Source organism: Catharus ustulatus, chromosome 1, assembly GCF_009819885.2.
Source record: "Catharus ustulatus isolate bCatUst1 chromosome 1, bCatUst1.pri.v2, whole genome shotgun sequence".
Classification (NCBI taxonomy): Eukaryota; Metazoa; Chordata; class Aves; order Passeriformes; family Turdidae; genus Catharus; species Catharus ustulatus.
The window spans coordinates 15727848-15799380 of record NC_046221.1 but is presented as its reverse complement, the minus strand read 5'-3'; the positions used below and the strand labels follow the sequence as shown (position 1 = coordinate 15799380).

Sequence of the window (71533 nt, the reverse complement as noted above, 5' to 3'; positions counted from 1 at the left end):
TGAATGATTCCCAGAAAACTCATAGTCTGAAAATGGTTTGCCTGTGTTATTCAGCAAATGCTTGCAAATAATGAACAAGAAGTAAGGACATGACCAGAGGATAGATAAAACTGATCAGGGTTTTTTTTCACATTTAAATATTTATCATCCACTATATATAAAAAAATATATTGGGGAGGATTTGCACACCTCACATTCTTGTGATGCACAAGCCAGAGCACTGAGAGCAGTGTATCATCTATCAGATAGCCATGAGCAAGGCTGATGGAAGTGCAGGAAATGACTGTCCATGGGTGCAACACCCCTATGTCAACTGCATTTTACTTTCTTGTTTCATCTGTCCCATATGCAGTTCATGAGCATGACCAGTACTCATACTGGAAACTTAATGGCTATTGCATCAGCAAGGCACACAGGTGTGAAACTGGGCAAACCCCAACAAACTTCTTCACTGTGTTCCTTGTGGTACTGATGATACCAGAATGGTATCAGGTGAGAGCTGAGACAGAGTCAGCTTATGAGCACTGCCATTGAAATTTCCTGGCCAGAGATTCACAGAGATGTTATCTACAAGGAATTCTGCCCCTCATCTTACAGATATTCTCCTCCTACTGCAGTGATTTATCAGCCCTCAAAGGTAATCTGACAGGCATGGTCATCTGCATCACATATGACAACAAATTGACATAAAATTTCCTTCAGAGGTGCCATGCATATTACAAGACCCCTGTTTGCAAAACCCTTTGTGACAGCCCTTGGTAAGAAGCCATCACAGGGCCAACCGCAAATAATACAAAAATATTTATTTTCCTATTAAGACATGCTTATCATGTCACCAAACTCTGACAAACTCTGACATAACTGGTTGAAAACCAGTTTTTTTCCAACTGCCAACAAGAAAAAAGAATTTAGACTGTTTTGGGTTTTTTTAAATTTTATTTTTAAATATAGATTGATTTCAATACAAAAATATATCTATATGCTTGCCAGACATTCCCACCACTTTTCATCAAAATAACTTATCAAGTTTGACCTAAATTGATTCCAATTATTCTAAGACTGCAGTAATTTACATGCTAAGTAAGAATATTTTCTGCTCAGCTCCATTCAAAACACGTATAACACTTGTAAGAACTGGTGGGGGAAACTGTGAGTAGGATACAGAAATATTTGAACATCCAATGCAAATAAAGTGTAAATGTAATGGACTCACTATTACAGAAGTATCTTGGCATGTTTCCACCTGGAGTCAGCAAGATGATTAACTGGCCACATGCATTAATTATTTGAAGTTGATGTTTGCATCAGTACTGTGTAAATGGGGTGCTGTTCTGCTCACAAAAAAACCCCAAACCAACCCACTCAGCTGAAGCTGGGAGACTGGATCTTCTGTGCCTGATTGAGCTTCAGATAGGTGCAACAACAAGAGCCTCTGGGATTTCCAGACACAGGTTTGGGCAAGGCTAAAGTAGCCAACAGCTCAATAAGGGAGCAGGAGTCACTTGCACACAGACTCCCACCATTTCTGTTCCACTGGAAATTCCTCTAACAACCTTCTCACCTTCTGCTCTGAGGCTGAGTGACTAATACATCTACTAAGGCAACTTCAGCTTCAGGACCTTCACTATCTGACCTTGTGGCATAGCCTAAGCTTTGGTTAGAGCCCTGTGCCGTTATCAGTGCTGCTAAGCAAACAAGGACATCATTTTTTCCTACATATTCCTTTCTGTGTATGTCTTCAGACAGAATCTGAATTTGAACCCCTCCACCAGATGATAAAAAACCATGTTTGTTCTTTGCCCATACTTAGAGTAGTCTGACAGGATCAGGGCTGAGGTTTTACTGAAAGGTGCCTGTTGGCCTGGTTCTTCCATATATACGTATCAAAAATGATGCTAAAGCTCTGTGGAAAGCTTGTTTGTCTTCAGCACAACCTATAAACCCACTTCCAGCTACAGGAGCACTTGGAGGCTCTGGGTGCTCTTGCTGCTCACTGCATCTTTTCATAAATTCCTGTCAGCTGAAGCTGAACCTTATCTGTTCTCTGTTTATGATTTGTGCATTTTAAAACAAAGGGGGAAACAATCACCAAGAAAATCCTGACACATTATTGGAGTGCGATAGCCATGCTATAAATAATAGAAATTTAATGTGGTTTTGTTTTTTGTTTTGTTTTCTTTTGGGGTTTTTTTGGGTTTTTTATTGTTTTAGTTTGGGTTTGGAGGATTGTGAGGAGGTTTGGAGGTGGGTGTGAGTTTGCTTTTCATATCTGTTTAGAGCTGGCTTTCCCATGTTTTTCAGGCAGCAAAATTAGACCAGTAGCAGCTTTGCCAAACGTTTTTTTCTTACAAAATATTCACTTTCTTTCCCATGAAGGGCTGAGATCTTTTTGTGACCCTCAGCAGCCCTGTTCATGTATCAGCTCATCACTTTGTGAAATGGTGTCGGGAAGGAATGAATGGAAGAAAAGCACAGAGACCAAACTCAGACTTTCATAGCTGCTTGTTCAAACCTGGAACGATGGAACAGCATTCTGCTGAGCTGGCCCTAGGGCCTGGCTGCCCACGAGATGGTGCTAGAAAGCTGCAGATTGCCCTGCCTGAGCATCCTTCTGCACCCTGGTGGGAGCAGGACCCGAGGAGGAAGGCACCCAGCAGGTTCAGGACATCAAGCACTGTAATCCTCTCTCTCATACTTTGATAAAATCACTTCATTTTCATTTTAACTTGAAATATTTGACCGCTGTGAAGGCATGCACTTAGTACAAAACTATTCTCACTTAAGTTAGTAAGTGTTAGTAAGTTAAAATATAGGGCACTGCTTTCTCATGGGTACAAAATGAGATAAGATCTTCATTTCTAAATATTACTTACTTAATTCCAGTTTTCTTTATTGAATGTTTTTTCCTTTGCACTGTGTTCAATTGTTTGCAGAAACTAGTCACTTTTGCTAGTGGACATAACAAGCTGGATTCAGAGCTAGACTATAACCCACAATTACTCTTTCTAAAGAAAGAGAGCTTCCCTGATACTGCATGATTGACACTGAGATCAGGTTTTGTCCCTGTTTTTTCACAGTCACAGGAAAATGACAGACAAGACAAGCTATAAGTAAGGAATCTGGCTTTTAAAATTGAACCTTTTGTAGCCTGGAAAAGCTTTCTGGGTATAGAGCAGGGCCACAGGTCAGACCAATTTCTGTAGCTGTCACACAAAGGCCAGCTGAGGTCAGGTCATCTGTAATACGCAGATATTTCCATGCTGGAGCGCTGGGTCCTGACACAGCTCTGTTCCAAACACACGGCCAATATTTGCTATTACAGATCATTTATTAAAGCTTAGCCAATCATAATAGGAAATTTCACGCATGTGAAGATCTCTATGTTTTGCCAAAAGTAGTTCATGCATGAAAAATATTACATAAACTTTCTGAACATATATCAAAATAAATATTACAAACTGCAGGAAGTATGCTAATATGACTCCCATTAAAGTTTCAGGATTTGTTTAGGATTACTCTGATGGTTATAAAAGTGTCTCCTCTCATATCCTTCAGCTGAAGGAACAGCTTTGCCTTGGTCATTTTCTCCCCTTAAAAGCATGCCAGGTTATTCTGATATCCAGCAGAACTACTAAAGGCACAGCACAAAGTCTAGACACCTGCACATGTCCAAGTGCTCTGCTGAGCTGGATCCCCCCAGGTCAGGAAAACCTTCTGAGCCAATTTTCCAGTGCTGATTGATGCTGCTCCTGCATAACTGTGCATAACTGAGTCTTCCAGCCACCATCTGCAGCAGTCACCATGTGTCTGCAAGTCGTGCCAGCCCTTTCCAGGCAGGTGTCAGCATTCTTCACTGAGCCTGAAAACAGCAGGGCTTGAACTTCCACTGTATGTGGCAAAGAGGGATGAAGTCACATATTTACTTCACTTGATGTCTGTCAAGCTGCCCTTGCTGTGTTTCTGACTGTTCTCATTTCACAGCACGATGGTGGCTGTGGTATCACGACATGCTTGCAGAGCTTATGGTCCTTTAATCTGCCTTTTACACTGCAGCATGGACAAGGCAGGGCTAACCTCAACAGTACACCTACATTCAGCTGTGAGCTGAATTGCACCCACAGAACCTGACAGAATGTTCTTTGACTTCAAGGGGCTTGGGATTTTGCCCCAAGACTGATGGAAATGTCTTGATATCCACAGATAGAAGCATCATCTACTACAAATAGTCATGGTTTGCTCAAAGTCAACAAGAAAGTGTTTGAAAATGTTCTAAGTCTTAAGTCTACCCTGACAAGAAAATTTGCACAGCTCCATCAATCTTTCACAAGAAGTGATGCATAGATAGTGAGAGCTGAAAGATCAGAAATGAAAATGATGACAGAAGTTTAAAAAAAGGGCAATGGGAAACACTGGAAGTGGGTAACTCAATGAAACAGAAAAGTTACACATTTAAGAATTTTGTTAAAATGAACAAAAGGGTTTTTGTAACACACTATCTCCGGCATTTCATTCCTCATTATTGCATTGAAGTCCAGCACATATCAGGTTTCCAAGAGGGCTTAGTTATGGATGAACAAAACATGTATGAAATCACAGATAATTTAGAATAAGGAAGGGAATCCCTTTCTTTTTATTTTTAAAATGAATTCTCACATGATTCAAAGTATTCCATAACTGCCCAGCTGTTGTTGGACTTCCTGTACTTCCGATAAATAAGTAATTATTTGGCATGGAAACACTTTCCTATTGCCCCCATGGCTATTTTCTTGGAGAGAAAGAGTGCAGGAGAAGTAAGGAGTGAAGAAGCCTGCCTCCAAGTGATGCAGAACTGACTTTGTGGGATCCATCCCAGTGGCATGCTATGGAAAACAGCCTTGGGGAACCCCAGCTCAACACAGCCAAAAGCTCAGCTAGAGCTGGCTACTGCTGTGAATGATAATGGAAGTGCTTTTATAAACACATTAACACCAAAAAGAGGGCCAAGGAAAATCTCCATCCTTTATTGGAGTGATGGGGAACATTGTCACCAAGGCTGAGGAAAAATCTGAGGCACTTACTGCTCCCTTTCCCTCAGTCTTTAACAGAAAGACTGTTTATCCTCAGGGCAACAAGCCCCCTGAGCTGATGGACAGAGACAGGGAGCAGAATAGATCCCCTGCAATCCAGGAGGAAAGAGTTAGTGCCCTGCTTAGACATTCACCAGTCTGTGGGGCTGGATGGGATTCCCCTGAAGGCGCTGAAGGGGCTGGTCAGAGAGCAGAAGATCTTACCAAACCCCTCTCCATCCTTTATCATCAGTCCTGGTCAGCTGTGGAGGTTCCAAACAACTGGAGGTTGGCCTGCATGATGTTAATGTACCAGAAAGCTTGGAAGGAGGGTGTGGGGAATTACAGGCCTGTCAGCCTGACCTCAGTGCCAGGGAAAGTCATGGAATGGGTTATCCTGAGTGCCATCACATGACACATACACAACTACCAGGGTTTAGGAAAGGCAGATCCTGCTTGACTGTCCTGATCTCCTTTTGTGGGTGACCAGGTGGCCTGGTCATAAAAGGGCTAGTGGACAGAGGAAAGGCTGTGGATGCATCTACCTGGACTTTAGTCAAGCTTTTCATGCTGTCTCCCACAGCATTCTCCTAGAGAAGCTGGCAACCCTTGGCTTGGACAGTGCACTCTTTGCTGGATTAAAAACTGTGTGGCCCAGGGAGTGTTGGTGAATGGTGCCACATCCAGTTGGCAGCTGGTCACCAGCTGGGTGCCCTCAGTCAGTTTGGGAATGACACTCGGTTGGGTGGAAGTGTTGATCTCCTGCAAGGATCTGCAGGGGGATCTGGGCAGGCTGGATCAGTGGGGTGAGGCCAGTGGTACAAGGTTTAGCAAGGTCAAGTGCCAGACCTTACACTTGGGCCACAACAACCCCTGCAGTGCTGCAGGCTGGGGAAAGAGTGGGGGAAAAGTGGCCCAGTGGAAAAAAACCTGGGGGTGCTGGTTGACAGATGGTTGAACATGAGGTGCCAGTGTGTCCAGGTGGCCAAAAAGCATCCTGGCTTGTGTTAGAAATGCAGCATGGCCAGCAGGACCAGGGAAGTGATTGTCCCTCTGTGCTTGGCACTGATGAGACTCCCAAGTGCTGTGTCCAGTTTGGGTCTCTCAGTTCAGGTAGGACATTGGGGTGCTGGAGGGTGTCCAGAGAAGGACAATGGAGCTGGTGGAAAGTCTAGAGAGCCACTCATATGGGGAGTGGATGAGGGAGCTGGGGGTGCTCAGCCTGGAGAAAAGGAGACTCAGGAGTGATTTTATTGCTCTCTATATCTACCTGAAAGGTGGTTGTAGCCAGGTGGGGTCAGCCTCTTCTCCCAGGCACCCACTGGCAGGATGAGAGGACATAGCCTTGACATGGGTGATGGTAGGTTTAAATTGGGCACTAGAAGGAACTTTTTCTCTGAAAAGGTTGTTAAGCATTGGAACAGGCTGTCCAATAGATGCAGTGCAGTCACCATCCCTGGAGGTATTCAAAAAACGACTGGATGTGACTCTGAATGCCATGGTCTAATTTACAAGGTGGTGATCAACCAAAGGTTAGACCCAAGGATATTGGAGGCCTTTTCCAACATTAGTGATTCTGTGATTTTATGATCCCATTGTCCACAGTCTTTTGTGGATGGGAGGTTACCACAGAAAATTCTAATGTGTACAAAGGACCCAGCACAGAAAGTTTAAATATCTCCTCTAAGGTCATATATCAAATCAAGGAGAACCCTGTGGGCCCCAGGTGTGTATTTTTGCCAGTGCTGCCTGTCTCCTGACACAGAAACACGGCTAAGAAAAATGAGGGTGAGGCCCTGTGGGGCTTTCTCTCCATACATACAATCAGAAATGCCTTTTATCCCTCTCAGCCTGCTTCAGACAGCACATCAAACCCCTTCTGTCTGGTGTCTGCCCTGTCACACACCCCTGGCTGAATCTGGAAGCCAGCAGGGAAGGGCTCTCCTGCCCTCAAAACCACCACTTGGGAAAGAACTGGGCAAGGGGAGAGCAGCAGTGCTCGGGCAGAATGGAGATGGGGTGATGCTCAGAATCCCCAAGCAGAATGCCAAGGGGAGGATGATCCCTGAGGAGGTGGGGACAGCATGGTGACACAAAATGCAGAGGAAGTGCAGAGCAGGGCACGGAGAAATCAGCCTGGTCAGGGCTGAGGTGCTGCCAAACCAGGAACCAGAGCTGCCTCCCTCCAGTGCCTGCACCAGCTCAGAGAACACCAAGTTTCCTAATGCTGGCAGGGGAAAATGGGGTGATTTTCCAGCCTTTGACAGCTTAAGGCACACAGACTTCACAGCAGCGGTCTCATCTCACAGCCGTTCAAACTATACTATTTTTAAATAAAAGTAAAAATTTCATAAATTTTTGCTGACTCCAACAGTTACAGAATGCAAAAAACCAAGTTATTGCAGAATTTGGGGTAATTTTCAGGCTTTAGTGTTGCAAAAACATAAATAGAGAAGTTCTGTTATTTAAAGAGGAAGGAAAGAGGTATAAAAAGTTTTAGAGGACCGTTTAAACGTCTTCAAATATAGCAGCTAATTTCCCTGTCTGAGGATTTTCACTTTAGAGTCACACTAGATAGAAAGGTTTTTTGCAGGTATGTGTTAGATTATCAGACACTGTTTCTTTTAGCCCCCAAATAAATTAATGCATGAAAGAGATTTGTAAGCTTTCTAAGATTTTAATATTTTAAGGAAAGCATTATCAGTTTTGTAAATGTTTGTATATAGAAGAGACTCACAAGCATCCTTGCAAAACCACTTCCCAAACCCAGATTCCCTGGCTGGTGAGCTCACCTATGCAGACAATGACAATATGGTATTCCCACAAGATCCAGCATGAAAACCACCAGAGTCTCCCAACCTCCCAATGTCAACTCTTCCCCATTTCAATCCCAAACAAAAATCTTAATGGTAAATGTGTTATTTTCACCTGGTCTTCAATAGAAATAACAATTTGTGCTCAAATGGTGAAATAAAGTGTGACCACTTTCCCCCAGATCACAGGAAATGATAACATAAAAGATTGATCAAGGTGAAGTTTGTGAAAACTTACATGGATTTAAGACCTGCTTCTAAAATCAGCAAACAACAGACTTAGAAGCCCCTAAACCAACATAGTTACAAACCCCAGAAATCTGCAAGAGAGTGAGGGCTCTTTTCAGTGGAAACCACTGCAAGCTAAAGCTTTGCTAGGGTGCCAGTGATAAGTGGTTTGTGTACAAATTTTATCAAGATATTTGTTCCAGGCTTGTAAAAGACAGGACCAATGGTTTGTACCTCAAGGAAATGACGTTGTACACTGATGATTGTTTTTATATGTCTTGTTGTTGCTATTGAAACATGAAAGCACTTATCTTTATGTAGTTTCCTCTATCTATATAAGCTAGTTGTAAACTCTGTTTGATTTTCCAGATCCTTTTACAATCAGATGTTATTTTCAAAGGACTGTAGTGTATAGAGAGCAGAACAGCCAAAAGGCAATTTTAAATTTGCAGGCTGAGGGAAGCTGTATCACAGTCAGGCAGGGAGGAACTTACTGGCCAGATTTTTATAAACTAATAAAAATTTTGAGAGAAGGTAGCTGATCTTCTTCTTGCTGTATGATTTGTCTTGACCTGGAACAAGGATCCTTTGCCAATAACAAAGCAAAGCTTTTGCACAGAGAAGCTCTGCTCAGCCCTCCTGATCCTGCAGAGGAAGGAGGGAGGCAACAGGATATGTTGCACACGTGTTTAAGTCCTTGCATTGTTGTCAAGGAAGTGATATGAACTTCTGGGAAATCCATAGTTCCCCTTTAATATGTCAACAGGTTAACAGTGTTGTGCAGGCTGTATCTGGCTGTGCAAGCAAGGTGATGTTTATATGGTTGGGTAGTAATAACAACAGCTGGGTAAGTTCTGATTCCTCCTGGAATTATCATCTTTCCATATGAGCGTAAGCACAGGTGTTGACTTAATTTATCCTTACTGGCATGCCTCTGTTACAGGACACCAATTCATCCAGCAAATTCAACCTGTAAGAGTGGAATGTCTTCATCTTTGCCCAAAACCCACTGTACAGTACTTTTCCTTTTTAACACATTTTGAGCTTGAGAACAAGTGGGTTGTTTTTTTTTTTTAAATCCAGTCTTCAACAAATGCTGATGCAGTCTCTGAAAATTCAGAAGTCCAAAATGATGCAACATTTTTTCTCCCATTCCTGCCTGGGAAGGGCCACTTGTCTGCAGCAGGGTTTCAAGGTGGGCCCCCAGGAAATGTCCCTGGGTGCTGCCCTCCCTCCCAGCACCCACACATGGAGTGGGGGGCCACAGTGAATGTCAGGGACCTGCTACAGGGCAGGTGCAGGTCAGGGGCTCTGTGGGCCACTAGTGAGAGAGGTCAGAATAACTTCCTATGCTGTTTTTGTCCTTTCAATCCTCTCCCATGGCATATGCTCTAAAAACCCATTGTATCACAGCACAAGAAAGTGCTGCCACCCTGTGAGATGCTGGCACAGCTCAGGCCTTCTGCAAGCAGAAGGAATAATTACATTATTTTTCATTGTCATGTGAGGAAGAGCCAGGGTCAGCCCAGTGGTCTTACCAGCAAGAATTGGATAATACTCAAGAAGAACTTGAATAATTATTTTTTATGATCACAAAGTCTTCAGAAACAGCTAGAATTGGCAAGGGAAATTTCAAGGTATTTTCTCATATCTTGAGGTTATTTGCCAAATGTTGAAGGACGGATCCTGTGCAATATTTGCTCTGTAGGTTTTTTCCTTGTGCCTTTCAGAATGAACATATCACATCCAACCTTTTTGATCTCTTGGGCAAAACAACAATACTCAAAATTCATGTTTTGAGAGATTTCAGTGATAAATGGGTTGGGATTCGGGGGTCAAAGCTACCTTTTTACATTCTTCCTGCTCTGCTGGCTTGGAATGCACTGGGAAATCTCTGCACCTATTGGGCATTTTTTTGGTCATGAACACATTTCCTAAATACTACTTTGAAGTGATGACAAAAGCTAAGAATAATTTCAAAGACCTTGTTTTATAGTTTTGACTAAGATTAAAGTAGAAATAAATTAAACCCGTCACTGAGACCAGTGAATGTAATTTTTTTATAATTTTGTGTCTCTCTGTAGCTCTCCTTATTTTCAATGTGAGAATGTCACTTCCTTCAGTTTATTTATTTTTATACCAGCTTTTGTGGCTTTGTCCCTTGCACTCCACCCCGAGTGATCTCACTAGAAATTCCAGGTATGTCTCAACATAAATTTGCGAATTCTCCCAAGTCTCCAAGAAACTTTCACCCTGCCCTACTTCCCCAATTATTTTCCATTTGGTTGTAAGATGTGTTTCTGTCAGTGTTCTTTCCAGTGTTGACCCAGGCACCAGAAACACTCTGTGGCCAGTCTGATCTCAGCCTACAAGAGCAAATATCTGCTTCCTCCTGTGCTGTGCAGAGAGAACCAGCTGGGGCTGAGTCACGCCTGCTGAAACTCCGGGTGGTGTTATTGTAGGGGAAAAGTCATCTGGAGGAAAGTGGGACCAAAAACTCAAGGAAGAAGAAGAAGAAATGCTGCATATCAGCAGAGGTGCAGAGAGTAGAAAGAGCTGGTTGGGTTTGCACAGCAGTGTGGTGAATCAGCATCAGGAAACCTCTGAGTGCCACCCAGCCACCAGCACCAGTGAGAGCTCAGAGGTGCACTTGGGTACCCTGTGGGGAAGTAGATGAAGGAAGAGACTGGAATGGAAGAAGAGAGGATTCAAAAGAAAATGGAATTGGGTTCTAAAATGGGATGGAAAGCAAGGCACAGTTTTCAGGGTGTCTATCCACAGCACACTGAGCCTGCAGGGCTGGGACTGGAAGCTCAGCAGAAGTGCAGCAGAAAACTCTCCAGCTCCCTGTCCTTGCCTGTTCACTCTCATATTCATCCAATTTTATTGTGATGGCATTTTAAAATCAGATCTAGTCCTAGTCAGGAGGGGAACACACTCTGCATGGGGAGGGGGCCAGGAGCAGTGCCAAGAGCTCCTTGCTAAAGCTTCATAGCAGGGCTGTGCTCACACAACACCTGTGTGAACAGTGCAGATGAAGTAGCATGGAAGGACAATGATGCTTTTATGAAGTTGTGTGTATTTATTTTTTTCATCTTGTGAATCTAGATCCTCCTGCTCCTACTGCACAAGTATCTTGGGTCATCTCTTATGCAGTTTTCTGTTTAATAAAGTTCAATTGCTGTGCATTAAATTTACATCACTGGTGAGTTGAAAAGTATTTGCCATTTTCTGATTAACAGCCTAAAATGTTTATTTTTGCATAGAGGATATTTATGGGCTTTGCAGTTCATCTTTCCTCACATTAATTCTTGCATCCGAAGTTTGTTCTATATTTTGTGGCAGCAATGCACATAAAATACTTGTAACACCAAATTGCCGGGATATTTATATTCCTAATTTAATCCATGAAACGCAAAGGACACCGTGCTCGGTCTGATCTGTGTCCCTGGGCTGAGCTGCCAGCAGAGCAGAGCAGGGTGAGGTGTGACAAAGTGTCAGCTACAGCTTCCCCCTGGGGTCACTGTCAGTCCCAGGGGTGAGCAGTACGCAACCCTTGTGCTGTCCCTGTCCCTGTCCCTGTCCCTGTCCCTGTCCCTGTCCCTGTCCCTGTCCCTGTCCCTGTGCGGGCTCAGGCGCGCTTTGGAGCCGCAGCATTCCCGGGGGAAATCCCGGGAGAATCTCGCTGCTCCCAGCCCTGCCCTCCCGAGCAGGCGGCTGTCGCACGGACATCGCTAGATGGCGACAGAAGTTTTGAAACCGAGTCGGAGTCTCCTGAGGGTTTGCACAAGGCTGCGGTTCAGGCTTTAGCCGAGCCCTAAAGGGTCAGGAGCCGCAGCCTGGGCTGCTGAGGGGTCCCTTCAGCTCTGGCCATCACCGCTGGCCTCCATAGCGAATACTATATATACACTATATACTATATACTATACACTATATACACTATATACTATATAGTATATACTATACACTATATACTATATACCATACACTATACACTATATACACTATATACTAGATACTATACACTATATACTATATACAGTACATACACTATATACACTATATATAGTATATGTAGTATATATACTATATACTATACACATCATATACACTATACACTGTACACTATATACCACACACTATATACACTATATACACTACATACACTATATACACTATGCCACTATACACTATGCACTATATACCCTATATACACTATATACATTGTATACATTATATATACACTATACACTATATACACTATATACACTATACACTATACATTATATACATATACTATATAGCATATACTATACACTATATACTATGCATACTACATACACTATGCTATACCTTTGTTCCAAGGTAAGAATCCAGCATGCTGAGCTGGAGACACAGAGGTAGCTGGAGTAGCCAGTGAAGCAATGCAAGGTAATCACATCCCATTGCAGCTGCTGCTGCTGCTGCTGAACTTGGCTGAGTAACCTGAGCTTGGTCAACAGACCAGAATAATGCTGAGGTGCTCAGAGTGGCATTTGCCACATCACTGGGGAATATCAGTCCTTGGGCTCACTCCTTGGCTGCAGCATGCTGCCTTGTCACCAGTCAGCCACCCCTGCAGCCCTGGCCTGGGGTTTCTCTGTTCTGTGCTCAGGCTTAGGCTTAATTTAATCCCATGCAAAAAGGGCGCGAAGAAAAAAAGTTAAAAAAAAAAAAAAAAGGAGAAAAGAAAGAAAGAAAGAAAGAGAAAAATTAAATTGAACTTTATATAAAATAAAAGCCATCTTCAGGGAAGTCCCTTGCCTTTCTGGGTGTTAAACTACTCTCTGAGGAAGCTGTGGGAAGCATATCTCCTTATTATATGCTGTACACATGATTAATTTGCTTTTCTGTGTAAATGAACCCTGTGATTCATTGCTGTCAGACAACCTGCAGAGAGTTTCAGTTCCAACTGAATTTTTAAAAAATGGGTTGAGCAAATTATTGGTGTGTTCTGGCCTGTGAGGCAAAACTGTAAAGTCATAAAGGGGTTAATTTTTTAAATAGTTCAGAATATTCCTGAAGCTGTTATATTACTGCTGCTTGCAGCAGAGGTGGCAGCTGTAAGTGATGACAGGTCACTGCCTCACAGTAGGGACATCAGAACCTGTTGAGGCACTGGAACTTGACCCCTGCTCCTCCAGTCCCCATAGCACATCATCGTCAACATGATATTCATGAACCTGCAGGAACATATTTTAACAGCATTTATATCTGCTCTTGTCCAGATTTCCCTAGGAAACTCAGGAAATAACTGACCCCCTTAAGAGCAGATTGCCTCTTCCTGGGAGCCAAGGTGGGATGTAGAGCCAGGCAGAGTCTGACGGTCTCTACAGCATGGAAATGAGTCCTTTCAGTGCCAGGGTGAGACCAAGGACAAAAGCAATTTCCCAGGGGCTTCATGTTCTTGTACCACCTTCTAAGTGCCCTGTCTGTTTTATATACAGTGATTTCACGAATACAAGCCGCACTGAGTATAAGCCGCATCTCTGGGTGTTGGCAAATATTTCGTTTTTTGTCCATAAATAAGCCGCACCTGAATATAAGCCGCTCTGTCGTTCGCAGCGAGGACCCGTGTGCAACAAAGTTGCCAAATAGTAACAGAATCGCGGCGTGGTGGGGTTTACTGGCTTGGCTCAGGCTGTGCAGGCTCAGCCCGCTAGGGGCTGCTGACGGGGCCAGGTGGCCCAGCTCGGCGGGGCCGCTCGGCGGGGCCTCTTGGGGCTGGCCGCCACCTCTGGGGTTGCTCGCCCCGGCCCTGTTCCCGACGTGGCGGCGGCAGGCAGGCACGGAGCACACGCCCCACTCCCGCGGCGGGCAAGCGTGGAGCACACACCCCAGTCCTAGCGCGGCGGCGGAGAGCGGGGGTGGAGCCCCCCGCCTCCTCCCCAAGCCGTGGGGATGTCAGCACAGCCTCTCCCCCGCCTGAAGTAGGGAACTCCCCTGCCTCCCTCCCTCCTCCCACGCTGCTGGCGCTGTGCTGGCCGCACCCACCGCGCAACACAGTATCCAATTTGCAACAATCGCGAAATCCTGGGTTTTACTGGTAGGCGCTCGGCTCGGCACCCTGGCTGGCACTTCTGGATTTGTAAATGTCAGAAAATTATTCACATATTAGCCACTCCTGAATATTAGCCGCATTTCCGGTTTGAGAGCAAAATCTAAGTCAAAATGGTGCGGCTTGTATTCGTGAAATTACTGTACCCTGAATCCCCACATCACACATGAGGGCTTCTATGAAATTGGACCCAGTGAGCTGGACAGAAAGAAGAGACCATGGTCTAGATGACAGTCTTTTGTTTTCTAAGCGCCAAATCTTGGCCAGAGTGTATCTGCATAGAATTCCAAGTTTTTATCTTCTCAATGGCTTTATAAGCAGGAAAGCACAGAGGGATACCAAGGTATTGGGAGCAGAACTGACCCACCAGTGTTCTGAGAACCTTCTGCAGAGGAGGGAGTTGCACCTGCTGCTGAACCACTCTTTCAGCCATGGCTGGGTCATTTTCAGGAGAAAGAGTCTTTTGGTGGCACTGAGAATAGAGAAGAAAATTGCCCCTGCAAAAGTGGCTCAACCACTGCAAGGCTCAGTAGGCAATGCCCTGCAGGACCCTGGGGAAATACATCAGTGAGCATCTGCTGTGCTGGGGTAGGCAGCCTGGCATGTGCCCTATTGCCAGGCTGGTATCAGCATGGCTTTTTTTATCAGGATGATGCTCACAGGTGACAGCCCAAATAGTTGCTCTGTTTTTCCCCAGAAGTGGAAACCCAAACCACATACTCCCCCACCCTCAGTCATTGTTCATAAGCCAGGTGTTTTTTTTAGAAAACATGCTGCTGTACTGTTTGAGAGAATTTTATGGGTTTTTCTGGTACTGTTTCTCACCTCTTGTGGTAATCCAGGTGTGTTAGTACCCATCAAGCTCTGACATGGTAAAGTGTTAGAAAACTTGGATCATCACAGAAGGTTGGGGAGCACTGAGGAGACAGAGGGCAAAACCCTCAGGGCACATCTGGTGTGGGTGCAAAGGCAGAATGTTACCTGGAAAGGCAGGGGCTGGTGCACCAAAAACTCACCCACTGACTGGGATGGGTTCCTGCCAGGGCCAAGGATGCTCTTGGGCACTTCCCATGGTTTTAGAGGGTTGTCTGAGGGAAGGTTGGAATTGCACCACTTGCTTTTCATAGCAGAGGAAACCACTCACAAACCCCTGCTTACGCTGGCAAGACTCATGCTGATCTAGCAAGCAGTGTTTGCTAAAACCAGGGGCTTGGGATCAAATTCCTCCTGCCTGGTGCCAAGGCAAGATCCTGAGAATTCCTCCCTGAAAGACATGTACCTGGGAAAAAGGAAAAGAAAGCTCCCTCAAGCTCCAAAGTTGTGTTTTTGCCGTTCACAGTCAATCTCAGTCACTCAGACAATCTCTGCATCTAGGTGGGCACTCCCCAGCCAGACTGGAGGCAAATGGCTTGTCCCTCACCCCATACACTGGCAGAAAAAACTGCAGTGACACCAGCCTTCTCCCTTCAGGCTCCACTGAAAGCTCAGGCCAGGCCAGGATGCTTTAGGTTTGGTTTTTTTTTCCATTGGTAATTCAAAGGAGTAAACGTAATTCTCTTTCTCCCATCACTACCATTTTCATGCATGCTGGAGCTTCTGGTTTCCAGTTACCACTGAAAGCAGAAGTGAAAACAGAAAGAAAAGCTTTTCTCAGGGTATTTTACGTTCAAGCAAAGTCAGGAGGTTTTAGAACCAAAACAGGGGCACTATGAGATAATCTGGTTTGTGCTTAGCTAAAGGCAACTCAAACTTTGACACTTGCCTGTTCTGTGAACTAGCCACAAATTCTCCTCCCTCATAAATACCATTTTTTTTCAGCATCCACAGCTCAGTCCCATTTTTTCCTAGCAGAAGGGGTTTATGAATAATAATACTCTGCTCTTCAGTCAGAATTTCTGTCTGAAGATCTCAAAAGAACTGGAAAATTTAAATTTTGCCAAAATAAGAGCTGAGTAACAAGTCACTCTTTTGTACAGATTTGTGTTGGCCACCCAGAGATGCAGTGGCAGAGATGAAAACAATGCTGAAGTGCCTTAGCTAGAGCACAGCTGTGCTTCAGCACCTCACCCAGCTGTCCTCCCAGGTGTTGTCCCAGTTGTCCCCCTACTACAGACCAAAGATGAATGGGGATACCAAGTCAAATATCATGAGAAGTGTTGGAATAGATCCAGCAGAAAGGCTCTGATTTTTGCTGTTGCTCTAAATCAGTCGTGTACAATCTGCCACGTAGTGAAAATAGCCTGGACCCAGAAACCAAAAATTAACAAAGAGGTTCCAGGAAAAAAAACAACAACAAAAGAACAGCTGGTCAGAATGGCGACAGGATACCCAGACCCATCTATCTGCCTGCACACTTCTTAGGAGGAAGGATGACAAGTTTCTGTGCACAGCAAACATTTGGCAAGAGGAATGACAGCAAGTGAAGATTTTAAATTGCAAAGATCATCTGAGAGCAGTGAAAGCCTGCAGGTTTTCTTTGTTAGACCAAATGAATATTCACACTGGAGGAGGTCAGCAGAACTGCAGCAGACGCACAGCGAGGAAGTCTAGGTGATATCCAGTGGAGTTTTCTGGCCACAGAATGGAGTGTGGAGCCCTGACTGCAAAGCGAAAATAAAGAGATATTTCAATACTTCGTACTGTAATGACATTTTCTCAATGTGAGAATTTAAAAGACATTCACAACATGAAATGTGTGTAGCTGAAAGACTAAACTTTAGGGGCTGGATATGTCCTAGATTAAAAACTTAGATCTGGACATGGAATTATTCTTGCAGCCTCTGACACATCATCAGAGGAAGCTTCCATTCAGCTCCGAGTTTCAATTGCTGAAAAACTTAATTTGCTGTGTCTACTCCTATTAGACAGGAAGGGAATAGTAAGATAGAGGAGCGGGGCATAGAAGAAGTCTAGAGGGCGAGAGTGTGCATCAAGGAGAAAGGAAGTAGTCATGCTGATAAGGACAGCTATTAAGGAAATGTTACAGTAAATGAGAGATTTGTGCCTGTTTCTGTTAAGAAATATGGTGATGAGAGAAAGAAAGGAGGAAAGGAAGAGAGAGAGAGAGAAAGAGAGAGAGAGGAAAAAAGAGAGAGAAGGAGAAAGAGAGAAAGAGAAAGAAAGAAAGAATGTGAGAGAGAAACAGAGAGAGAAAGAGAGAAAGAGAAAGGGAGAGAAAGAGAATTATACACAAATGCAGTCATCCCAGGTAATAAAATGGAGGGGTATCTGGATCTTCCAGTGAAAGGTGTGAAATCAGCTACTACAGAGATAAGAGTAGTAGAAATCTGACTTGAAGTTGTAGCAGGGAAGAGAACAGTCCAGGGGAAGGGATGGAAAGATTTCCTTATTTTGGGAATGGGAAACAAAGCTATTTTGATATGTATGAAAACCAATTTGTTGCACTGGTCATAAAGAAGTTCTAGCAGGGCAGTGTTAGGGATCTGTTATTAATTTCTTAAGGTTAAATTTTCTTTGTGATAGCACTCCCCTGAGAAAGGGCAATGACAATTTTGGACACCTGCAGGTTTTTTTTCCCATGTGTACTGGACATATCATGGTGCAGGGTCAGTGACATCCATCCCTGCTATAGAACCAGACATGTCCCTCCACATTTCACCCTTCTTCTAGGGGGAAGCTGTTGTGCCCAAGAGGTGTCTCTTTGATTTCATGACAGATGCTCACAGGTCATGTAGGAGAGTAAAAACACAGTCCTTGGTAGCCAGAGCAGCAGACAATGGGCTGTGGGCTGGCAGGGCAATTCCCTAACCAGGTGTAAGTGCTGACAAGCTTCAGGCTATACACTATCCAAACCTCCAGCAAACAGAGCATGCAGAAGCTGTTTGGAGAAGCCCCTCTTGAGAGAAATAAGAAGGTGTGGAAAGATTCCAGTCCTAATGGGATGAGTTGGTAGCTGAGTGACTGTTTCAGGTATAAGCAGGAACCTACAGGGACAAGGAAAAAGCTCTGAGCAGACGAGTTCATGTCTTGGGCACCTCACAGTGCAAAGGGAAAGTGGCAGTGGTCATGAGGCACGTAAGATCAGTCAAAGGATATTAAAACAAACAGCAAAGTATGGGTTAAATGAAGTGGAGAAAGAGCTCCCTAGTGGGAACTCTTCCTCTTTTGTGCGAGGGCTGCTGTGTGATGCAGCAGTGCTGGGGGTGTTGCACAAAACCAGCACTACCTCACAGATATTTTCCATGACAGTATTTTTACTACATCCTGTTAGTTTCTCTGTAGTTCTAGATTTCCTCCAGTTTCTAGGGAAGTCTGGGCATAGAGAAAAAATAGAGAGCCTTTAGACATGATCAGGGCTGGCATCAGCTGATCAGGTGCTGGACACCAGTTCCTTTGTCCTTTTTAGGATCTGGCTGCAGACACCTTCCTCCTTTGAGCTCTCAGGAAATCCCCAGGCTATAAGGGTTGAAAATAAAACTAGCCTAGATTTACCAGAGTACAGAAAGGCACTTGAAAATATAACAGAAAAAAAAAACAAAAAAACTTTTTTCTGCATTCAGCTAAGTCTGAAAGTGGTTTTTAAAGTAAACTTTCCTCACTACCACCTCATTTTTGCATTCATCTCATGCATAGGAAAACATCAGCCTGAAAGACACTTTTCTAAGAAAATTGTCAAGAAGGTGCAAAATGGAAGCAGCCCCTTGCTGAGAGGTCATCTCCCTTTCTTCTTTCATGTGGGCTCATATTGTCCAATATTGGTGGCTGTTCCTTTTTTCCTCTGCCTTCAGTCAGAGTTGAGACTGAAGCACGAGAGACAGAATTTTCATGTTTGGACTCAGTTGTTTATTAATTCTTATCTATAGTACAGTGAGTTCCACAGCACTTCTAGCTAACAAGCTAACAGTGAAAAAACGGAGCTGTATCTTGCTTGTTACAAGGTCTTTTAAAGGCAAGCAGTCCAATTAAATGCTAATATCTTTATTATTTATACTTTTGACCCAATGACCAAACACCTCTGACCTGCAGTGCAGTACTTTCTAGCCAACCAAAACCTACTACCTAAAACCAAGAAGAAGAAGGAACAAGAAGGAAAAATAAGCCAATGCCCAAAGCAAAACATTGGTGGTCAGGGTGAACAAGTCACAGGGAAGGTGGCAGGGGAGTACTAACATTCTGGAGCTCATGAGTGCTCACTCCAGCTGCTGCAAATGCACCAAAAATATTGGGGCACCAGGCAGCAGCCTGGGAGAGAAGGCAAAGCTGGGTCTCATTGCTCTATACAGAAGGAGGAGAGCAGACTGGATCTGGGACTCCAAAATCATGGAGCTATGAAACCATAGACAGGGGTGTGGCTCCTGGAGTGGCCAGCACCATGCTGGGAGCATGGAGTGGACCTGAGACAGGCAGCTGCTGGTCCTTCTGACATAGCACTTCCCACTGTCCATCAGCAGAGGCAGGAGAGGAGCCTCTGCTGCTCCTGCCCAGCCCAAGGGTGCTCACAGTGCCCACACTGCCCAGCCCTGCTCAGTGCAGGTCCTCCTGCATTCCCATGTCTCAGCAGAAATCCATGCTCCATGAGGCCAGTTTTTACAGCTGAGATCCTTCAGCCATGGCATTTGGGTCTTCTTGTATTTCTGAAATACTTCACTGCTCATTAACTCCATCCCTCCTGCTCCAGGGGCAGAGCAGGGCAGAGGAGCTGAAGGAGTTTCTGCAAGGAGTCCTTTAGCTTGTCTTATGCAACAAGTCAGACAAAATGGTGACTATTCTTTTCATCTTTTAGGGTTCTAAACCATTTCTTGTCTCTATCTCACACATTTACTCCATCCATTTTGTCCCCCCCAGAGCTTTCTCTTCTGTGCAAGCTGCAGGAGCAGGTTCACTGGAAGCAGGCAGCTTGCCTGTTGTGCTGCCCAGACAGCTCCATACAGACTGGGGTGTGGGCAGGTGCAAGGCAAGGGACATGAAATAATCACCCTAGCAAAGTATGTGTCTTGGGGTCCCTGAGGGCAGGGTAGCACAAACTGTACAGTTCCTTTTCTTTGAGAAGTTGAAGGTTTAGAGTGAGAAACACCAGCCTGCTCAGCATGGCACACAGACCTGCTAGCTAGTGTCCTGAAAAGTGGGCAGTGCTAATTAAAGGCCTGAAAAGGTCTTCTTTTCAATGAAAAAGAAAGTTATATTATGGATATTATGGATATTATGAGTAAGTGCACCAGGCAAATAAACAGACTCAGACTACATCCTGTGTCTCTGCTCAGCTTCTGCATCCCCATTTGGTGCGTGCATCACCCGGTGCCTTTGACTCACACGCTGGCACTGGAACAGTTTTGGATGTACTGTCTCATGTCCTGAGAGGAAATGAGGTGGAGACACTGACATTGCTTGGAAAGTGGAAATAATCTTTAATCACTGACTCTGCATTACAGCCCTGTGCTGGTGCCCCCACAGGAGGTGTGCTGGGGGCCACACTCAGCACCAGCTGGTGGGGAGCACAGGACCTGACCCTGAAACCTCTGGCTTCCCAAAGTATCTGACATCCAAGGCAGCCCAGCACTGTCAGGGCAACTGTCTTAGGGCAAGCACAGGGTACAGGGCACTTCTGCTCTTCAGCACATTTTGGTTAACAGTGCATCTATGCCAACTACTGTACCAAGGAAAAACCTGGGAGAATTGCAGGGACTGTGAATAAAAAATACTGTGTCTTGAGACAGTGAAATTCATAAAATCCATTCCTGAGGTCTTCAGGTAGGAAGCTGAGGTAATCAAGCACAGAAGAGGAAAGATCCCAATGCTCTGGAACATCAGAGAGAGGCAAGATTGAAGACCAATGCTGAAGGGAGACAAGTTTTGCCTTTTTGTGCCTGTTTTTTTTTTTTGTGTGTGTGTCAGCCTCTGCTGTGTCTCCAAAACATGAGTCAGTGGGCAGCAGGGTGGCCCAGCTTGCTTCTGCTTCCTCTCTGGGTTTGGGTCCACATGGATCAGGAACTATCTCCAGTCCAAGCTCCACATGGGGCAGACTGCAAGGTCACACTTGGGCTGCTCCATTCAAGCTTTGAAAATATATCCCCATGTCTGAAAAAATAAAGATTTCCAAACTTAAAGCAACCTTATAAATTAGGCTTGAATTTGTGTCTGAAATTGTATGCACCCAGCTGTTTGTACTTTCAGAACTCTGGTCTGAAACTGTTATGTCACAGTCAGTGCATGACTTCAGCTGAATAATCAATCCCTCAAGGGGCTTGGGAGAGGTGCACCCGGCCGGGAATGTGCAAGGGACGAGTCATCCTCAGCAGGCACGTATTTAATAGCTGGACATGTTTCCCTGGTGTCTAACCTCTGCCTCACTTCTCAGTCTTTCAGGGGCAGAGGTGCTCATGCTGGGACAACATTTACAAATACAACACCAAGAGCATCATTTCAGAGAAGATGATCCATCTGCATGGCTTCTGGTACAAATTATTCCTATGAGAAGCTTGACTCTGACATGATGACTTTTCTCATAGTAGAACAGTAAAACACTTCCTAAATATGAATAAGAGCTTTTCTGATCAAAAAGTCACAATGAAGTCCTGTAACCAGCACTATTGCAAATTCTAGAATAGTATCTACTGGCATGCAAAGGCTGGACGTGCAAAACATCAGAGTCTAAGGGAAGGCAAAATTCCAGCATACAGTAGCTGGAGTCAGCTGAAGTTTGTAAAGAGCTAAAGTTTGGAAGGAGCACTGTATTTCCTTGCACAAATACAGAATTTTCCTCTTTTTCCAAGGCAGCTAAATGATGAAAGGTCTCTATTGCTGCCCATCTCCAGCAGCCTTCCCAACAGGCTGGCTTGGTTTCCCATGTGTCCTAAGAAGTGTCTGGAGGAAAATAAATGAAAGTGGTTCTTGCTTAAGACCTTCCTATGGAGGGTTTGCTGGGTGGTCCCTCCTGTCCTTTGCCAGAACGAGGGGTGTGCAGGGACAATGCACTAATTCTGACTTCAGGGGTGTGAATGTGCTGCCCCAGCAACCACCAGACAAATTAGCTTTGGAAGTCATTCCCCTCATGGAAGAGGGAATGCTTCTAGCCCCATTTTCACAAATTTCATGGGTGCAGAAAGAAATACCACACCTCTTTTTGAGATATGTGTGCTCAGAGACACCTCGAGGCCTCCTCCTTCCAGAAAATTTCTGACTTATCAAATCTGCACTTACTCACACATACTGCAGAGAAGGCCAAGAGAAGATGCCATGGTTAATATTAAAGTCTTGCTGCAAGGCTGGAAAGTACAATCCGACTGGGGCACTGTTTGCATAAAACAGTGCAGAAAGGGAGACAGATCTTCAGGAATATTTTTCACATTATTTGGTTTATTTCCCTTCCTGGAAATATTGCTCTTTTGGCAAAATGAGTTACTGATTTGTTGTAGCCAAAGATATTTTCATCTTTCTAAGGAAGAACCAACTCAACCTCAAAGGGTACTTGTTGCTTCCTTTAAAATATCTTTCTTACGCAGAAAATGGTCTGATTTTCCCTGAAAACAACACAGTGTGTACTTGGAAATGCCATGGTGTTCAGCCAACTCTGCCTGAGACAGTGATATCTGGTCTTCTGCTCTTTCAAAACCACCTACACTCAAACCCACAAGGATGCAGAGGTTCTGCAGGGTGGGTAGGGAACCAGTTAGACCACTCCTCCCATGGGGTCATTAGATCACTTTTCAAACACATCCCTTAGTGGAAGCCTTTGCTGGCCTCTTGCCATTTCTGTAAGAAAGTACAGCCATGGTCCTCACAGTAACCAGCCCCAGTGTCCCAGTGCTCCCAGGGGTCCAGACTGTCCTGGGGCCACCAGCTTGGTGGCACAGTGTCACTGGGCTCCTGTCATCCTTGGGCATGGTCATGGCTCTGCTCAGGACAGCAGCTGGAACCAGCCACCCCCAGGCTCTGTGGCAGGAGCTCAGTGGGACAAGGAGCCAGGGGTCCCTGAACTCCACCTGGGCCACTTCTGGCTGATGCCATCTGAGGGGCTGGTAGCCCAGTGCAGAGGCAGATCCATGTGCCAGCCTCCCACAAGTCCCTCTGCATCTGTGCCAGAGGGCCACCAGGCTGGCTGGCACTGCAGGATGTGACCTGGGGGACCAGAGCTGCAGAGGGAGAGCAAGCACTGTGAGATGGGAGGGAGGCTGCATGGGTGATGGGGACACCAGGTCAGGCTTGGAAATTCTCATTTAAAAAAACTAAGGAGAAAAAGGTAATTTGTTGGAGAGGATCTTTGTCCCACTGGTAAATAAAGGCTCCTGAAGGAGCATCTGCAGGGATGGTGGGATACAGACACAGGCTCTGCTCAGGTCAGCACTGCCATGAGCTTACCTGTACCAGAACCAATGCTCCTGTTCACTTGCATTTTGAACAGGCAAAAGAGGAGTTGACAAAGGGGAAAGACCTACACTGGAAATTCACATGGGGTTTGTAGACTTCCTCTTTGGGCAAACTGTGTTTGCTTTTCTCTCTTTCTCTCTCTTTTTTTTTTTTTTGTTTTGTTTTGTTTTGTTTTGTTTTGTTTTTTTGTTTGTTTGAAGGAGCAAGCTGTTGTTGTTACAGCTGGAATAGAATTATTTTTCTTCTTAGTAGCTGATACTACTAAGTTCTTCTTAGTGCCATGTTTTGGATTTAAAATTAAACTCCTGTTGATAATACACTGATGTTTTGGTTGTTGCTAAGTAGTGCTTACACCAAAAGTCAAGGACTTTTCAGTGTCTCATCATCTGCCAGGGAGGAGGAGCACAAAAAGCTGGGAGGGAGCACAGGAGGGCTGACCCAAACTGGGCCAAGAGATGTTCCACACCACCGAAAATCATACTCAGTATATAAACTGGGAGGAGCTGGTCAGAAGGTGTCAATTGCTGCTCAGGGCTGGGCTGGGCATTGGCCAGCATGTGGTGAGAAATTGAATTATACATCACTCTTTTTTCATTTGCTTTATATTTTCTTTTTTTTAAATCACAGTTTTTATCACATTTTACTTTGTTTCAATTATTAAACTGCTCTTGTCTCAACCCACAAGTTTTGTTTTCTTTTCCTTTTGTTTTCTGAGTCCCTTGTGTTCTTTCTTTCCCTCCAGGGATGGGGAGAGCTTGAGCAAGCAGCTGCACAATACTTGGGTGCCAACTGTGGTTAAAAAATTAGAGAAGGGGGAGAAAAGGTGACCTTGGCTTCCTGTGGGAGTTAAAGAAGGCAACCCTCTGCACTGCCAGCAGCCTTGATAAGCCCCCAGGCTGAGCACGACTCTGTGGCACTTCACCTCTGGGGGTTTGATGGACACTTTCCTGCCACCCTGTCCTCCTGGGCTGCACACACACCTGGAGTCCCTCCCTGCCTTCTCCCATTTCCATCTCCTGCCCTTCTTTGGCCGCACAACACTTCAGCATGTGACCTGCTATGAGCACCAGGAAGGATTTAAACTTTGCAAACATCACTAATTATTTGACTTTTTCATATTTGCAAAGCTATGCTTAATGTCACAGCCTGAAGTGGGGCATGGTCTCTGTGCATGGACACCCCTCCTCTGGCATTGGTCCTACAGGAACAGGGCTCACACTTGAGACCAGAGGCTGCCATTGCACGTAGCTTTGATGAGGATCAGATACAGCCATTTTCTCTTGCACACCTCACTCTGGGAGCATCCTCCCTCTCACAGCCTCTCTCTGCACCGACCCACCTGCCCCTGGACACACTCAGGCTGCCCCTGTGGCCATGCCACCTCCCTGCTCAGGTGCCACGTGCTGCTGCCTTGCCAGGAGGTGTGGGTGCAGGTGAGCCAAGCTGTCACAGCAGCTCACCTCCTTCCTGGTGAGTCACCCTGCCCCAGTATCTGTCAGTATGGCTGTGTCTGGTCACCAGCCTGGAGCAGCACATGTGCACCCATGGGACTAAAACGAGCCACTCCCAAAGTCTGGCTGGATTTTTTCTGGGCGTTGCTGAGTTTGGTCAGCACACAATTTATAAAGGCTTGTTTTCACCGTGACCGAATTGTTAGCTTTGGATGGTAACAGTTTTAGAAATGGACCTTGCTGGGCCTTTCCTGTAAGAAAAGAAAAGGCTACTTGGGCTCCAAGCAGTGATTTGGTGCTCTTGTGTTGGGAATTTGCAAAGTCCCTGGGCATGGGATGCAAAGCAAAACATAGGAAGCAAAGAAAGCCTTCATGGTGTCTGAGCCTGCCTTGGAAGCAGCTGGTGCAACCCCAAGGGAAGCTGTTCCCAGCCATGCAAATATTCCCAGTTTTGGTCATGCACAGCACCAGGCATCTCCCTACACCCCAGTCCTTCCCAAAAAAACAGCCTGGCCTTCCCAACTGTGGCAGGGTCACACCTCCAGTGACTCTTCCCCAGCTGTTTCTTTGCTTCTGCCAATTAGCCAGAACAATGCACTTCATTCCCCAAGGTCCCAACAAAGAGACTAATGCTCAGCTCTGCACACAGGGAGGGCTGGCAAACTGCTCTGTACTCCTACTGCAGCTTCTCTCAAACTTCCAAATATCAGGAAGCCTTGCTGAGGAGTGCCATGGTGTTCTCAGTTCCAGGGTCACAGCCTGAGATAAGAAACTGCTAAGCCCAGAAGAATAAAAGGCACATTTGGCTCCCTAATTTCACTAGTGTTGTGATTTATCCTCAGCAGGCAACCAAACCCTACACAACCCCTTGCTCACTCCCTTCTGGTGTATGAGGAAGAGGACTGAAATGGTACAAATGAGAAAACACATGGATTGAGATAAGCACAGTCTAAAGGGCAAAACAAATGCTGTGCACACGAGCAAAGCAAAACAAGGAATTCGTTTACCACTTTCCATGGGCTTAAAGGTGATCAGCCATCTCCAGGACAACAGAGCTCCATTATGTATGTAATGGTGACTTGGGAAGACACACACCATCACCCAGAATGTTTCCCCTTCTTCTTTCCCCCCCCCAGCTTTATACATTGAGCATGACATTGGATGGCCTGGATTATCCCTTGGGTCAGCAGGGCTCAGCTGTCCCAGCTGTGTCCCCTCCCAGCTCCTCCTGCACCCCCAGCCTCCTCCCTGGTGAGACACTGAGAGAAGCAGAAAAGGCCTTGACACTGTGTGAGCCCCACTCAGCAATAACAGAAACGTCCCTTGTTATCAACGCTGCTCTCAGCACAAAGCTGAAACACAGCCTGGACTGGTTACTGTGAAGAAAATTATCTCTACCCCAGCCAAAACCAGCACAATCAGTGAGCAGTGGGTTTCCCTGTGCACTTGTGTTTTCTTTTGCAGCTTAGCATGAGTCTCAGTATTCCCTCAAGAGAAAAAGAGGAAACACCAGTAATCAACACAGAGGCAAACCATTTGCAAAAATCCCATGGCTCAGTGCTGACCTGCCAAACCCTGGGGCTTGTGCTACTAGCACAGGATTTTCCCACCATCCATTTTTCATTCCCTCCCCCTCACCTCCAGCCTCGGTTGCTGAGTACACAGCTGCTCAGGCAACCAGATTAGAGCAGTAATCTTCCCCTCCCAGGATACTTCTAACCCAGTTCATTTCCCTGACCTCATTCCCCAGGTGCTGGTATAAACAAGCGGACCTACACAATGCAGGGATCACTACTGTGGGATGTGCTTGAGGGATGTGGGATGTTTAGGATGTGATGTATTGCTCCAGAGAGAAATTCCTGCTATGCTGCAGGCTAAGGCTCACCTGAGAAATAGTCCTCAGCTATTAGAAAGCTGATAGAGCTGGAAGCAATGCTTGGTGTTCGGCATACCTGAACAGCTCCTTGTCGATTGAGTACCAGTCCTGAAGTGATAATAATCCTGAAGCCCTCATACTGTTTAGACATGTGGATGTGTCTATAAAGAGCTATTGGTTTATTACCTTATTACTTATGTCTGGTAATATATAAAAGCCATAACTAAACCCAAATATGAAGGAGTGAGCCTATATTAAATAGTGTCTCCATATGCAGATTTCCATGCTAAAACATTTAATTGGGTGGGGGAAAGGAGAATGGCATTATAGGAAAAAAATAGAAGAAAAGTCAGTGTAACATTTTTAAAGAAAAGGTCAAAGACCCCTAGCAGCCTGCAATTTTGACATGGATCTCATTGTTGAAGTATACAGGCACTCAATAAGCATTTGCATTACCCCTAGCCCTTGTCTGGTGAGAACACCTTAATTTTATAGAAGGGAAACTGGGGGAAAGATTATAAATCTACCTTCAGTTACCTGAAAAGCTCTTCCTTCTAATTTTATTAATCTCCTTAAAGAGCAAAAACTATCAAGATGGAAAGAAAAGATCTAAAATTGAACACAGGTCTCTGAAACCAAAGGTGACCATCCAAACCACTAGGTCATGTTTTCTTTAAGTTAGCCACACTGAAAGTCTGATCACTGAATATCCTGATCACTACAGTCAGTGTAAATACTGAGGGCTCCCTGACACATCTCTCCTCCAAGCAACTAGTTATCTAGAGATTTTGCACAAAGCACCAGAGCAAGTGGGTTATTCCCAACAGCATTATTTGCAGCAATTAACATCAGGACTGAAGTGCCCCATGTTGTACACAACTGCTCTGCAACATCCAGGCAGTCCATAAGCAATGTTGGGATGTGACAAGATTCTGCATTAAATGCTTACCATCTATCACCAGAGTCCAAAATCCATCAACAATCTCCTTCACCCTACTTCCCAATAAGAAGAACGATGCCTGCAGTGTACCTGGGCCATGGCAGGGGGTGTTGGCCCAAATGCAGCTGCAGCCCCATGCTGTTTTTGAAGATGAAGGAAGAATGACCACATCTCAAGGCACTGAGCAGGATTTATTCATTTGACCATATCAGTATCAAACTAGAAATCATCTGTTTAAGATCATGTGTTAGAGAGGAGCAGCATTAAACAACAGACATGAAAAAGAGACTGTGCTTCAGAAAAAATTCCGTGTACAACATACACAGTATGCCATTTAACACAAACGCTTATAAAGAGTCATCCTAAGCATCAGAAAGAGTTTTATAAAAGTTTACATTCTCATCCCATGGGATGTACAGAACTATGCAGTTTACATAGTTTTACTATCATCCAAAACATCATGTTTCAAATGTACGAGGCACAGCAAGAACAATATAATTCCATTTCCATAGGAACATAAACACTGCTTGTCACTAATGACACGCCTTCCAAACCGTAACACTCAGAGCAATTATACATGTGTACAATTTTAAAGTATTAAAAAGCAAGAGTTTGGAGCCTGCCCACTGTTACCAATAGGGAATAACACTTGCTGTACCCTTGAAAACTATCATAGATACCCTTGCAGTAGTTGTAACACAGGAAGGAGTTGGAGTCACTGTCATACTTTTGTCAGGGCCAGCTGACTGTGCAAATCCCAAAGCTAACTGATACTGCCAGTGAACACTTCACTCGACCCACAGAGGAGGGGACAGCCTCCTGCTTAGCTCCCACTGCCCAGGGAAGATGCAAGTTAAAACACATCTGTAAACAAGTGATAATCTGACTCCACAGACAGCTGATAGAAGCTAGCTTTGCTTATGGGAGGCCGTGATTTTCATTAAGAATTACTAGAGGCTGACCAAGTTTTAAAGATCAAGAATGACCAAGTCTTAAAGACAGAACAAGAATGAACCAGTCTTTGACTGGTTAAATCAAGGACTTCTTTTTTCTTTTTTGTTTTGGGGTTGGGGGTGACAGGAAGGTTTTTTTCTAAGGACAGCTAAGAGAGACTGAATCTTACAGCCCACATGCTAAATTATATTACATTTTTTCCTGACATTATTTGCAAGCATATATTTTAAGTTTTACAAAAGTGCAAGGCCCAGCACAGGAAGACATCCTGGATTAAGACATTCCCAGCTGCAGTATTCTTTTCACCATCTTCTTGTTGGTCAACCAGCAGACACACAAACATCACTGCTTGGGACCAGCTTATCAGAGCCCCTGAGGGTTTAGCTTAATCATCTGTGCAATTAAACACTATTCACATTTGACAGCCTATAATGGCAATAGTTTTATGTACAAATTGGAAAATCAAGTCTTAAAATAAAATTTTAAGAGGTAGAGGTCCATTTCTGACCCATGAACATAACATGTTACTGAGTCAGTCATATTCTAAGGCTGGTGGTCCCCTAACAATATTGAAGTAACCAGCTAGAGCTCCAAGGTCTATGTAGAGTGATCTTTGTCTTTTTAGCAGGTCTGACTCTTCCATGCTCCCATTACACAATGAGGAATCTAAAAAGAAAATAGAGAAACTGTGTCATTATTGCACAAATAGCTGTATCAGTTCATTTTTGTGTTTGTAGGTATTACTGGAATATTTGATCTATTTTTTCATCTTATTAATCTGTGGTTTAGAAAATTTTCAAATACAACCTAAGTCAAACCTCAAATAAAATAAAATCTAACAAACCAACTCCACAACTCTAGGACAAAAAGAGGGAAGCACTTTGCAACTGAAAAGAGCAAGTGTGTTCAACTACTTTAAAACAGTCTCCATCAGCTGGAACAGTTAGGCAGAGCTTTCTCATCCTCAGAACTATAGTGCTAAAGGAGAGTTTGGTGCAAGAAAAAAACTGCTAACTTTCTGCCATCTGAGAATTCTGCTTCCTCATAGAGAAATTTTCATCTAAACACATGACATCATCTCTGTCTGGGTGTGACAATACAAATACAGGACCATCAGTTTCAGATTTTTTATTCCTTTAAAATCGAAGTCTGAAAAGACAGATCAGGTTTGCAATGGCAGAATTCTCTTGAATACTTGTATAATGACTGTCTTTGAATCTCAAGCACCTATAATAAACCCCAAGTTTAATGGTCAAATATTCTTTTAATTTTCAAAATAATTGATTCAGATGGTCCAAGGGTTATGCACCCCCAAGGCAAAATCCAGAAGCTACAATGCCATTCTAAATTCAAAACCTCTGACTGATTTCTTCAGTGAATTTGTTGCAACAATTATGCGTTACAGCGCCCAAACTTTGCATAGATATCTTTGGAAATATTTGTCCCACTTAAATAAACCACTTGTCTGGGAAGGATCTTTCAATGCTTTTTGTCAGAACTCTCCTAAGGTATTTGGTAAGTTGAAGAAAAACATTTTGAAGCCTGCTGGCAGGTTATTGGCACTAAATCTTGCTTGGGCTTGAAGGGGTTGTTTCCTACCTAGTTCATGTATGATCCTTTATTAAGCACTTACCAATGCACAAGGGCAACAGCATTCTATCCCATGGTAATTTTTGGTTTTAAAACAAAGGGCTTGTACTGCTGACACTCAGCAACATTAGCTATGATTTTGTGTGTGTGTTTTTCCCCGAAAATCCAAAACGTGTTAGATTTGCTGGTGGTTGTGGCACTTTGTCATTGTTTACAAATCAAGAGCATCTATAAAACATCTGTAGCACAATGGCAAATTGAGTCCATTTGGACAAAACTCTATACTTCATGAAGTGCCCTGAATGATTACCATGGCTTTTCCAAGAGACAGGCCTTCTGGAGCCTCCAAGAATTCCTAAGTTCCTGCCCATTGAAGTCAATGGGCGTTTTACAGATTGCTTAATGACCTCGGGGTCTGATCTCATCTGATTGGGATTTTCACGGTCACTTTTCAGATGTGTTTTGAGTTTCGTTGTATCTTACCACTCATTTAGCCAAGATTTGACACAAAGCACGAGGCAAGTGAGCCTGATGCCATTACCGGTAATATTTTCTGGCAGCTGCAGATCCTTCCTGGCCAGCAGCCTTTTCCTTTCAAACAACGCCGAGTCCAGGCTCTGGCACCGCGGCTGCTCCTCGGGGGGTGGGTGTAAGGCTTCATGTTTCAGTAAGTCTGCTGCAGACAGCCTGTGGTTGGGATTCCTGTCCAGAGCTGCTTCTAGCAATTCTCTCATGGAAGTGCTGCAGTCCTCAGCAATATCCTCTAAGGGGGGAGCTTGCTTGTGTATCTATTGGAGTGAAAAAAGACCATGGAAACAGTTATTCCAAAAACAGTGGAAGAGGAAGTCACAGATAAGCACATGAGTGGTCTGGGAATTCCCTAATTAGGACTCATCACCTCTCTAAGTAGGGCTGATCAACAAGAACAGAACATGCAACTGCACAAAATCCACTTTGAAAAAAATCAGATTTTATAATAAATCTAAAAACTCAAAGAAATTTCAAGTAAGCCTAAAATCCAGTGCAATGCAAATTCACCAGATTTCTGTACCACACTGGAAGAATCAGAGAATCAAATCTACCAGGTTCCAGTTTTTATCTGCAACTTCTAAGGAAAATAGACAAGTAGAAGACAGATAGGCTTGTTTCCATCAAGTCTCACACTGATCTAACCCGTCCTCCCAGTAAACCCAAGGCCTGTAAATTGAAACACATATCACAGAGACAATTCCAGCTCAGTCTCTGTCTTCCCCTAAATGCTCAAAACCCACTTCTTCCCTCCCTCCCTCCCCTGAAGCAAAAAGGATGATATAATCTCTCTGACAAATAGACAGTTTTTATATGACTAGAGCTTTCCCAACAAGAGTACAGGAAACCCTCCAACTGATACTGAGCTGGCTCTGCTCAGGACACTTACAATATAGAGGTAGGAGGGATATGCAGAACGAGGGTATCTGTTCACCCAGGGCGGGATGCCTGTTTGCATATGAATGATGGTCGCTCCCATGCTGTAGATGTCTGCTTTTGTTGTGTGGCCTCTGCAAAGGATAACTTCAGGGCTCATGTAAATCTGAGAAAAACAGTTGAGGAAAAAAAAAAAAAGATTACTCAACAGGGGAAAACAACAACTAAAGATGACTTAATGACATTTTGTGATCCTGGAAACCCCCCTCAGAAGGGATGCATCCACGAGTACCTGCAAGCACTATTTGGGAAATAAGATTGTTTTGTTCTGCATGTGAGTACAGCCAAAGAGACAGTACCTGGACAAACTCATATTCCAGGCTTGCCCTCCTCAGACAGGCCACAGGACAGTGACTATGAGCCTTAGCTGAGCTGTGAGAGGCTGAGGTTCAAGCCGTGGCTCTGCCTTGTTCAGATGAGTAGCAGAAGCCTCATTCCTCCACAGAAAAAGGAGGTACCTGAATTGCCAGTTTGTTTTGTGGGGCACTGCTGGGACTGCTCCATTCTGCTTGAACTGGCTGGGCATGAGCTAAAGAGAGAGTCTGACTGTACTGACAGTCACTCAGATAGGGTAGGAGTGCACTCCTCAGATCCCTGTTACACAGAATACTACACAACCCTTCTGAGCAGAACTGACAGATATATACCTTCCTGTCTTCTTTACTCTTCTTACCTCCTCCTTCTCATCCAGTAACCTGCCTGTTGGAGCATTATTTTGAGAAATGGGATGATGAGGAACAAGCCAGGTCTAGGCAATGCATAAATTAAAAGTTAGGTGCCCTTTGCACCACATTACCTCCAAAGCAGCTATGAAGAAAAAAATCCCTCTTCTAACCTTTATTCCAAACCAAAAATTCTAATCTTTCTTGACAGAAACCAAAATATTTCCCATCCAAACATTTCACTGAAACATTTGAATTTGCCAAGAGTCTGAAGAAGGATCTTGGAAGTTCCTGCCAGCAACAGGCAGCTCAGAGTGCAGCTGGAGGAGAACCAGACAGGCAGGATGCAGGAGGCACACCCTGCACAGCTCTGCCACTGCCACTGGCCCGGGGAGCAGGTTTCAACACCACATGGGCATAGCACACCAGGCTAACAAGCTACCATATTTGCATATTTGTTTCTACTTTTCCCTCACCCAATTTCCCTCTAAAGGATTAAAACAAACTTGAATTAGTTCAAGTCATCCTAACACAAAGAATCACATTAAAAGCCATTAACTGGCACAAGGGCAGGAAGTTAAGTCATCACCACATGGCTGACTGCTTATTACCACAGATTGAGAACGGCTGTAGGGCTCACGCAGATTCCAAGGAATATTTCCCAGTAAATTACATTCCCTATCTGCAAGTAGAACTTGTGATTGGAAGTGTGTGCAAATCCTCAGCAGGTGTCTGCAGCTGCTACTGACTCATCCACTGCTTTCCTCAGAGCTCAAACAGAATCAGTGCATCTGCACCCTCCACCTTTAAGTCTCATAAGGAGAAAAGAACAGGACTCCTAATTCTATAAAAAGAAGTCTTTGGCAAATACAATGCAACTTGAGGGAAATCTACATAAGCACAAAGCAGCTGCCTTCAAAAGAATGCTGGTACTAGATCCTATCTGCAGTTAAGGTGAGAAAATGGTCAAGATGCACCTTGACTGTACAGGGACAAAAATCAAAAATGAGCTCCAAAGCTCTGATTTCAGACTAAGAGTCTGTTGTCACCAAAGCAAACAGCTCAAGCCACAGGTAACTTCTCATTCTCATTCCTTCAGACTGGTGGGCTGGTACTTGCCTGCCAGTCAGACCAGTGTCACAGCCCAACTGAAAAACAGTCCTTTCTTCATGCTGTGCTAGTTTTAGTTTAGCATTCCTGAAAATGAATCACACCTTCCACACTCAACAGACCTTGGCAGACAACTTTTTACCCTCAAATGGTTGTAACTGAAGCTTATATATTTTAACAAAGTGACAGAAGCCTAACAGAAAGTGTAGCAACTGCCTAGAAAAAGTATTTCCTGCAGAGCAGTTTCATAACAACCACAGTTTAATGTTCTGCATGACTTGTACACAAAAGCAGGAACATCAGGGTTTTTTCACACTACACCATCTATACAAAATTTAACTAACTTTCAATCCTGTTGCCCAGAATTGTAATTAACCATTTTTATAAACACAAAGAAGATTCACTACATTCAGACCTTTTGTGCTACAGAACTGAATGAAAATCCTAACTCCCAGAGAACATGCACAGGACAAAGGTTACTCCACCTGCCACTTCCCTCAAGGACACAAGTCCCTGCCAATACCAGATGTAAGAGAAACCAGCCAGCTCACAGGCAAAATGCTGCATGGCAGTGACAGAGCCCCAGCCAGGGGTTGCACAATTACATGCAGGAAGAGCAGGACAACTGCACCACTTCTTAAGGCTGCATAACACAGGGTGCAAAACACAAGACTTTGTAGAGTTAAGATCTTGCTTTGAAAAAAAACAAAGAAAAACAAACAAGAAAGCCGGACTGCAGAGGGCATTTGTGGGTGACAGGATTAGGCACTGTGGGGAAGAAGATGCCTAGAATGAAGACTGCGAGCAGGAAAACCTACAGAAGCATCAGAAACATTAGCCTGTAAATCTTCCACTGGTATCTGAAAATCTCCTTTCCCCGTGCCGTGTCTCCAACCTCACTTCTGGCTGCAATGCTGTAGCAGGATTGCTGCTCCCCTGAGAAAGCAAACACCAAGCATGGCCAGATTTCAGGGTTGGGGGGATTATCAGCTTTCTGAGGACAGGACTGCAAGTGTTAAGTGTGTGGGATCATTTTCCTCCTATTAAATGAAGAACTAAGTGATTTTCACTTTTCACTTTTTCACTCAAGTGTTTTCACTTTTCACTTGTTCTTACTAACCTTGTCTTGTTCTTACAACCTTGGTCTGTTCTCCAAGACCCTGAAGTGGATCCTCACCAGTCTGCTCCACAATCATGGAAATTTCCTGTTTACACACATCTCCACCATTGGGAAATACCCTACCAACTCATACCCACCATTGTTCTTATTCCCATTTACAGCACACAAAACCCCCTTGAACAAGCAAAAAACCCCAAACCAAAGTAAAAACCCCACAAAGCTCATACATGAAGTGACAGAAAGTATACTGCTTCCAGTTCAGCAACCACTTTAAGCTCTTAACTCCCCTGACTAGAAAGACATTGAAAACAAATTATCTTAAAAAAATAAACAAACCCGACCTTCTGTGAAATCTTGGTTTATCCTGCCCTTCTAAAAAGTGAAATGCTTTTTGTCAGTTACACAAGGATCTCCTCTTTACACATGTGGAAGACTATTCAAAGGGTAAGTGCTAACATTTCAGCTAAAATATTTCCTGTAAACAATCTCCTCCAGCAACAGAGAGCACAGATGCCACATCTGCAGCAGCTATCCAAGCTAATTGTTGCTGCTTGGTTGTTTGCTAAAACTCCAGCCCTGCAAACACCTCAGCAGGAATGCAGCTCAAGTGGTGTGCAGAATCTCAAAGTCACTGAGAACATTTAAAAGGACCCCACCTCTATCACAGTAATGTCTAAGCAATTTTACCAGATAATCATGAACCGTGCCATGCACACCTGAAAACCAAAGGGTTACATGTAGATAGGGAACAGAGCTTAGAAGGGCTAAGGGATGAAACCCAGACATCAATAATTTCTGTGGTTCAAAGCACAGTGTTGAGCAGGTCAACCCAGTCCACAGCCTGTATCTCAGAAGAAATCTCTGCTACAGCAATGAACAAATTCCTGTTTGAAGTGTCTCTGACCAGCAGCTGAAACACTGCAAACAACCCTCCTCAGAGTACTGTTTGACTTCAATGAATGACTGGTAACAAATGGGACTGCAAAGTGACACGGCTTTCAAAGCACTCAATTCAGCAAGTTGAAAACAAAAATATAATTGAGACTCTATTAATGTTTGCAACTTTTTATAGATTTTATAGTACCTATTTTACCCATGCTTCTAAGCCTCCAGCTTCAAATTTGAGCCTAAACACCACAACCATATGACTAACGCAACATAAGGGCTTTTCTCCCTTCAGCTTCTTACCTCTGTTCCTCTAAGGTCTTTGGGATAGTAAATGTCTTCAGTCATTTGAACACTTAAGCCAAAATCCACCAAAACAGCCTTAGTTGACATAAAGACAATGTTGCTTGCTAAAAGAAAAACAAAAATTACATAATTTAAGTGTCTGGTAATTTGGTATTTACTTTACAACACTCCTGTTTCATTCAGATGCCAGCCTGAAAAGGGAAAGAGATTTGCACAACCACTCTCTATAACCAATATCCTTCTAGCCAAAATAGGTCTGGTAGTGATTTGGTTCAATTTAAAGTCATATCTTAAAAATCAAACTGGACTGGTTTATGGTAAAGAATCAATGTTTGGTCGTCTTCTTAGCTTAAAATTTGAAGGAAAAAAAAAAAAAAAGGAGAAAGAGAAAAAGGCTGAGGGTAGAAGAGGAAGGTAGAAGACTGGTAGGCACCATAGCACAGTGCTCTGAAGATGTTTAATGGTCTCCACAATGGAGATCAGGCTGTGCAGCTCTAGCTATAAACAGCACAACTGCTGCTCACCAAGAGGCCTTTCTAGAGTAACAATTTAAGTGAAGAGAGAAGCAGAGAGTAACCAGGGCCCCTCCACTGCAGCCACACCAGTCACCTGCACTGGTCCATAAGGGGCAGCTCAGCATGACAGCTCAGAGGACAGACAATGGCTGCAAAAGTAATAGAAGACTGAACATTTCAAAATCCCTCTGAACTGCAGCAGTATCTAGGAGCTTCATTTACTTTCCTTCATAAAACTCTGCCTAAGGCACAACTTTGTACTCAGAGGCTTTGTTTGCAGCTGTATTTCTGATCAAATATTTAAGAATGTAGTGCTTGGTGTGAGCCTTGAGAAATCCTTGTTTGCTGTTTCAGAAGATGTGGTAAAATGAAGTCTCCAAGTTACCTAACAAAAACATAATTTTTTTACAGGAAACTGTGGGCTCTCTTCCATCTTGACAGTGCCTACCATGACCACCCAGGAGGAGGACAGCCTTGATTTAAGCAGTACTGATTCCTGAAGCAATGCTTCACACCACTGCCTCCTTACCAGTGCTATAGACTACATAAACCTGGAATTTTAGGGACAACTTTGAAGACATGGATTTTAAACACCTTGTAATAGATAGTGCAAAAGGCCACACTGCCACAGTGCAGCAGGATCTGCTGCCTGCCTGGGACCATACCCAGCCCCAGCTACAGCTGTTTTTGGACTGAAGCTCCCCCAACCAAACAGGCTGATGGTTTAATTGCTCTCCAACCAAGGGTTAAAATGAGTGGGAGCACTGAATACCACCTAAGAACCAGAATCTCCTCCTCCCCTTCCTTGCTCAGGGCGTTTTTTCCTCTCAATAAAATCCTCATCTTCTGTACCAGCAGAACAGATTCAATGCAGGTCAAAAGCAGCAGATAGAGTGAGGAAGAAATCAGAGGTTTTGGGAAACAGTCTTTTCTATTTATTCCACCTGAGAAGGGAAAACACACACTGCTCCCTGCATGGAGGCTGAGCGGCATGGCTCCACCAGGCAGTGGGCATGGGCCCACCTCACCCTGGACTACCCAGCTCACCCCTGGCACCAAACAGGCAGGAACATGGCCAGGGCTCACCCCAAGCACCTCTGGGCAACCACACCTGCCCCAGGCAACCTCTGCCTCATCATCTGCCCTGCATCCACCAACACAGGAAAAGGCTGGAAAAAGTGAAACACTCATATCCACCACATTCACAATGGGCTGGCTCTCTTATTCCCCACCTAGAGTAGTAGTAGGCTTTGGGCTGGTTTCGTTTTTAGATAATTTGATTAATGTCTTTGTTACTGCCAATTAAAATGAACCCATAGGAAAGACTCTTACTACAAATGAGAAAGAAAAATTAAAGGAAAAATAAGCAGTTTTGTAGCTGTCAATCTCAAAGGCTTACATCTGAAGTACTGACCCAAACTAGATTCAAAAAAACCCCAAAAACTGAAAATGCAAAACTGAGAAAAATTTAGCAATTCCTAATAATTATCTTCTGTGAACTACTGCAATGCTTCAGTCTGAATATTTATACTTTAAACCCTCAAGTTTAGCTAAATAAACTCACAGAGATACATCTGTTTGTGAGCTGAGGTGGTACTGGGAGCAACAGCATTTAACACTAATTCAAATGTAACAAACTAAATTTGAATTTTAAAGCAATTTAATACTAGTGTATTTAATTTGGACTTCGCATCAATATTTTTGATTATTTATACATGTTAATATCCAGAGATTTTTAAAAGTAAACACATATTAAAATTTGCTGTACTTGTTGAAAGAAAAAAAACCAGCACAAATTATGAATTTACTTCCAAAGTGTCTCAAGCTGAGGACAGCTGTGTAGAAATGTCAAACCTAAAAGAAGGTGCAAGTTGAAGGTAAGCATGGAAATATTCAGGATGAATTTATATTGAAAGTAGGAAACTTCTGGCTGAACACAGACTGTTAACTTTACTCTTCAGGTTTTTATTTAAATTGAGTTACTCGTGAATGGCATAGGATCTTTCTAATTACCCTCTCTGCTGGAGTGAATTAATAAATAATGTAACTATTACCTCCAGAACCTGCCCTTGCCATTTGTTATGCATTATCCATCCCTCCCACTCAGAGATGTAAGGCTGCATGTCCCAGCTCAGTCCCAGGGACTCCACCAGGGCCCCAGCCCAGCCAGGACCAGAAAGTACCCCAAGGAATAACACAGACGTACGTTTGATATCATGGTGGATAATCCTCTTTGAGTGGAGAAAGTCAAGTCCTTTCAGAATATGTTTTGTCACCCAAATTATTTCAAACTCTCTCATAGGACCACAGCTTTCCAGCTTTTCCATGACAGATCCTCCCTCTCCCGCTTCCATGAAGAGATGGATCGTCTCATCCCACAAAATAGCGCCGTATAATTCAGCAATGTTTTCATGACGGAAACATGCCTGTATTTCAACATCTGATGGTTTGAACTGTTCCACTGGGACCTAGGACATTGAAACAAAACCAGTTAGCCACAACAAAAACAAGTTCCATGTGGCAGTTATCCACAACAAAAACAAGTTCCATGTGGACACTAATTATCCCATAGATTAACAGAAAAGAAGGAAGTACAGCACTTGCATCCACTTGTTAAAATACTAAGCTTTCCTTTGTTCCTGTGACTTTTTCTCCTTTGCAGCTGAGAGAGTTCCTGTTAAAAGTTGAGAGATATTTTTGGAATCATGCCCAAATAAAAAGTGCAATCTTCCAGAAAAAGCAATGTAGCAAGAGTTATTCCCGTCAAAATCCAGTGATTACGCAAAAGCTTTATGCAAACTTCCTGGTGAAGGAGATAAAATTCCCACTGCTTTTTCCATTAGCTTTGTGCACTCATCTGCACTACCAGAACTACACACCCACCTGACAGGTGGATCAGGGCTTGCAGTGCTCAGGCCCATTACTGACCTCAATTCAGCCCTTATCAGCACTGGTTTATGGCTTGCAAGAAATGAATCCTGCTTTGAAGGGAGCGCCAGCAGCACGATATTTCTTTAAAAAATACTGATGGCAGATTGCTGAGACAATAAAAGCAGTGTTTGCTTACAGACAGAAAAGCTACTACTGCTCTGTTTAGTTTTCTTCCCTTGGACTCGTGTCTGTGAACCAAACAAGAAACTCGCCTATGTCAATGAGAGATACTGTTTGTATTTTCAGAAACATTAGGGTACTTAATTCTGCAGTGGATTACGCAGGAGCAGCTAACAATCTGTCCCCATATAGACACACTGGCTGCAAAGGAAGGACATACAGCTGTCTGCTCAACTCTTTCACACATAATTAATACAGGTACTTATTCATGAGCTGGGGGATATGGAGCAATGTCCCAGCTTTTACTGGCCCTGAATATTTACTGCTCAATTCAAAATAGTATGTTAGAAGGCAGAGCTGAAAGAAAATGTTGGCTTGCATAGAAATAGGGCAGCGCTCAGCGGTTCTTCCGAGGCATCTCACAACTTTAACTCCGTCAGTGCCCAAAACAGTAAGAGTTGCACATATTGAGTTCTCAGGGACTTTAATGGCACTGGAGTAAAGAAAACTGAAGCCTGAGCACCTCAGTTAAAGGACAAGAGCCTAAAATTTCTGCAGCAGCAGGGTTTTGCTACCACCTTCAGCAGGAGATGGGATCTCATACTGATATTTTACCACAGTGGGTACAGTAGAACAAGTAGAAAATCCACTCTGCAGCACAGCCCGTGTGCCAGTTACACAGACTTCAAGACACGTTCAAAATGCTGAAACATTTGCAGCTTTAGAGCCAAAAAATCTAAACAAGCTAACAGAAGTGTGCATTTTCCCCACCTTGTTTAGGCCAACAAAATCAAGATGATCATCAGCCAACAGTGGAATTTGATGCAGACATATTTGAAAATACACTGTAAGTAGTATGTCATACAATATTTGCTCAGAGATAAAACTACTAAACCAACATACCAGTTTGCATGCCATTCGTTTCTTGGTTTCTCTATCTTGGGCTAAGTACACCTTCCCAAAAGCTCCCCGAGGAATAAAATCAGAACCAATATTCCTGTAAGTCAACTTCCATGGAAACAGGAGCACATCTGAGTCAATCTGGTAGCGCCCATTCTTGGGTGTGATCTGTGGAGTTAAATAAATAATTAAAAAACCACAGTGAAGTTAAAACTACTTCAAATTAATTAATTTTATACATATAGTGGACAAAAAAAGATATATCTCTTATGTGTATGATGCACATGATCTGTTTAGCAGTCTTTATTTAGTAACACCAAATGGGAACAGCATGTGAGGTGTGGCATTCATTCACAGCCCAGGCATCCACGTTTCTCTCCAGTGACTAACTTATGAAGTGTAAGTTGCAATTAATTGTCTTGAAACAACAACAACAGCAGCTGGGTTAATGAAATTACCCACCTCTTGTTATTAGATTTACCTGCACATGTTTGTCCTTCCTGTAATCTGTTAACTTGTTATGCCACATACCTGTTACTCACAGGTTATCTTATACAACAATGTGAGCAACAGTTTCAGCATTTCCTAATATCACAATGCACTCCTAGGAGTTTAGTTTTCCATCTTATATTGGAGTTTCTGCTGCTCAGTAAAAGGTCAAAGAAGTCTGCCTCGATTTTATTAGCCACTTTCCTATAGTTTTGTACCATAGGTTAAAAAAGAAGAGTGCGAGTAACGTTTCCTCCTCTAGGTGTGTAATGTTGGGAGCTTTGGTTCTTCTGCATCAATAACTAGGCAAGGAGGGGATTCAGGGCACATATCAGTATCTTGCTCTAAATCTTTCTCCCAAACAGCTCCCTCCCTCTGCATGTGACAGAGAGAGCCCAAACGCCTAACTACAGCCATGTGAGTACTGCTGCATCTCTGATATTGCTTCTTCAGTCTCTCGGCTACAAAATTAATAATATTTCCTATGAATATGCTTCTAATTTTTTCAGCCAGTATCTGGAATATCATTAATCTCCTTACTGCTACTTTATCAAGATTCTTGAAGAGATGTAAAATCACATCAAGGATATTTATCATTTCATGTCTGTCACAGGGCCTCAAATACTCAGCTCTTCAGTTATCCTTTTTAAGATAGCAGCATATCAGGAAGATCATGTGGTTTAGATTTCTATTTAAGACGTAACATAATCTTTCTTTCTTAATGTACTTTCACACTTTTCAATCAGAAAAGTACTTTCTTGACTGCTAAAATTGTCATTTGTAATTTGTACCTACATGAAATAAATTAATTCTTCCAAGTTCCTAAATCTGGGGAGGATAAGTTCTTAACCTTCGGCCAAAGGGGCATGGGAAGCTGTCCTTTAATAAAAAGTATTCTGCTTAGGATAGAGAGAACAAGCCTTCCTTCTACTTATTAGAGGGAGGGTAAAGCAATCTGTACATGTCTAACAATCTGTACATCTTGCTTGCCTACTTCAGCATTTCAAAGGATTGAGACTAATCCCTGTGGGTTACACCTTATCCTAGAAAGGAAGAGATGCCGAGCCGAGTTGATTTGCAAAGCAAGACAGTGATGACCACCACACTACTCATGACTTCAGGAGGCTTGCAGGACTAGCTCCTAGCCTGACCCTCTGAACATCTGTCTGTGGCCGCAATGCATCTTTCAGTTCAGTTTTAACTAAAAGAAATCCAGCTTGCACACTTCAAGACCCTTTGTGATGCAAGCCACAGTGCAGCCAGTGAGGGTCACCAGGCAATCAGAAACACTGCTGACCCTACCCACAATGCTGCAGAGATTCACAGAGCAATGCCCCTGCTGAAATGCATGCACAGGTAATGCCCTGCCTCCAACCCTCAGTTGCATAATGGGATCACGTGCACCTAATAGTACTTGGGTCATACCAATTGTATGCATCTGCAAGCAAAACAACCACGAGCATGCAGAACAGTGTCTACCCTAAGCATAGGAAACATTTAATATTACTAAGTGTCATTTCAATGTTACAGAGTTGAAAAGTGATTGTTTTGCAATACTGCAGCGCTCCCTCCAAATCAGAATAAAGCAATACACTGTGTTACTCAGGTTACTGGTATTTCGCACCTGAGTAATCAGTAAGCCTCAAGTTACCAGTTTTCACATATAAAATATATTATATGCAGGATATTTAACATGATAGATGTAGAGAATCTTAATAAAATGCAGCAGCAACACCAACATACACAAACAGAATTCCATTGTAACACTGATTGTTTCCGGAGTAATTGATTTTAAACAAAAGTTTAATGACACTAATATCCAGAGATGCTTGTAGAACACAAACAATTTCAGGGGAAAAAAATAACATCTCAAAACAACCTATCTATATAATTGGATTTAGCAGCGTGAGGTATTACATAATATTGTAACTCTAAAAATCACACTTGATAATATGTGCTTTTTCTCCTTATATTACTACTATTGACATTTTGTGCAGATAGAGCAAATTCAGGAACTATATTGTTAGATCCTAGATCTTTATTTTTGGGAGTTTGCATAATGAACGATTTACTGGATGAACACAAGGCACTAGAAGACTCTTACTGTTCTCCCAGACCTGCAAACCATCATTGTTCATAGAATCATAGATAGGCATGGGTTGCATGGGATCCTAAAGATCATCTAATTGCAACTCCCTTACTATGGGAAGGGATGTCACCCACTAGGTCAGGTTGCTCAGGGCCCCACCCAACCTGGCCTTGAACACTTCCAGGAATGGGGGCATCCACAATTTCTCTGCACAGTCTGTTCCAGAGCCTTACCACCTGCAAAGATATCTCTACACTTTTAGTTTAAAATCATTCCTCCTTGTCCTATCACTACACGCCCTTCTAAAAAGTCACTCGGCCTCTTTTTATACAAGTTGTGGATTTTATAAGCCCCATTAACGGAAAGAACAAAATGAGTTGTAGATTTTGCTTTTTGACAGCTTGTCTCAAGTTTGTATTCAATACTGGGAAATGTTTCCTAACCTCCAGGGATACTAGGAGATAACTGAGTGGATCCTTCTGAACAACAGACTATTCTCCATAGCTGCCTGAGGCTGCAGGGGCTAGACTTGATAGGCTCAGACCCCTTCCAGCCCCAGGGCTGCACAGGAAACCACAGCCTGTTACTCCTGGAACTGATCTTTATTTAGAATCATTAAAAACTTCTAACTCCTATGGTCTATGAAATGCCCAGTAAAAGGAAAACAGACGTACCATATTCAAGAGGATTCCAGATTCCTGTTGTGTGCATCCTTTAAATTGTTTTGCAGTGTTAGACACCTGATTTGCAAAAGCAAGCAGGTCTTCCACAGTCCCATATTTGACAGAAGACATCAAAGAGACCTCCCTTTCACAAAACAGCAATGATTCTGCACGTTCATCATTTTGATTTGCCTCTTCACACATTGTAATTAAGCTGTCTTCATAGACTGCAATGTCTTCACCTGGGTAATGGTTTTCCATGATGGCTATCACCTCAGACATATTTAGATCAGCTAGCAAAAAGTCAATCTCCTCTTTGCTATCACTACCCGTGCTCATATACTCCATTACTGTCCACTTTGCAAAATCACTCCTGGAAAAAAAAGAAACAAACTTGAGAACCCTTTTCACCTAAAATTGTTTTAGTAAAGTAAGAATGAAAAGGAGTTATGAGAGTGATCAGCAGCTCACCATCATACAGATTTAAAATTAATAACTTGTATTATGAAGAAAATCATCACTATGATCCTGGGTGAAGATAAAATGGAGAAATAGTTGCTAGGGAAATTTATTTAGAAGTTACTAGTTAACCTTTCCTGTCATTCACTCTTAGAATTTATTATCATAAAGCTTTCCCTAAGAGGAACAGGTCCAGTAGGAATACACCACTTGATAGAAATGCAAAAATTAAGGAGCACCCTCAATGCAAACAAAGGAATTCATTGGAAAAGAATAAAGAGAGATATTAACATTCTCAATTAGTTTGTCTAAGTTTGTATTGACAATTTATATGATATATCCAGGAAGTAGGAAAGGTCATAAAGCAAGGTCATTCCACTAGTAATAGGCATCTGTTAGTATCATTGTACAAAGCACAACTGTCACCACCTGAGATACAAAAATCTGTATTTTTTTTGCAAATAACTGGTCAGAACTAGACTTGAACTGAAATTTTCACCCTGACTTTCAGAACAAAGTCAGAAACTGAACTATCATAAAAGCAATGAGATTTTGAAGTGGTTTCCAGCAGTTTGTTCTGTTCTCACTAACCCTAACAAAAACTTTTTAGGTTACTATTGCAACCCTTTTGCTGAAATAGATTTACGTACAGCAAGGTGGGTTCAACTTCCCAAAAAGTCCCTTTCTATTCCAAAGAGTTACACATTCAAGTTAAAAACGTATTCATGGTCAGTCATTAAAATACTGACACAAATAGTTTCCAACACATAAATGTCTAGAGCACTTACCTTGTATTTAACCTGATTACATCACTGAAAACCATTTAAAAACGTCTCAATAGAATCCCTGAAGTCATCACGTTTTTCTGAACCCGTATTTACCACTGAAGATAATTTCACAGTGTTCTGTGGCAGTCTATTAAAAAAGCAAAACAAATAAAGCCATTGCATACCAGCTCAAGCAGAAGGACTGGTTTGTACTCATACAGATAATTTGCTTCATGGAAAGAAGAGCTAGTAATCACAAGGCTGAGATAATAGGGGATTTTTCTGCAGAAAAAAGATGCCAACTCAAGAAAGAATCAAGCTACTGTATCATCTAGATTTCCAAGTAGTAGTGAAAAATAGTTTTTCCATGGTTAGGTCCTGAGTTTTGTTCTCTCTGTCTCATGCTTGTTTAAGCAAAGAGTAGGACCTCCTTTTCCTTTAGCAGAACTGACTACAGCATGCCCTCTTTAGAGAGCTCTCATTTCCCTTTTTCATAATCCACTACACCATCTATTTTGGGCAAAAGATAACAACTAGGCAATAAGACACTTTTAAAAAGAAAAAAAAAAAGAAGAGAGAAAATCAGCAAACAAAACCTTATCTCAAGGACAAGCAGCAGACTCGGTCCCCTGAGGCCATGGAGCAATGCATGTACCCAGGTACAGTTTCTGGTTATGATCACTATCTTTCTTACCCTCACCACAAGGACGTAGAAGCTTTGTGGCACATATTTCTCATGGGTTAGAGTATTTACGTCAGCTCTAATGTGAAGAAAACCAAGTAAAATGACGTGTCTGAGTTGGCAAAGAGTCAGACCACGTGCTGAATATTCAAAAGGCAGGACAGGACAGCAGATGCAGCATCAGAAAAGGCAAACAAAGTGCATGCTCCTTTTTAAAATCAGACTCAAACACTGTGAGTGATGGTGGCAGAGCAGCACTGTGCCCACCCCCGTTCCCCCAAGACAGGCACAGTGACTTTCACCAGCACTCTACACCCGTTCATCCGGCCCTAACCAACCCACACGCCCAGCATAAGGGCAGCCAGGTTGGAAACTTTGTGGTCACTAGCACTACTTGATTGGGGAGGCCCCAGGTTTTGTATCCTGGGTGCTCATAGAGGTCACAAAAAGCAAAAGATGCTGTCGGTGTTTTCTATCCCCTATCACCTCAACTTGCCCCATGATCAAGCTACAGGCTCTTACCAAAGTCTGAACACGGTTATTTTTTAATAGAAATGAGATTTCTATTTTTCCCCAGAACAGGACTTCTATTCATTTGTGGGTTTTTTTGTGTTGAATTAATGGCATTCAAAAGAAAAGAAACAGTGCTGTCATAAAAGGAACCAAGAGACCTCATGTGTAAAGTCAGGTAAAGTTACAAACTAGTCTTGAGGGACTTTCTGAAGAAAAACATGAGCCTCTAGATGCTCTGGTCTTTTGTGGATAAAGGCAAATATGCACCACAGTTAAACTAATTTACTCTCTGAAGCATTTTCATACACAAAGCATCTGTACAAATTAGACCAAATGCAGCTTTCTGGAAGTGCCAGCTCCGCTCTGTTCCTCAAAATGTTCCCAAACTAGAGCACAATACTAATAATACTCTTGGCAGTTTTACTACTACCCAAAAAGCTCTGAACATGAAGAAGTAACCTGCATATTCTCAGTTCTGTGCTTTTAGTGCTTGAGAAAAGCTGCAAACCCTTCACCTCCTTCACCTTTATCTCAAATAACAAGTGATGGGACAAGGGGAACTGGCCTCAAGTTGTGCCAGGAGAGGTTGGATATTAGGAAAAATTTCTGCATTGGAAGAGTTGCCAAACACTGGAACAGAGTGCCCTGGGAAGTGGAGGAATCACATACATGTAGAGATGACATGGTTTAGTTGTGGGCTTGATAGTGCTGGGTTAGACTTGCTAATTTTACAGGTCTTTTCCAACCTGAACAATTTCATTTTTCCCTACATCTAGCAAATTCTAAGGATTAAATGTTTACACAATAAAATCAGTGTCTAGACTATAAAAGCTGATTTTTAAAAATTATGTAGCAATTTAATATTATATTTCCCCTACAGGCAAAAGTCAATTTTCCAATGGTGAATTCACTCTCCCTATTTATCCCTAAAATCCTGTACTAGTATCAGTGGTGGGCACTCATGTAGTATTCTAAACCATCCTATACAATCTAGGTTCATGAAGAAATGACATCACTAAGTATGCTTTACTTAGATTCTCAGCTTAAAAACTGGGTTTACCTACAGGGGAAAAATAAAACTGCATGCAAACACTTAGGTCAGTTGCTAAAGCACAAGACTCTTTCTCCAGTTTTACCAATATTTCAACATCATCACATGAGTAATTGGTAAGGCAAAGGTCTATTTCTCTATTCTCTGCGTAGCTTCTCAGCCCCTTTTGCCTAAGAAGTTGCTGACAGAGACCATCCTTATGGAACTTTCTGTGTGTCAAGGATCAGTGATGGTAAGAATTGAACAAAATCTACAATAAAAATAAAATTTAAAAACCAAAAAACACACAGACAAAAAACCTCAACTCCCCTCCCAAAAAAAAAGCAAAAAACAAAAAACCAAAACTAGCCACAAACTGCATAGACTGGTTCGACACAGTCACACACCCATAATAAAGATCTCTTGTGCTGCTTTTAGAAAATAATTTTCTGGTCTAAGTGACAAGCGACTGCTCGCTAGGAATGAAAAAAAGTCCCTATTTATTTTCAAAAAAACTTATCAACAGACCTTGAAAAACATAATCCCTCTGAAAAAAAAAGAAAAAAAAGTAAAAACTCCTACTGATAAGGAACAAGAAATATCAACAACTTCAATTTCGACAACATTTCACATATTCACTTGGAATAAGAGGATCCGCGACCTCCCAGCGCTGGCAGCAGCAGAGCCCAGCCCCAGCCCCTCGCAGCCCCGGGCACGGCACAGGTGCCGCAGCCCCGGCGGCTCCCCCGGCACACGGCGCGGCTCGGGAGGCCGAGGGCAGCCGGGACCTGCCCCGTGCCAGCGCTGCGGCAGCCGAGACACCTCCGCCCGCAGCCAGCCCCGTCCCGCTCCGCTCTGCTCCATCCCGGCCGGGCTCTGCCGGCGCTCCCCCTGCCCTGCCCGGCCCGGCCCTGCCGGCCCCGCTCACCCGCGGGGAGAGCTCGCACCGCCCGTCCGCTCCGCTCAGCTCCGTGCCGCTCCGCGCCGCCGCTCCGCGGGGAACTCCGGGGGCGGGGAAGGGCACAGGTAGCACCGCCCGCCCCCGGCCGAGGGCGGGGGCCCGGGCCGGCCTTGGCTCCGGTTTCTATTTCGGTTTCTCGGCAGGAGCAGGCGCTGCGCTGTCCTAACGGGGCCTCAAGCCCGGCCAGCGATCTCCTCCTGCTCCAGCGGTGGCACTGCGCGGTGGCAATGGATTGTCCCAGGTGGTGGCAGCGGTAAATCCCCTTCCTACCGCCTCATGTTTCCGTGCGCACCCACAGGGCGTCCACCAGCGTCCCACGAGTTTAAAAATTGTCTGAATCAAACTCCAGCTGACACGCGAGTGGAATTTAAGACAACAATGTGAAGAATTTGTTAGTGGCAGTAGTCTTAAACTACTTCAGGATATAGTAATATGAGTGGGGTAATTGCTAAAATAAGGCACAACTACTTTTTATTTCTTGTCCATCAGGAAGTAATTCTTGCAAAACTCTGCTGCCCAATAATTCCTCTTCAGTCACTTTGTTTTTAAGGAGACAAGTAGCCCCTTAAACAAAACTAGCTGCCACAGCAGTAGGAGCTGATGAGCTGAATCTCTCTCAAGGTGTCAAGAGACCCAAGGTGGCTTTTTGGTTCATCATCTGCAGTGTAATGACTGTTTGCTTACTGAAGTCAGTGACAAAATCATCATTATAAAGCTTCAGGACAAACATTCACCTTGGGCTTCAGTGTTTAATAGTCGTTCATAAAACTCCTTTTCTGTTTATATTATCAAGATACCCTTGACTCCATTGTTTAAAGCACTTATGTTTGCAACCTCTCCTGGGGCATTCATAATTGTCCAAAGTATGTCACAAATGGCATTTTGAAAGGTGCAAGGGTTTAGACTCACTATAGGATTTTCTTTCCTTAGCACCATAACTGTGTATATGGAACTCTGCTAGCAGGGTTAACCTTTGCTCATACACAGTTTCTTTTCTAGACTATACAGATGTTAAATACATTGGCAAGCCTCCACAAGGAAATAGGTGTCTTCTTTGTTGAGTTTGACCTTGTTCAATTGCACCACCCAGTGCATTCGCTGCAAAACAAACAACAACAACAAAAACAACTGTGCAAAAAAAGGCAAGAAAGCTGAAGATGATTATAGAAAGAAAAATAGAGAGGAAGGACTGAAGAATAAACTAGGCTATAGGAGAGGCCAGACCAAGGAGAGGGCGGGATTGGCAGCACCTTGAAAGTGGGAGGTTAAGGAGGCTGAGTAACACATCCTGAACATGCAGCAGCTCTCACGCTAGGATACTCAGGGTATCCTCTTTCAGGAACTTGCTTGTGCTATTAGTTTTTCTGAACCCGCAATTAATTTTAATGAAACCCTTTTCTATTTTTAGACCAACTTCAAAGAGGGAAAGAGGAGGAGTTCCCCTCTCCACATCAATGAATTTAGGCAGGACAAGTGTTAGGATTCCAGAGGAAATTTGCCACGGAGAGATGGAGGAAACACAAGGTTGTACTCCATGCCATGCATAAGTACGCTATAAATTGAAATGCTCTATTTTAAAAGCAATCTACTCTCTGTCTTAATGATCATCCTAGAATACAAAACCAAAATAATTAGGTCATAGCAATTACTTACAGACCCTGACTTACTGGGAGGCTGCCAAGAGTATATACAGCACTGCACTGAAGACCTACTAACACACAAAGTGCCCTAACATACACTACAGATGTGCCCACAAGTTTTACATAAATGACTGTAAAAACCATAGAAAATGACATTTTCTTCAGTGCATGCCTGGGGAACCACGCTGCAGACCAATGACTACTTACTGGGTGTGCCCTGCAGGTCTCTGCCCCTACCACCTCACTTCTGATCCCACATGCTGCCTTCACTGCAGTGACTCTGCCTTCACAGCCTTGGCCCAGGACCAGACAAACAGAATCACAAAATCAGTTAGGTTGGAAAAGACCTCTGAGATCATCAAGTCGAACCTATGACCAAACACTGCCATGTCGACTAGACCATAGCACTGAGTGCCACATCCAGTATTTCCTTAAATACCTCCAGGGATGGCGATTCCATCATCTCCCTGGGCTAATCCCCCCTTCTATGAAGAAATTCTTCTTAATGTCCAGCCTAAAACTACCCTGGCCCATCTTAAGACTATGTCATCTTGTCCTGTCACTGGCTGCCTGAGAGAAGAGGCTGACCCCCACCTGGCCACAACCTCCTTTTCTTCAAGCTAGATACCCCCAGCTCCCTCATCCACTCCTCATATGGCTCATTCTCCAGACCCTTTCTCAGCTCTGTTGCCCTTCTCTGGGCTCACTCTAGCACCTCAATATCCTTCCTGAACTGAGGGGCCCAGAACTGGACACTGCTCTCAAGGTATGGCCTCACTACAGCCAAGTACACTTCCCTAGTCCCACTGGAAAGCATCACTGATACAGGCCAAAAGTTTTACTTCCTTTTTTAAAGTAGTCAGTCTGCCAAAACCTACATTAGATCCGCATCACCTTGGCCATCTGACCCTTCAGTTCAGCCCCATGCCCACGCTCACCCTCCTGGCTGGCAGGGCTCACACAGGGGCTGCCCAGCCCTGGGCTGCTGGCTGCCTCCTTGCACAGGGCAGGCAGCTGCTCACATCCACGCCTCAGGCCTGAAGTTCACAGAATCGCAGAATATGCTGAGCTGAAAGGGACCCACAAGGATCATTGAGGTCCAGCTCCTGGCCCTCTGCACAGGACACCAAGAATCACACCATGAGCCTGAAAGTTTTTTGAACTCTCAGGCTTGGTGCCACGACCACTTCCCTGGGGGGCCTGTTCCAGCACCCAGCTACCCTCTGGGTGAAGAATCTTTTCCTAAATATTCAACCAAAACCTCCCCTGACACAACTTCAGGCCATTCCCTCGGGTTCTGTCACTGTCCCCCCAAGAAGAGATCAGTGCCTGTCCCTCCTCATGAGGAAGCTGTTGACTTCTGAGGTCTCCTCTCCATCTCCTCAGCGTTGAACAGCCCAAGCGACCTCAACTGCTCCTTTTAAGTCTTCCCCTCAAGGCCCTTCATCGTCTTCATTGCCCTCCTTTGGATGCTCACTAAAAGCTTTATATCCTGCTTACATTGTGGTGCCCAAAACTGCACACAGGCCTCAAGGCCTGGCGATGCTGTGCCTGGTGCCCCCCAGGACACGGTTGTCCCTCCTGGCTGCCAGGGCACACTGCTGCCAGCTGTTGGCTCCGCCTGCCCGGAGCAGGCAACTGCCCGCTCCCTGGGCTGCCCGCTGAGGTTTGCTCCCTCCCGCCCGGACGCCGCGGGATCCCCGTCCCGTCCCGTCCCGTCCCGTCCCGTCCCGTCCCGTCCCGTCCCGTCCCGTCCCGTCCCGTCCCGTCCCGTCCCGTCCCGTCCCGTCCCGTCCCGTCCCGTCCCAGCGCACGCGGAGCCGGCTGAGCCCCGCGGGCCGCCGTGGATCGCGGCGCGTGCGCAGAGCCGGCGCGGCCCTGGCGGCCATGGCGCTCCGCGCGGGAGGGCCGGCGCTGGCGCTGCTGCGGGGCCGCCTCAGCCTCCCCGGCCCCGCCGCCCGCGGGCACGCCCGGCTCGGCCGCTCCGGCGCCGCCGCGCAGCCGGCTGCCGAGGAGCCGGGGGAAGGTAGGGACGGGGGGCAGGGCCGCGGTGCATCCGCCGCGGGCCTCGGTGCCGCGCAGCCGGCTGTGCCGGGGGGCGTGGGGAGGGGAGCGGCCGCCTGTCCCGCTCGGCCCCACCGGAGCCGCCGGGGCAATGCCTCCGTCCCGGGCGTGAGGAGCCCGCAGGGCCCGGGCAGCCCGGCCGGGCAGAGAGGTCGGCCTGTGCCCTCGGGCTGCAGCCCAGGAGGCCAGAGTCCGCTGTCAGTGCCCGGGACTCGGTTTGTTAAACGTAGATACCAGAGACCCCCTCGAAAAGGCACAGGAAACGTGTGGCTGGCGCTGTGTCTTTGGTACAAGCCGAGGATCAGTGAGGGGTGTCTTTGCTGCTGTGCATCAGTGCCATGCTCAGCAGTGCAAAGGACAGCAGAGCCAGAAGAGGTCGAGAGATCACATCGTCCCTGTAGCGGCTAAGCATGTACGGGTGGTAATTCTGGCCTAATGCAGAGACCTCCTGGTCATGTCATCCATCCGTGGGAGACTTGTCTTTTCTGCACCTTGGTCACTTCATCCTTCTCTGTTTCTATGGAAACTGTGATATTTATCATGTTGATAAAGCACTTCCTTAGTTTTCTGATTAAAAATGCTGTATAAAATTGGGCTGTTGAAAGAGCTACTGTGGTTATTATTTACAAACCTCTGTGAGAGCTCAGTAAACTTATAAAATGAAAGATTTCTAAAAAATAAATACTATCAAGTAATACTAACAACTATCTAACGATACTTAAAAGTTTACTTAAAGGCCACAATATTCCATGGGTCTTTCAAAACCAAAAACATAGAATAGAGAGCTCTCTACTTAATATCCCTGTGGCAGATGGTAGCTGCTGAGAAATGCTCCCCAGTTTCCCAATCTGAATGACAAAAGGGAAGTATTAACAGGCAACAGCTTCACAGGCTCTGCTGATATGATGTGATCAGTGGATTGATTTGAAAGCTATGCAGGAAAGTGATCATGATCTCAGGTTTGGGAGATGGCCCCTTTGCCTGTATGCAAAGTGTCAAGAAGTTCCATATTTCTGGATGTGCAGCATGTCTTGATTCCATGTGAATTCTGCAGGCTGTCAGCAGCAGTACAGATTGCAAGTAGTGCGATGAGAAGTGTCTGGTCTGTGGGTTTATTGTACTGGAGCAGATGAAAGTGTATTAGTAAGTGAAAATTTTGAGTAGGAGTTTACTGTAAAGGAAGGCGCTGAGTTGTAAAAATAACAAGTGTTGAATTGTTCTGAAGTGCTGGTTTTGTGGTAGTGAATGGAGACTGTCATTTCAGTGAAGATTGCCAAAGGTGTAGACGCGCCTCACATCCTAGCTGGCATTTCCAAACTCTTATGTGTGTGCAGAGTTTTTTGATGGTGAACAGCAAATTGAAAAACAAAGATTCCTTGTATTATGAAACTTCCTGTGCACCAGGGGAAGTCAGTATTGCTTTCTTCCTACTTTTCCTACTTCTTGTTATTATAAATGTCTGCATTTGTGAGAGAAATACACTTGGTTTTTTTTTTTTTTCTTTCATTCATTCTTCATTCTTTTCACTTTTGCTGTCATGATCTTCAAGAACCAGGACAAACCTTTGTTCAGTTTTTCAATCCAGAGGAAGAGATTAAGTGTCCTAAACCAGCCATACATCTTTGTTGATACTTGTTTCTTCTCACAGATGCTGAAGTCAGTACCAGAAAGAAGACATTTGCTGAAGTCCAGACAGAGCGACAGGATCAAGCTGAACGGACTGTTTTAATAAAGTGCCCATCAAAAATTAATGAAAAAAAATTATTGCAGTACTTATCCAGTCATGGGAATGTTAAGAGCCATTTCTTTTTTGAAAATCGTGTAAGTAAGTTTTGATATAAAATAAAATCTAGACTAATATGAAAAGAAATACCAGAAAGAAAATTTGGTTAAGGCCTCATACATAAATTAAGCAAATTATATACACTTAGTGTCTTAAGAGAGTTTTTATCTGTGCTAATGTTCACAACTTGCTGAGCAGTTGATTTTTATTCATTAGTCAGCTAAGTAACACCTCTAAGGAATAGCCAGCAACCTTTTTTGCACTAAATATTGTGGAACTTTCACATAGCACCATTCGTTGTTCTAACAATAGAGATAGCTCTTCTTTTTATGTGTTTCTTGAGTATTTCAGTTGTGAAGATGAATGTAGTTCAGAACTTTTATGTTCAGTGCTTGCTATCGAGAATAATGTCTTAGATACTTTTAACCTCTTGTGAAAAAGCATCTAAAATGTTTTGAGATACAGAAACCTAGCATTTGGCTTCAGGGCTAAAGGGCTTCAGGCTTCATATTAATCTGTCTCAGCAGCACCAGGAACATCTCAGTGATATCAGTACAATGAGTTCATTTATCTCACCCTGTATTTCCATTCTTAATGTTTTAGGGCATCAATGCTTTAATAGAGTTTTCAGAAAAGAGCAGTATAGCCTCGTTGCAGGATGCTGTTGGGATCCCAAGTGCTACAGAGCATCATGTTGTCCCATTTAAATCAAGACTTTTTACTTTCACACTGAAAAACCCAGTGAGTCAACACGTTGAAGAGACACCACTTCACCTCTCTCCTCAGTGTCACATTCCAGTGAAAGACCTTATTCAAAAGCTTTGTCTGGCAGACAGCGTAAGTAGAGGTTTCTAGTTCTCAATTAAAAATGAGACATGTTCATTTCAGATTTGCACATGGTCATGTGAAACTTAAAAATGTATTTCTTTTTATTAAAAAGGTAACATATTAGCATTTTATGTGAATGATTCTCCGACATTGAAATAAATACATGAAATTATTCATTTTAATTATGAAAATAATTTCTCTATATGAAAGAAACTGTTTTGAAATTTTGAAAAATAACATTTTAATTACGTTGATATTAAATAGATGAAAATATGTTAATAGAAGATGGGTCATTGTATTTTTACAGTGTTTATTTTCTGAACTAGATAAGCAGTCAGATGTACATGCTACTGAATGAGTATCAGCTGACAGAAGAGAACATCAAGCTGCGATTTCTGGCTTGTTCTTTGGTTCGGGATTTTACACGTGCATATTTCCCAGACAGCACGGTGAAGCCGTTTGGCTCTTCAGTCAACACGTTTGGCAAATTGGGATCTGATGTGGACATGTTTTTGGATTTCCATAACACAGGAAAGCATGCTACCAAAATGGTAAGATGATGTTGTGCATCTTCAGTTTGTTGGATTTCTTCAGCAGAGCAGCTCATTTGCTGTCTCACAGACATGAATCAGTTTATTTTTATTTAGGTTTTAAATGGGTTCATACTATAGGGTGTGAACAAGTTCATTTGAATGTTTGGATCTGAAGACTTCAAAAATTGAGTGTGACATGGACAAGATCTTCTTTGCAATATGAAGAAAATTATTTGGTGTTTACATAAATTTTGCACTATTAGGGTGAATTTCAATATGAGGAAAACCTTCATCCTCCAGCAGAGTCAGACCTTCCCTTTCTACTGTCGTGCTTTCTTCTCTGTTGCTTCTGTGCTTCAGCCATGCTCTGTTAAAGCACTTTTTAAAGCATTGACTTTGTTTTTTAGGGTCCTCCATGTCCTAAAGCAAAGTAAGTTTGTGCACATCTGCATTTTGGGAGGATTGTCAGGTTCTTTTCCTTACCTTGAAGAGATGATACTTCAGGAAAGTTACTGGATTATGTACTGGGGTGTGTATATATTTATAGGCACATATTTAGTGTGTGGAGGTGTGAAAGCTCAGGATGTGGTGTAGTCATGGTGAATACTTACAGGTCACAGATTCTGAATGAATAATCAAGGAAGTGATTCTCATGTTGTGGCAACTTTTTATTTGTGTCATGACAGATAGTTTGGGAAAAACTAGCTCTCTTTTCCTTAAAAGACAATGGGCTTAAGCTTTTGAAGATTGAAAATTCTCTCAGCTTTTCTGTACAATTTGTATGTTGACATGTAAGTTACCTTTAAAGAAGTAATCCTTCATATGTATATAGTTTTTAGTATTACTGCAGTTATAAATCACAATGAAAGCAAATATGTCAGCTGAAGAGAAGGATCATCATGTGTGTGTGCAGTGTTAAAGTCTTTATGTTTAAAAAGTGAAGTTACCTCTTAAATTTTGAGGGAATAACTTTCAAGTATGAAATGTCTATTTTCAAAGCATGTTTGGTAACTAGCTGCTTTCTTTAATATGTGTCCTTTGTGGAGATAGTTCTGTTGTGAAATGTAAAGTATTTGATGATGAGTGAGTTTACTAGCAGCTGTGATTACCTGTGAATGGCTGAGAGACTATGGGGAGACAAAGGGCAGGTAGCTTTAGTTACAAGGTAATTTAGCAGCAATGGAGAAGGTGGTATGATCTGATTTCTTCACTTCTGTAGCCTTTCAGGAGGTGGCAGCAATCAGGCATTTCAGCATCTATTTACATCAAATAACTGTTTTTGAGCCTTATGGCAAACTGATTACTAATTGTAATTTAAGAGAAGAGGCAGAAGTGGGAACATTCTTTACCTAGAGTGGATTCTACGCCACAGATAGGGCATTTTTAACCCCTGGGCAGTTTGGGGGATAAGTGAATGACTTAGAACAGGGCTCTGTGATGTTTTAGAGTAGCAGTTTTTGTTAAAAGGGTTGTGCTTCTTGCTTAGGTTACTGTATCAGCGTACCCAAAAGTAACAGTTTACTTTTAATAATAGTAATAGTTCAGTATTTGCTGTTCCCTTCTGCATGACAAGAATAGGGGAAGAACCACAGGGTTGGGGCAAGTGTATCAGTGCTTCATACCCCCTAGCTAGCACCAAAGCTGTATATGAAGGTTCTTTTAATTGCTTAGAATATCTACTGTATCATTATAAAACAATCTTTTTCAGTTTTTGAAAGATAGGTGCTATCTGGAAAGGCCCGTTGTGGTTTTTGTCACAAATATAAATATCAACACCAGCCCACCTACAGGTCAGCTGAGTTCCCATCTTTATCTTTCCTGTTAACTGCCTCGATGTCGATGGTTACAGGCTCCTTTCACTTTGAGCCAGCCCTGCTGTAGCATGCAGGGGCACAGCCAGATGGGATTAGGGACCGCTGTCCTGGCATGTTCCACTGCACGTGGTGCTGACTGGAGAGCTGCTGGCAGGAGGGGAGCAGGAACAGTCACCTTGGTGATTGCCACAGAGACTCAGAAATTCAGCTCCTTAAGTGACCTTATAGGAAAGGTTGCAAGGTCCATAACTTCTGAATTGTTTCACCTGTCTGTGAGGTCACTAATCTGCAGACAGCAAAAGTAACGTGCTCTATATCTCAGTTATCTCAGATCTCAGTTCCATCACTGTAATTTTATTTGTATAGTATGCATTCACCCATGACATGTTCCAAGGGGGAGGATAAGTCAGTGTCAAGTGTTGGATTAGCAAACAAAATTAGCTGGTGTCTTAAAAACACAAGACTATAAAGAAAACAGAGATTTCACAGGTATTTTATTGAGGTAAAAACTACAAATATAACAAATCAAAATACGAAGACCTACAGAGAAGTTAATTTCTGATGTTAGAATGTATCTTCACAATATTTTTGTCTTTCAGGGAAGCTATGTATGTATGACATCAAGTGATTATTTTAAGTCTTACATAATCGTAACTGAATTTTGAAGGATTAAGTAAAATTACTTAATGCTAACTTTTTTAAATGAAAAAGACATTTTTCCTTACACTGCTACGTGATTTACTAACAATGCGTCGTTCTTTGAGGATTTGATAAGAAATTACTGATAATTTAAAATTATTTGTAGTTTGGTTGTGTTACTCCTCTGTAACTGTATGCTCATCTTTTCAGTCAGAGCATTTATGCTCTCCTGGTGATTCCAGAATTACATTTTTTAGCCAGTAATGAAATGTAGTACTATTATACTTCTGTTTGATGATGTAGCTTTATATTAAATTGATCACTATTAGCCTGGAAAAATTGAATCACCAGAAAAGAATGTAAAAGAGACAGCAATATGTTTTTACCTATTTTAAGTTTGGTAGACTGCTGTTAATAATTCTTGTCTTTCAGTTCTGGTTGTACAAACTCCTTTGCAGTGGTCTTTCAGAAGTATTTTTAAATGTCTCTTTTGTTTGAGAGCTAACAGCTTGCTTTTAAAATTCTGTGTTAGAAAAAAGGTCCCTTTGAAATGGAATATCAGATGAAAAGATTACCATCGGAAAGATTAGCAACTCAGAGGATTCTTTCTGTGATTGGTGACTGCCTTGATAATTTTGGTCCTGGGTGTGTGAATGTACAGAAGATCCTCAATGCCCGCTGCCCTCTGGTGAAATTTTCCCATCAGCCGACAGGATTCCAGTGTGATCTGTCAGTGAGCAACAGGTGAGACCCGGTTTTAAAAAGTTTGCAGAGAATTCTGATGTACTTAAATGTACTGAAAACCTGATATCAACTGGTTTGGTCTTCTCTTTTCCATGTTCTTAACAAATGTGGATTTTGGCTCTGAAAGTAAAAGGGATGTTTTTTGACTTCTAGTGGTTAGAGTTTGATATCCTTAAGTTATCTTTCTCCAGCATAGGAAATGATTTCTAGCTGAGGCTGAGGACTCAGAAACCAGTCAGTGGAATAAGGCTGGCTTATAAAACTGCAAAGAAGGCAGTCAGCGTTCATGAGTCATTACTTCCCTCGGCGTGTGCAAAGCCTTTCTCGATTGCTTTTCAGATTAAGCAGCTCGAGAACTTTTATGTTTTAGGGTAAAATTTGTCTTCTAGTTGCTTTAGTGTCCTTTCTTTCTTGCGGACCTGCACCCCCTGTGTGCTGGGAGAGCCCCCGGGTGCCGAGGGATTCGGGAAGGGGAGCGGGCGGAGTGCCCGCTGGGGGGCGCCCGCCGCCCAGGAATGGCCCTGCGGTGACACCGGCACCGGAGTGGCTGCAGAGCGGGAAATGAGTTCTGATTGCTGGAGAGCATGGAAATATGGGTGATTCCTCAGGATACCAGCACCCAAGGGAATGGCCTGAAGTTGTGTCTGGGGAGATCGACGTTGGATATTAGGAAAAGGTTTTTCACAGGGTGCTTGGGCACTGTGACAAGTTCTCCAGGGAAAAGGGCACAGCACCAAACCTGGCAGAGCTCAAGAAGCTTTTTGACAATGCTCTCAGCACATGGTGTGACTCTTAGGGCTGTCCTGGGCAGAGTCAGGAGTTGGGCTTTGGTGATCCTTGTGGGTCCCTTCCAACTCAGAATATTTTGTGATTCTGTGATATGAGTTTTAGTGCAGTTCTGTGATTTGTCTGCATCACATACAAGCAAATCAGATACACTCAGAATTACTTAAAGTTCTGTTTCAGAATATGCAGGAGTTGTTAAGGTAATATTGAACAAGTTTCTTACAATAAAATTACTTCTCTATATGCAGCCACAGTGAAAGTCAGCAAGTTCTGTACAAACTTCCTTGTATCTCACTGCTGATAGTTTGTCTGGTTGGGACTGCATGTCTTGTCTTGTTATCATTTTTACTTGAAACAAATCTCTTGGACACCCTAAAGCTCCTCATAGCTGAAGATTAGGAAGCCCAGGTGTTACAAAATTTTGACCTACTAACTGTCTCCAAAAGGCTATGCTGAATTTTTAGAACAGCTTTTAGCACTTTAGGCTAAAACTGAACCAAAGCAAGTTTCTCATGCTGTACTTCCATTTTTTCCTACTTTTTCTTGCCTTGACATTTGTGCAATATATGGATGGTTGTATGACAGCGTGATGGAGATCAAAAACTGATCCATCTGAAATCCTTTATCCTTCCAGATTAGTTTTTTTTTCAACTGGACTAAGCAGTAATCATTTGAAAATTACCAAACTTGTATTGCGGATTTCATTGTGTCTCTGCACTTAGATTACTTTTCAGTGCAGCATTTTATTACTTTTTAGGTAAATGCAGTAAAAGAAGTTCTAGTTGTATTTTATTATATGTTAGGATAGAGATATTATCTAATGTACCTCAAAGGCAGTTGTTGCTAAATTATGTTTTTTCACCTCAGTTCTGCATAATTTGACTCCACAGTACTTGATGGTGGTTTTTTATTTTGGGGTTTTTTCCTCCCACTGTGATGTGGAATGAAGAAACAGGAAACAGTGCAAATGCAAATTATTTACCCAGAACTGTATCATTATTCCTATGGAAAACGACCAGGTATTTAATCCTGGACAATTCCAGGCATTCCAACCCAAATCATTCTACTATTCTATGATTCTCTCCTATTTTTTAAATGTGAAAAAGTTTTTTTTTTCTTTAATGGAGGCCTCCTTCTCTTATAATGAACAATGAACACTGCATCTGATACTTGATAATTCTCTCATCATTTACATGTCTTTCCATTTCTTCTTCAGCATTGCAACAAGAAGTTCTGAACTCCTGTATATCTATGGCTGTCTTGATTCCCGTGTACGAGCATTGGTGTTCACCATACGATGCTGGGCCCGCGTTCATGGACTTACAAATAGTGCTCCTGGTACCTGGATTACAAACTTCTCCCTGACCATGATGGTCATGTTTTTTCTGCAGAGGAGATCACCACCTATCATTCCAACCCTAGACCAACTTAAAGAACTGGCAGGTAAGCACAGCTGTTTCTGTGGTTGTTGCAGTTTATTGTTTATTGCACATTTGTCTTATCTAAAGTGGTAAATAAACCAAAGCAATTCCTTTATGCTCTCAAATACTAGTGAATATTGTGTGTATTTTAAGTTTGAGGGAATACATAGGCTTTACATGTATTTTTAGTGAAAATAATGCATCTTTAAAGGCAAAATAAATCCCTTTTCAATACAATACTAATTCTATTAAGGGATTAAACTTACTCTGTCCCTTAGATAATTAAATGTAACTTGTTCAGTGTGCCTATGCTGAATTTTTTTTATTACTATTTTTTAGAAGACTTGTAGGGTCTTGAACATTTCTGGAGTTAAGGATTTTGTGCAGACTAATATGATGTGTATTGTTTTATAGCTACCAAATGCTTAAAAGAAAGGCTGTGTTTTGTTCTCCCAATTTGTTATATCCTTGAGACCGTTCAGGCCCTTGCAAATAATTCTTGTATCTCCACAAACAAGCTGTCCTGGCAGTTTCTTACGCAGCATTCAGGGTGTGTTATCTTCAGTGAATTGTATGAAAGCATAGAGAATGACACCTCAAGTTCTTGATTCCTTACTCATGTCTTCTGCTTGTTGACATGATTCCTTGGAAACTTTTGAGTGCTTACAGTAGAAAAAAAGGTCTGTGTTCAGTTGCTTTAAAATAATTTTAAACATTTCCATCAGAATTCTGTAAAAATGTTTATGCATAAAACATGTGTTCTGATATTTACAAGAGTGTTCCTAATTCTCAAATTTTTCAGAAAAAGACAGTGAACACTCTGAGTGTGACTTTTTTTAAGCCCTCACATAGGTAGCAATCTCAGAGTTTTGCTGTTAAGTGTGTAATACTGCCCTCTGTGCAGAAATACCCTGTTTGTTGCTTATAAGGAAGTATTTTCAGAGATGTAATTTATCTTAATCCTGTAGGATTTTAAAAATGTGCCATTTGCTCATGATCTCATGATGCAAATTTATGATTTACCCATCTATAGACTTTTCTCTTTTGAATCTTGTATCACTTAAGTTGAATCTTAACCTGAAAATTCACTTGTGAATTCCTAATTTGATTTGTGCAATACAGTAGTATTGATTTCAGTTTGTTATCTGAATTTTATTAAATACAATGGCATTTTACTGTTTATTACTTCAATATATGCCCACAATTTTTCTTTCAGATGAAAAAGACAAGCATATAATTGGAGGATATGATTGCTCATTTGTTAGTGATTTAACGAAGATTAAACCTACAAAGAATACAGAACCACTTGGTAGGTAGATCTTCATCAATTTTCTTTTTTTATGAGCATGTTGAAAACAAGCTTTTCCTTAATGTTTGTGATTGTTCTTGTTTTTCTTTCCTTTAGATGTATTGTTGGCTGAGTTTTTTGAATATTTTGGAAACTTTGATTTCAGAAAGAATTCCATAAATCTTCGAAAGGTAAATGAATTTTAGTTGCTCATTATTATCAATTGAATCTCTCTGTCTGCCATTTGACAGACTACAAATGCTAAGCAACAATTTCTGTCATCTTTAATTATATATAAAAAATACATTTGTATGGAAACAGAGTCCTTTCTGTGGAGGAGGAGTGTTTTCCTCCTGGAGCCCAGTAACTTACAATACCATTAAGAACATTTACAGTATCATTACTTGGATATGCTGGAAAGCAGAAACTGATGCAAAGCTAGTGTGATTTTACTGAAAAGCTCTGTAATAAAAGTGGCAGTTTTAAAAAGTCAAAGCTATTTTGCTTCCGTGGGAGGAAAGCTTTTAAAATGTCATGATGTCTCTCATAGCAAAAGTCTGTGACAAGCCCTGTGAGATGACAAGATTTGCATTTAAAGTTGGGAGTCCAGACCCAACCAGAGCCTGCATTAAAACTCACAGCTGAGTTCTGGGTCTGCTTTTGGCTCTGCAGTTTTGTACTGCAGTTTGTATCAGCCTGCAGTAACTGTGCTGCAGCTCAGTAAGCATGCCATAGCATGATAATTCTGTGCAAGCACTTCAGTTTGCTTTATATGTTTAAGTCATCCTGTTGATCTGGGTGTGCATGCAGGTATAATAGAAGTACAAGAAAATGTAACCTCCATAGCTCACACCTGCCACTGCTGGGCTGCTTCCAGGATGGGGTTTCAGTGCCATGTTGCTGTGTGGACACTCGTTTGTTCTGTTTCCCATTTGGGCATTGTGGATCATTGGCTAAGGAACTCTTTTTACAGATTGATCCTAGGAACTGATTTATTTAGGAGGAGAACTTCTGTTTGCTATTAAACTGAAAAAGGCAAGCAAAAACACATTTGGAGCCTGAGCTACTCAGGGAAGGTGTCTGTGCTGCTGCTGTTTTTCTGACAGTGTTCTTGGCCCTGGGGCAAGAGTATGTAACGTTTACATAGACACTTCCTGGACCAGGAGGAGCTGATGGATTCCTGCTAGAGCTTGCAGTGAAAAGGCTTGAGGAAGTTCTGCTATACTGAACCAGTCAGCTAAGAAACACTAATAAGCACTGAGATGGAAGTGCATTTAAATAGCAAGCTACATGGTTGTCAGCTATTTGTATTGTACTGTACCAGGTGCCTAACAGTGGACAATGACCTGAATAACTTTGTGCTTAAAAGACAAATCAAACTGGGAGGAATTTCAGCCAACAAAGCAATCTTGTTCAGTTACACCAGCACTGAGCTCTCTGAGCAGTGTGGGAGGAATGGTTTGAACAGTTTAAGTGCATGCAATATTTTATCAAACTGGGCTATGCAGGTTAATGTGACACACTGATGCTGCCCATATGCTAGTGGAGATTAGGAGTAGGAGGTTGCAGTAGGTGAGGTGTGAGGTCTGTTGGACAGCAAACAGTTTGTTGGAGAATGGCCAAAAAGACAGGTTAAGCTGTAGTTGTGTGTTCTTTACCTTGAAGGAAATCAGCAAAGAAAACTACACTGAGAGTATTCAGAGAGCAGGAATCATACAGTCAGGTTGACAGGAAAGTTAACTTGATTAATAATGACTGGGTGTTTTGTAAAATGTTCTCTAATAGGTCAAAACACTTTTAATTCTAATGTAATAACTCAAGTGATTTGTTATTTGCTCAGCTTGTAATGTACATGTGCAACTTTGACTTTTTCTTTATGCTGTCTGCAGGGAAAGGAAGTAAATAAGCCTGAGCCGTCTCCTCTTTATATCTGGAATCCCTTTGAACAAGACCTTAATATCAGCAAGAATGTTAATCAGCCACAGCTGGAGAAATTTGTAGCTATGGCCAGAGAAAGTGCCTGGATTTTACAGAAGGAAGATAAAACTCAGCAAATTATCGATAAAGAACCTTGGGGACTGGCAGCTCTACTGATACCGTTTGGAAGAAGTAATTCCAGCAAGATGAAGAATAGGAAAGGAATAGGAAGCGAAACAATCAGAGGCCTCTTGGACTCTTTAAAGTTAAATAATGCAAACAGTCAACAAAAAGCAGTGGGCAAATGACTAAATAATGACACAGAAACACAGTAGCTAATATTCTGTTTTAGGAATTGAACGTGACATGCAGTCCAAAGAACGTTACTTTTAATATTTCTATTATGGGGAATGGAGAATCAAGAAATCTCTGGTCTTCATCGTAGTGATTTTTGTACAGGTCTGCTTTTTTTCTGTACATATTTCTCCTCCTTACTCCTCACTTTTCCATCTGTTTTATGAATGAAGAGTATTTAAATGTAAGTTTTACAGATGCATTTTGGAAGTAGCCTTCAGCTGGGCACTCTTCTGTAAAAAAGGCTGACAGGAGCAGTATGGAAAAAGCCTTTGGGAATTCTCTTGGCTAGCATACAAATGATATGCTAATTAAAAGCTCAAGAAACAACCACCTTTCCACCTTTCCAGAAACCACAGTCTGAAAGAAGATAAATGTGTTGGAACCATTGTTTCCAATCCAGTCATGTTTTGGAAGTCAGTAAAACCCAAGTGCACGTATCTATTTTTGCAGTTGTTTTCCATTCATGTAGATAGTGCCAAGACAAAATAAAGAGAATGGAATTAGATAGTCGGGTGTGCAGTTTCAAAAAGCATTGCACCACCACAGCTCTCCAAGGATAGTGCCACTGTTTTGTGTTGGAAAAGTGGGTTTACTCTTTTGTTTTCCACCTGATTTAAAATGTCTTTAGTTAATTCTCCTTTGTTCTCTCTACCCAGGACTGGTCTCCACCCACACTTGTTTCCTATTTTGCCTTCAGCTTCACTTTAAACCTGTATTTCAGGTTCAGGCAGGAGTTCTTGAATGCCCTTCTTGCTTCATCACTCTCCCCAAAGCTGCTGCCTACTAGGTGTCATGAAAGCATTCCTGCAGAGGGATCTGTCTTATGTAGAGATCCAGAGAATCCTGTATTATGCTGGAGTCCTGTTCCCAGTCTTGCCTTGGTTTTCAGATAATTCAGCAGAACAGTGGCTGTCCCACTTCCAGATCAGTTGGGCCAGCAGAATCAATGCTTTTTATTGACTTAAAACTTTGAGTGCTCTTTGCATCTGCCACAAAAAGAAATCTTTTCAGAGGAAGAGGGAGGGAAGGAAATGGGAAATGGAAAGCAGGCAAATACCAAACTTTAAAAGTGTATTTGTGAATGTTTCACCTGTCCAGTTTGAGAGCCACTCATGCATTAGACTGAATTGTAATTCCAGAGTGTTTTCTTCATTCTTAACAGAAATTCAATAAAGGAAATTACTGTATTCAGAGATAATGCAACATAAATTTTATGATTAGCGTTTCATTTTCAGTACTTTTAGACTCTAATGTTGCACTGGTATACAATCTTGTGTAGACTTTTTTGTAATGGTGTGATCTGAACAATTTATAAGTGTGTTTTCTCTTTTCTCTGATATATTATTCAATAGAAATACTGTGGGCAATAATGCATACTTCCAAGTACTTGTGAAAACTGGGCAAGGAAAAGTATCTTCTAGCAGTTAGCCAACTAAAGTGTTAGACCTTCAGGTCAATTCCATAACAGTTTATTTGGAGTTTCAGATAATACATATATGTATTTCTGATTCATGAATGTTTTCTTAAATAATGACTCACATACTCATTATCTTGGTTGCTGAAATTAATTCTCATATTAATTTCTTCAGGATTGAGCCTTGATTTTGAAACTTAGTTTTCTACCTAAATCCTGGTATTAGAACTTCTTTTTGGAGCTGATATGAATTTTATTTTAACTTAATGGTGCAAACACAAAGCCTTTGATAGGAAACTTGACACATTGTGTAACAAGCCTGCTGCTACCTTAATCTTTACGGAACCTAGAGGTACATTGTCTGCAGTTTACTCAGGAATAGACTATGTAACTTTCTGAAGATTAGGGCAGTATTCAAGTACTTTTCAATTTCGTTTTTTTTTATATTAACCAAATGGGTAATAGTGTAATAAGAATATGGATTACCAGGGACAGAAGCATGCAGCAGAAGTGTGACAGTGTGTACCTAATTGCATTATATTCACAGTGATCCACTGACATAGATAGGAAAGACTTTATATGAATTTTGACACATAGGTACAGGACACTTGTAGACAAATAACAGTGAATTTTGTATTTTGGTTGTATGGTTGAGCCATGCTGAAGCACAAGCTTCTTTTGTAAATGATTATAGATGTCCAAGCCTTAAAAGGCAGGGCAAAACATGGTTACTGTACGTGCAGCGCCTTTCAGCATCACTTTTCTGTTTAGACTGCCTGTCCCTTTTGGGGATAGTTCTGAACCCTTGTCATGGCTGCAGGCCAGTTTCTGCAAAGAGGAGAAAGAAGCCAAAAGCAGTGTTGTAGCAGTGGAATGCACAGGTTATTTTTTCAGATATCTCTGAGTTAAGGGAGCTGGTGACCAGGGAGCTGAAGCCTAGAGGCTGCAAGGATCAGCTCTCATTGGTGATGTAAATAAGCTCAGCAGGCAGCTTTCCTAGAAGAGGCTGTAGCTGGAGGAGGTGGAGGGCTGACCATGAGCTTCCCTAAAGTATGAGTTATGTCTGGGGAAGAGCTGAGTGAAACTGAAGCCACCTGTGGGAGGAGAACCAAGACTTGAGGGGGTGTATTTATGAAATCAAGAGAGATGGTATGATTATCATTTCCTGAGGGCAGCAGTCTTGCACTGAAGATATTTAGAAACCATCAATATGGTTCTGTCACTGAAAACAAGAGCTGGATGTATGTCAAGGAAGGACTATGATTACCATCTAGATTTGAGAGCTTATTCGTATGCTCAGAAACATGTAAACAATGTCTGTGCAAGAGCAAGGCAGTAAGTTTTAGTCACTTCTCAAACTTGGTGCTGATCTGCTGTGTTGTATGTGATGGAGCTGTTTGCAAAGTCACAGATAAGGAACACCAGTGAATTAAACACAGTTTTGCCCTTCTGCCCCTTTCCCTTGCTGCAAATACTTTTTAGTGCAAGTCTTGTATTTCCTGGCTCTTAAATCATTAGGGAAACTGAAAACATTCAGAAGTTCCATGTCCTGAGAAAATACGCTTTGGGCTATTAACTTCAAAGTCAATATTTGTGGTCAGGGATCTTTATTTTTATTTCCCTGGATGTTGGATGCTCACAAGTGTTGCAGGAATAGGTTCTGCTGCAACTGCCACTGTTCCTCATTCCTCTGTAACTTCCTGGGGATCTGCAGCCTTGGCCTGCAGTTGGCTCCTGGGCGAGCATCCTGGTGCCATGCTTGTGAAGATGCAGTCACAAAACAGACTTCTTGCTATGGTTCCTGTCTCAGATTCTGCTCTTTAGACTTGGAATCACAATATTTTTCAGGTTGGGAGAGAACTCCGAACCTAGTCCAGCTGCCTTCTTTTGTGGTATCAGCTGTGAGATTAGACCAGGACATTTTATCTAGTCAGACTTCGAAAATCTCAAGGATGGAAACTGCACAGCCTGTTCTAGATCTTGACTGTCACCATCACCTTGGTGGGCTGGGCTGAAATATGCTGCCTCATCATTGTCATTCTTAGTGGCTTTTTTTCTGGTCCTGAAACATGCTCTCAATAAAAATGCTGTCTACTACAAGTGTTCAAGCTGCTTCTTCACACAGACAGCCCTGAATCTTCCCTTCTTTGCCTGTCTTTCCAGAGGAACTCATATCATCCATCACAGCCCTCCCATTACATGCAAACCCTCCTACCATAGCTGTTATTCCCGGTGTTGTAGTAACAGCACAAGGAGCTCTAGTTCCTCCTGCTAGTTCCCCAGGCTGCCACACATTTGTATCTGTACATTTTAGGTGGGTACCTCTTCATAAGGTTTTATTGTTCTTGAGGTCCCTTTTGTTCCAGTCACCATCTATCCTTCTCTCTCAATCCTTGTCCACAAGCTGCTGGCAGCTGTGGGTTGTGGTTGTCCTCTTCATTGTTCTAGCTGATTGCTTTGATATGGCCACTGTGCATATCCAGCTTAAAAAGTCTTCATGACACTCAAATCCTGACTAGAAAATTAATTTCTAAAAGGCTCTGTGGGAAAATAAGAGGTTTGAATACCAGATTGTACTGCACTGGCAGAAGAGCCCCAGAAACTACAGCTCCATGTGGAGATGATTATGCAGGTGCAGAATCACCCTAGGGCCCACAGTGCTGTGTCTCTGTGACCTTGTTGCTTCCACAAGTGCAGTAGTGTGGCACAGGATGCTGCTGCCCAGCAGAGCTTGTCTCACTTGGATCTGACACGCTTGTGGTGCTGTGTCACTTCTAGGTGTAGAGCATCAGGCTCTCAGCCACAGCCTCGCTGTGCTCCATGCTCGTGCTCATGAAACTGTATTTTGGGAACAGCAAGTCTTCCCTCATAGAAACAAATCTGCAAGTTCAATTTTTTTTTATACTCTCCAAAGGTGCAGGCTGTGTTTTTGCTTTACAAAATTTTGTACCTTTGGAAAAAGAAAAGGTAGACAAAGAACCTCTATTTAAATAATTTTACAAACAAACTAGTTAAAAGTCCATGCCATGTTCAGCTGAAGAAAGTTTAGGATTTCCAGCCTGGGCTGCTTTGGAGATATGATGAATTAGGAAGCTTTTCAAAGTAAAGTCATGCTGCTCACTGGAAAGTTCTCTTCCAAATGCTTTCCCTTGCTTATCACAAAATTGCCACCAAGGTTCTCTTCTAGTACTAAATTCTTCTAAACATCATGGGTAACTTGGGGTCAGTTTGTTTAAAACAAGGGTTAGGATTTATTTGAGGCTAACCTGTGCCTGGAGATAAAATCTCCTTCTCCATAAATCCTCTTAGTTGAAAGTCTTGATCCACTGCTTTTGCAGACTTGTTTCTCATACTTTCTTTAAGCAGAGGATTGGTTTGCTTTCTTTTGCAGGACCTCCCTGCTTCTTTTCACCCTTCCCACTGTCTTTTCATCATATCTGACCTGTAAAATAATCGTATTTCACTTCCCCTAGTGTTTTGTGAAGTAAAAGTGAATACAGCTGAATTCAAGAAACTGATAATTTTCAAAAAGCAGTTCTCAAATTGCAATATAATTTTTTTTACTGCTTCATTTCTTGTGTAGACTGACTCTCCATACTGCATTTCCCATGGCTTGTAGAGGGATCAGTTAGCTGGGCTTGATAGGTCTCACCTTTGAACAAGTATTTTTGGGAAATCTCTTCACTAAAGAGACTTGTTTAACACAGTCTGTTATATTAGAAAGCAGAAGTTCCCTGCAAATTTTTGAGAGGCTCTCTACCATTCAGGATTTGTTCTGTTTCCCCTTGTTATGGAGAAAACCATGTTCGATTTGTTTCACAGAATGACTTCAGAGATAGGTTTTTGTTCCCATGCTGAGCTTTCTTGTGTATACAGATTTGTAGTCAATGTAAACAGTGCAGCCCTGTACAGGAATTTTGCATGGAACAACTCCCAGAATATGTCTTGTAGGTATTATGCTCACAGCCCGACAGGGGAGGTAAAAGCCCCGGAAATTCTAAGGCATAGCCTCTCATTTGTGGTGCTGACTCCATGAGATGGAACAATTTCCATAATTCTGCATTGGTTTTTCTCATGTTGGACAGAGGAAAGACATTGCTTTCCTGCACAGAAAAGGTTAGAAGTTGGATTGTTGGGTAAAGGGCTCTTAATACTTACATTCCTTCTGAATATTTCTATCTGAAGTTAAGTTTTCTGAAGTCCTTCTCTAGGAGTGATTTCTAGAGATTTTCAGGATGAGAGAAAGAACTGGGAGAATACAAAGAGGCTTTGTGGTGCAGGCAATCTGTCAAATAGTACTTATTATTAAATTAATAATCAAAAGTAATTACATAGGGGAAGATAACACTTGTAACAATCCAGCAAGATCAAGTATCACTGCCTTGTCTCTGAAACAGTTTTCCTGCCTTAATTTTCCTAATTTTCTGTAGTCCAGTGGTGCTTTTATAGAGGGATGGGATTTCAGGAAGCACACTGAATGGAAACTACAGTATCCAATACATGGGAGGGTGAGTGCTTTAGCCGTTGCAGTAGATAAAAAAAAAGCACTATCAACTGCATAATGAAATAAGATTCAGAGATTTTATTACTCCAGAATTAAAATATATAGAATTGTTCTGTGAATATTTAGGTGATTCATAGTTCTTCCTTTTGAAAATTATCTTTGGATACCAGTCAAAAGAGGGTTTGCTGAATTGCTTGATGTCTGAGCTTGCAAAGAAAAGTCTCATTTGAAATGACCATGATCTGTTGTGTTGAGATATTAAAGACCTTAGTGATTACAGTTCTGCTCCAAATCCCATATTTAAGAGGGTTTGCATTGCAATTGGCTTATCAATCTGGAACATTATAATTTTCAGTTATCCTAAGAATATCAATGCTTACAGTTAGCAACAGACCTTAACACTTCTGCCACTTAGGCTGCTATGATTTTAGTCCTCCTTTTTACTGTAGACAGTATTTTCAATCTTTGAACTGTGTTGCAGCAATTAATTTTACATTTCTTCTATGAGATAAAAAAGTAAAACATGTCCTCTGTATTTGTTCAGTAAGTAACTGTTCCATTGTGCTGTTGAAATCTTTGATAAGATAAGAATAATATATCTGGTGCTTTCCTTCCTCAGATGCAGGCAGAGATTACTGAAATGAGGATGCATTTCAAAGAGCAATGGTTTTGAAGGTTTGGTCTCTAAATGGCCCAGTCTACAGACCTCACCAAAGAAGTAAGAAAACAAACCCCTGAAAAAAACAATCTCATTGTCAGTCAGCTTCAACTCACCCAACATTTTTAACTTTGGGGATTTTCCAAACAGAACAAAGGTCAAACCAAATGCTGTCAAGTCATGGTTGGAGATGGAATGCTTCTTGCCTTCCAGAATCACTTTATGATTAATAATTTGTTTAAGTAAATGCTGGTCTGTGAGGAGTATGTCTCTGTCACTTACAAAACATGGTTTCTAATGAAGAGAGCAGAAATAACACTTTGGATGTCTGACAAACTCTGTGAGATATCTCTTAATGGGAAGAGAATTTTTTTTTTCTAGCTAGATATCTAAAGTTCCTGAACCCTGCCCTGGCAAAAAACTTGCTTTTTATCCTTATAAATTATAAAGGGGGAATACAGGCATCTCTGTTTGTCTTGATTTAATTTTATCCCACATGTAGAGGGTTACAAGTATGTGGCAGTTAGGCATAAGTGATAGAATTTTATGCTCCAAATGCTGGTAAGAGAGAAGCTTCAGATCACATAGGTTAGAGCAGGCTTGATTCAAAGACACCTAGTCCAAATAGGTCCTACCCACCACTGCAGCAGAAGACCATAAATATTAACACATGCCAGCTGCTCACTCCTGGTGGGGACAACTTCCCCTGGGGTTATTCTTGCTAAGTCAATAGTGACCTTTAGTTGCCAAGCTGAAGCCTGAGAATGCAAAGAATGGTTTGCCATCTTCATAGCCCACTCCTAGCAATGGGTATGAGTATGGGTATAAACTCCTGAGTCTAGTAACAGCAGGACATATCCCTAAGTTTTTTCTCAGATGAAGGAACAGTGAACAACGATGCTACACCATGGCCATTTCTATTCCTCAGATTTGTGCAATGTATGGGTTTGCGTGTGTGTGCACACATTTTTATCTAGCATCTTTATTCTGTTTTTCAAAAGAGATTGATGAAAATTTTTTGGTTGTTTTTGTTGTCCCTGGAGTTTAATAAGCTAGAGCTTTCAGAGCTGTGCTTCACTTGTTCCCATGTTTTTCCTGGCAAAGAGTAAAATTCAAAGCTGAGCCTTTTTCTGCTGGATGTTTTTCTTTTCTGTGATAAA

The 71533-nt window shown here is 42.7% G+C and overlaps 2 protein-coding genes across 3 annotated transcripts; one reads left to right on the top strand and one right to left on the bottom strand.

Moving 5' to 3' along the window:
* Positions 1-27946: 27946 nt before the first annotated feature.
* On the bottom strand, positions 27947-48004 carry MAP3K8 (mitogen-activated protein kinase kinase kinase 8). Of its 2 annotated transcripts, XM_033051450.1 has the most exons (9): positions 47951-48004; positions 44819-44945; positions 43584-43944; positions 40335-40499; positions 38587-38848; positions 35863-35969; positions 31736-31888; positions 30860-31106; positions 27947-29394 (listed from the first exon to the last, which is right to left on the bottom strand). In XM_033051450.1, the coding sequence occupies exons 2-9, from the start codon at positions 44851-44853 to the stop codon at positions 29261-29263; spliced, it is 1464 nt and encodes a 487-aa protein (XP_032907341.1). In that variant the 5' UTR covers positions 44854-44945; positions 47951-48004; the 3' UTR covers positions 27947-29260. The 2 variants fall into 2 exon arrangements, with proteins under 2 accessions (XP_032907341.1, XP_032907434.1); XM_033051543.1 differs by lacking the exon at positions 47951-48004 and having other exon boundaries at positions 44819-45520.
* A 3506-nt stretch (positions 48005-51510) lies between these two features.
* LOC116997822 (mitochondrial poly(A) polymerase) lies at positions 51511-70262 on the top strand. The gene is made up of 9 exons (XM_033062946.2): positions 51511-51649; positions 53336-53508; positions 54074-54307; positions 54625-54849; positions 57817-58028; positions 60031-60257; positions 61452-61544; positions 61641-61714; positions 63413-70262. Exons 1-9 carry the CDS (start codon positions 51511-51513, stop codon positions 63746-63748), a joined length of 1713 nt encoding a protein of 570 aa, XP_032918837.2. The 3' UTR covers positions 63749-70262.
* Positions 70263-71533: the final 1271 nt, after the last annotated feature.

Bases quoted from the DNA above. Each gene is read 5' to 3' on its own strand.
- LOC116997822 (XM_033062946.2), top strand. From the start codon at position 51,511: ATGGCGCTCCGCGCGGGAGGGCCGGCGCTGGCGCTGCTGCGGGGCCGC. The intron at 60,258-61,451 runs GTAAGCACAGCT...TTTTTCTTTCAG, and splicing joins CCAACTTAAAGAACTGGCAG to ATGAAAAAGACAAGCATATA. The intron at 61,545-61,640 runs GTAGGTAGATCT...TCTTTCCTTTAG, and splicing joins AAAGAATACAGAACCACTTG to ATGTATTGTTGGCTGAGTTT.
- MAP3K8 (XM_033051450.1), bottom strand. From the start codon at position 44,853: ATGGTTTTCAGTGATGTAATCAGGTTAAATACAAG. The intron at 31,889-35,862 runs GTAAGAAGCTGA...TGTTTTTCTCAG, and splicing joins AAGACCTTAGAGGAACAGAG to ATTTACATGAGCCCTGAAGT. The intron at 31,107-31,735 runs GTAAGTGTCCTG...TCACTCCAATAG, and splicing joins ATCCCTCCTACCTCTATATT to ATACACAAGCAAGCTCCCCC.